Below are 70,755 nucleotides of genomic sequence, written 5' to 3'. Positions count from 1 at the left end.
CCGATTTTGCAGGTTTTCCTACTTACAAAGCATGTAGAGGTCTGTAATTTTTATCATAGGTACACTTCAGCTGTGAGAGACGGAATTTTAAAAAATCCAGAAAATCACATTGTATGATTTTTAAGTAATTCATTTGCATTTTATTGCTTGACATAAGTATTTGATCACCTACCAACCAGTAAGAATTCCGGCTCTCGCAGACCTGTTAGTTTTTCTTTAAGAAGCCCTCCTGTTCTCCACTCATTACCTGTATTGACTGCACCTGTTTGAACTTGTTACCTGTATAAAAGACACCTGTCCACACACTCAATCAAACAGACACCAACCTCTCCACAATGGCCAAGACCAGAGAGCTGTGTAAGGACATCAGGGATTAAATTGTAGACCTGCACAAGGCTGGGATGGGCTACAGGACAATAGGCAAGCAGCTTGGTGAGAAGGCAACAACTGTTGGCGCAATTATTAGAAAATGGAAGAAGTTCAAGATGACGGTCAATCACCCTCGGTCTGGGGCTCCATGCAAGATCTCACCTCGTGGTGCATCAATGATCATGAGGAAGGTGAGGGATCAGCCCAGAACTACACGGCAGGACCTGGTCAATGACCTGAAGAGAGCTGGGACCACAGTCTCAAAGAAAATCATTAGTAACACACTACGCCGTCATGGATTAAAATCCTGCAGCGCACGCAAGGTCCCCCTGCTCAAGCCAGCGCATGTCCAGGCCCGACTGAAGTTTGCCAATGACCATCTGGATGATCCAGAGGAGGAATGGGAGAAGGTCATGTGGTCTGATGAGACAAAAATAGAGCTTTTTGGTCTAAACTCCACTTGCCGTGTTTGGAGGAAGAAGAAGGATGAGTACAACCCCAAGAACACCATCCCAACCTTGAAGCATGGAGGTGGAAACATCATTCTATGGGGATGCTTTTCTGCAAAGGGGACAGGACGACTGCACCGTATTGAGGGGAGGATGGATGGGGCCATGTATCGCGAGATCTTGGCCAACAACCTCCTTCCCTCAGTAAGAGCATTGAAGATGGGTCGTGGCTGGGTCTTCCAGCATGACAATGACCCGAAACACACAGCCAGGGCAACTAAGGAGTGGCTCCTTAAGAAGCATCTCAAGGTCCTGGAGTGGCCTAGCCAGTCTCCAGACATGAACCCAATAGAACATTTTTGGAGGGAGCTGAAAGTCCGTATTGCCCAGTGACAGCCCCGAAACCTGAAGGATCTGGAGAAGGTCTGTATGGAGGAGTGGGCCAAAATCCCTGCTGCAGTGTGTGCAAACCTGGTCAAGAACTACAGGAAACGTATGATCTCTGTAATTGCCAACAAAGTTTTATTTACTTAAAAATCATACAATGTGATTTTCTGGATTTTTGTTTTAGATTCCGTCTCTCACAGTCGAAGTGTACCTATGATAAAAATGACAGACCTCTACATGCTTTGTAAGTAGGAAAACCTGCAAAATCGTCAGTGTATCAAATACTTGTTCTCCCCACTGTATGTTAGGTTATTTTCAGAGACTGCTGTTGACTCTCATCTCTCTACATTGTCAGGTGTGATCTCCACTATGGTGAGCTACGTGTGTAAGACGAGCACGGGACGTCTGCATCCCTCTCTTGGGGCGGTAAGAGTCCTCACATGTCCCCCATTTGTGGTACACTTTACTAATACAATACTGTCCACTTGTTCATTACTGTAGGACCAAAGAATATTGTACTATGATTTCTTTAAACCAGGAAACATACACACATTATTACATTGTTGTTATGATTATTGCATGACAAAATGGGAGTTGGTGGTATAGTGATAATCAAGATTACTCACGCCTCCTCTGTTTATTACTGTGGTCGGTCCTGGCTCTGATGTCACTTCCTGTTTCTGACGTCACTTCCTGTGATTTGACTTCCAGTCAGGTGCCATCATGACGGTCCTAGCCGCGGTCTGCACCAAGATGCCCGAGGCCAAACTGGGTATCATCCTCCTGCCCATGGTCAGCTTCACTGCAGGCAACGTGAGTGATGTGGCAGGGGTGCCTGTGTATGAACACGTCAAGCAAAGCAATGGTAACAACATCCCATTCATCTTCACTGAGGGAAACAGGAGACCAATAAAAAGTGTCTGTGAATGAAAGACTGGGTGTATGTGAAAGTAATGTATATAATAACATGGTTCATCTGCACTCAACACGTCTATTCATTGTAATTCAATGTGTGTATAAACATATGTGGTGTGTCATCTGTATGGCTGTGGGAGGCAGAGTCTTACCGCGCGCATTGCTCTTTTTTTAGGCCTTGAAAGCGATCGTTGCCATGGATGCAGCGGGGCTCATTATGGGATGGAGGCTGTTTGATCATGCGGCTCACCTTGGAGGAGCCCTCTTCGGAGTGTGAGTATTTGATCACTGCAGAAATGGGCGACTGGACTCACCAGAGCCCAAATGGCATATCTGTATCTGTAAAACATCTGATTTCACGTATCAAGCATAGCCGTATCCCCAAGCCAATATTAGTGAGGTGATTCATATCCACAAGTGAGACATGGGGAAAATGTGACTTCTGTTTGACTGTGAAATTACATACATTTTGTATCCTTTTTCAATTACAACAACAATTTCCACAAATAGTTGCACATTCAAAGACTGTTAAGACAGTGATTTCTGGACCTTTTAGGATGTATATCTGGTCAAATTAGATATAGCCTTATAATACCATAATACCCCTATGACACCAGACACCTTATAATTCCCCGGTGACACCGGACACCTTATAATACCATAATACCCCTATGACACCTTATAATACCATCATTCCCCGGTGACACTGGACACCTTATAATACCATCATTCCCCTATGACACCTTATAATACCATCATTCCCCTATGACACCTTATAATTCCCCTATGACACCAGACACCTTATAATACCATCATTCCCCTATGACACCTTATAATACCATCATTCCCCTATGACACCTTATAATACCATAATACCCCAATGACACCAGACACCTTATAATATCATAATACCCCTATGACACCTTATAATTCCCCGGTGACACTGGACACCTTATAATACCATCATTCCCCTATGACACCTTATAATACCATCATTCCCCTATGACACCTTATAATACCATAATTCCCCTATGACACCTTATAATACCATAATACCCCTATGACACCAGACACCTTATAATACCATAATTCCCCTATGACACCTTATAATACCATAATTCCCCTATGACACCTTATAATACCATAATTCCCCTATGACACCTTATAATACCATAATTCCCCTATGACACCAGACACCTTATAATACCATAATTCCCCTATGACACCTTATAATACCATAATTCCTCTGTGACACCTTATAATACCTTAATTCCCCTATGGCACCTTATAATACCTTAATTCCCCTATGACACCTTATAATACCTTAATTCCTCTGTGACACCGGACACCTCATGATATCTCCATATTATCATCCATGATTAGACTAGTTGTTTTATGTTAATTTAAAGCCATCTTTATTAGACTGAATTTCACTGAATATAATACATTTATAATAGTAATTAATACAAATAAAATAGTGGTCCTATTTTAGTTTAATAGTAAGTAATATTGTTGTCCTGTATGGCTCAGTTGGAACTTGCAAAGTCAAGATTGTGGGTTCGATTCCCAGGGCCACCCATACGTAAAACGCATGCACGCATGACTAAAAGCATCTGCTATTATTATATATTAAATAATATTGATAAATGAATATAATCCATACTGTCTTTCCTGCAGGTGGTATGTAGCATACGGCCACAAGCTCATGTGGAGGAAGAGGGAGCCACTGGTCAAGGCATGGCACAGCATGAGATCTCAGGTCCCTGGTGGACGGGGCAGGCCTGGGGGTTCGGGCAGCGACGGGGGCAGACCTGGTCCTGTGTAGGACCCCCAACATGGCACTCTGGGAAGTTGGCCCATAACCACTGATCAGGTGTCAGATATTCTTCACCCCCCGCTATAGGGGGTATCTGATCCTAAATCTGTGGTTAGGGGGAATCTTCTACCTCAAGAAGCCTTTTTTTGGTACTTATGCCTGGTGATATCCAGCTGACAGCTGTGGAGGGCGGGACCCAGCACCCTCTGTTCTTCTAATTGGCGCGTTCCTCTGCCCAGGCGTTGCTGACGCATGCCATATCTTACAACGTCTGGATAGGTATTTTAAGTATCAGCCAACCACATCATATGTTATAGCGATCTGGAGCCTGACGGCACAGTCAATGACGTGGCACGCAACCATTGGTTGATGCGTGCAACGTCTGAGCATGGTAACGCAACCAATCTAATCAGGGAGAACGGACATATTTGTGACTAAGATGGCAGTCTTGTTTTAGGAGGATTTCGGACAGTACTCTATTGTAACTAAGTCCTAAGGGATGATTAATTTGGTTTGATAACAGTGACTGTACTCTAGTACAGATGATGTTGGCTTTATCATTATGGGGTAGTTTCTATGAGAATGAAGATGTGAGATGTTACCATAGAGATATTGTATTACATAATGTATTCATATTCTATGTCTATGGTTGATACAGAGACTGCTTCTTGTTCTCTAAACCTGACTTCCGGTTTGTATGGAAGTGGTTAATGGAGAATGACCGTCCTGGACTAAAACCACAAACTTCCTCATTGACCATAAGAACTTCAACTTCCTTGTAGATTGTAGATGTGCCGGCGCTGCCAGAGGTTTCTGAAAGGTTGAGGTGCTTATCTTGGTAAAACATTTTGTAAATCCTGAGCCTAATAAAAAAAGGTACATAACAATATGCCAAAAATGTCCTCAACACTGCAGTACTCATTTCATGGTACTCTTTAATTAAAAGGTCACCTTCATCTTTACTGGGGTAGTACATTTGGGTTTAAAAGGATACTTCAGGATTTTGGCAATTAAGCCCTATATCTACTTCCCCAGAGTCAAGATGAACTCATGGATATCATGTTTATATCTCTGCATGCAGTAGAGGTAGTTTTGCTGCACGCAGCACTGGCGCAAGGCAGTTTCTCTGGACCCCTGTAAGGTCGGAGTTCGTCCCCCTCTCCTCCCTAAAATAAAAATCGAATGCGTCAGCCAGACATCCATTCACAAAGTATAGACTACAGATTACTGTCCGTGGTGCTGAAATTGCGACGTGTCTATGCAGCGGCCGATCGAATCAACCTGGTCTCGGAGCATTTCATATTGTTCTGTATGGAAATCCGAGACACTCCATTTAGTATGATATTTTACGAATTTGCAGAGCGTACAATGTTAAAAATTTGCTAAACGTGTTATGAATTTGAAAAACGTACAATATGTTAGAATTTTCTAAACGTATGATAAACCCAGGGTCGTTACAATATGTTATGAATTCTAGCAAAGTGCTTAACATTAGCTAGTCTGAGGGTTAAGGTTAGGAGTTAGTTTAAAGGGTTGGGGGAAGGGTTAGCTAACATGCTAAGTAGTTGCAAAGTAGCTGAAAAGTAGCTAAAATGCTAACGTTCTCCGTGATGAGATTTGAACTCGCAACCTTTGGGTTGGTAGACATTCGCGTTATATGCCCAACCAACCAACGTACTTTCTTTTTTGCCTCAAGTAACCATCTGTCTTATGTTACGTTTCGTATGTTTACATATCAGACTAAATGGATTGTCCTTAGATTTACGTACAGAATAATACGAAATTCTCTTGAGACCAGGCTGATCGAATTGATGATGGGCTTTCTGTGGTGCCCGAGCATGTAGCCTATAGCTTTGCTTCAGCTAACGGATATGTTTTTTAGGCCTATTTCGTTGTCATTTTCTCATGTTAAGCCTAACATTTCACTAAGCTATACACAGTGTCACAAGGCTGCCATTTAGACTGCTGGCTGGCAGCAATAATGTCATTATTTGTTCAGTAATTCAAGTTGGAAATTCAAACATTGCAGATTGGTCAAATACATGTTCGATACAACAGAATACTAATAAGAAACCAATTGATTAAAAAAATACAACTGTCCTGTATAGCCTACCTGAACCTGCATGACATGAGCCGTCCTCGCACCCTCCCAGCTTGGATAGAAAGTTGTGCGTAAAACCAGTCTATTAATGCCAAATAATAGTCAGCACACCCTCAAAACACCAGTTTACGTTGTTTCATTATGCAGTGTAGCCTACTATCTATAGCTATATACTGTATTTATACAAATTACACATCAAATAGCCTAACAATGAGGACAAATCCTTTGCTTGGGATACATTTTGCCACAATTTAGTGTCGAACTCAGCAGGTTTTGCCTGGCTAATAGTTGACAGAAATGGGCTGCAATCAAGGTAAATTAAGTCCAACTTGAGACTCCCGAGACATTGTACATTATATGTCCATTACGCTGCACACATTTGAAACTTCGTCTTGAATGATGTATGCCAAGATATACCAGAGATAAGACTGAGTTGTGTGGTAGCAATATCAACAAACACAGGATCACCAGTATGAATAAAATCGCAAACCTCTTTTTTGTTTGAGCCCCCCAAGAACTGTTGTCCAGCTTCCTATACAGTTAATCTCTTTCCGGAACGTGTTGAGGCCGTCAATTAAGGAGAATGAGAGGCTCAAGATATAGGTCTGTAACAGTTTGGGTCTAGAGTGTCACCCCCTTTGAAGAGGCCCAGCTGACCGCGGCAGCTTTCCAATCTTTAGGAATTTCGTGCGATACGAAAGAGAGGTTGAACAGACTAGTAATAGGGGTTGCAACAATGGCGGGGGATAATTTTAGAAAGAGAGGGTCCAGATTGTATAGCCCAGCTGATTTGTACGGGTCCAGGTTTTACAGCTCTTTCAGAACATCTGCTATCTGGATTTGGGTGAAGGAGAAGCTGGGGAGGCTTGGGCAAGTAGCTGCGGGGGGTGCGGAGCTGTTGGCCGGGGTAGGGGTAGCGAGGAGGAAGCATGGCCAGCCGTAGAAAAATGCTTATTGAAATTCTCGATTATCGTGGATTTATCGGTGGTGACAGTGTTTCCTAGCCTCAGTGCCTTGGGCAGCTGAGAGGATGTGCTCTTATTCTCCATGGACTTTACAGTGTCCCAGAACTTTTTGGAGATAGAGCTACAGGATGCAAATTTCTGTTTGAAAAAGCTAGCTTTTGCTTTCCTAACTAACTGTGTGTATTGGTTCCTGACTTCCCTGAAAAGTTGCATATCGAGGGGACTATTCGATGCTAATGCAGAATGCCACAAGATGTTTTTGTGCTGGTCGAGGGCAGTCAGGTCTGGTGTGAACCAAGGGCTATATCGGTTTATTTAAGATGGTGAGGAAATGACTTTTAAAGAACAACCAGACATCCTCTACTGATAGGATGAGGTCAATATCCTTCCAGGATACCCGGGCCAGGTTGATTAGAAAGGTCTGCTCGCAGAAGTGTTTCAGGGAGCGTTTGACCGCGGACCCATAACAGATGCAGGCAATGAGGCAGTGATCGTTGAGATCCTGATTGAAAACAGCAGAGGTGTATTTGGAGGGCAAGTTGGTCAGGATAATATCATGCTGATAAAAAAAAAATCCATAGGCCTAAACTCACACACTTTTGATAGATTTAAAGGGGCAGTCTGTAGTTGATACATCAATTTTTGGACTTATAAATTATATATATCCATTGATTCTTGAAGAATATAACTTATAAATGCCTCATGAGCTTAGTTCAACTGTCGTACTTCATCAGAACCCAAAATATAAGCTTGTTTTACTCCAATGTTTGTAAACATTGTAAATGTAAACAAACACTGTATAGCCTCATAACATGGTAAAACAATTTTGAAATCATGGATGGTCAGACATTTCTCCAGGCACATCCCTCAGATTTTACCAAAACAGAGGCCGGGCGACCGTTTTGTTATTGTTTCATCTGTGGATTTGCCTTTTAAACAGCTGCAATTTATCAAGGCAACATGTATCATATTGTCAAATAGAAAATACCAAAAAATACAAGGATCCCTGATGAATCAAGAACAAATTCACATCCATATTGGGGGGCACATGTTTCAAGAATTAGGCTAGCTTAAAATGTCTCTCTCACACACAATCAATGTTTCCTATGTGTATTCATCAACCATTCTCTCTTTTACACACAGCTAGCATGATGCTAGCTAAGATGGGGAGAAGTCTGTCCATAATAAAGCGCTGCTCTACCTTCTTAACAACACTATAAACAAGGCAGGTCCTACAGGCCCTAGTTGTGTCGCACCTGGACTAGTGTTCAGTCGTGTGGTCAGGTGCCACAAAGAGGGACTCAGGAAAATTGCAATTGGCTCAGAACAGGGCAGCATGACTGGTCCTTGGATGTACACAGAGAGCCAACATTAATAATATGCATGTCAATCTCTCCTGGCTCAAAGTGGAGGACAGATTGACTTCATAACTACTTGTATTTGTGAGAGGTATTGACATGTTGAAATCACAGAGCTGACTGTTTGAACAACTGTCACACAGCTCAGACACCCATGCATACCCCACAAGACATACCACCAGAGGTCGCTTCACAGTCCCCAAGTCCAGAACAGACTATGGGAGGTGCACAGTACTACATAGAGCCATGACTGCACAGAACTCTATTCCACATCAAGTAACTCATGCAAGTAGTAAAATTAGATCTAAAAAACAGATAAAACTACACCTTATTGAACAGCAGCGACTGTGAAGCAACACAAACATAGGCACAGACACATGCATACAAACACACAGATTTTGTGTTGTAGATATGTGGTAGTAGAGTAGGGGCCTGAGGGCACTCACTTAATATGTTGTGAATGTATTGTAATGTTAAAAAAAAATTATATCTACATTAATTTTGCTGGACTTTCTTCTCCCCAACAAACCGCCGCATTACTTACCAAAGTAAAACAAGAAGGAGAACTGGGTCTACCACTTAGCAGTCTAATCTTATAGAATTTTTGGTGTTCATTTAAAAAAACGGTTGTTTTCCAGCTGTGTTGTTGTGTAGCTTACTGTATGGAACGTTGACCGCTCTGTCCTAACTGCCATATGGAACGTTGACCGCTCTGTCCCAACTGCCATATGGAACGTTGACCGCTCTGTCCCAACTGCCATATGGAACGTTGACCGCTCTGTCCCAACTGCCATATGGAACGTTGACCGCTCTGTCCCAACCGCCGTATGGAACGTTGACCGCTCTGTCCCAACCGCCGTATGGAACGTTGACTGCTCTGTCCCAACCGCCGTATGGAACGTTGACCGCTCTGTCTCAACTGCCGTATGGAAGGTTGACCGCTCTGTCTCAACTGCCATATGGAACGTTGACCGCTCTGTCCCAACTGCCGTATGGAACGTTGACCGCTCTGTCTCAACCGCCGTATGGAACGTTGACCGCTCTGTCTCAACCGCCGTATGGAACGTTGACCGCTCTGTCTCAACCGCCGTATGGAACGTTGACCGCTCTGTCTCAACTGCCGTATGGAACGTTGACCGCTCTGTCTCAACCGCCGTATGGAACGTTGACCGCTCTGTCTCAACTGCCGTATGGAACGTTGACCGCTCTGTCTCAACTGCCGTATGGAACGTTGACCGCTCTGTCTCAACTGCCGTATGGAACGTTGACCGCTCTGTCCCAACTGCCGTATGGAATGTTGACCGCTCTGTCTCAACTGCCGTATGGAATGTTGACCGCTCTGTCTCAACTGCCGTATGGAACGTTGACCGCTCTGTCCCAACTGCCGTATGGAACGTTGACCGCTCTGTCCTAACCGCCGTATGGAATGTTGACTTCTCTGTCTCAACTGCCGTATGGAATGTTGACCGCTCTGTCTCAACTGCCGTATGGAATGTTGACCGCTCTGTCCTAACCGCCGTATGGAATGTTGACTTCTCTGTCTCAACTGCCGTATGGAATGTTGACCGCTCTGTCTCAACTGCCGTATGGAATGTTGACCGCTCTGTCTCAACTGCCGTATGGAATGTTGACCGCTCTGTCTCAACTGCCGTATGGAATGTTGACCGCTCTGTCTCAACTGCCATATGGAATGTTGACCGCTCTGTCCTAACCGCCGTATGGAATGTTGACTGCTCTGTCCCAACTGCCGTATGGAACGTTGACTGCTCTGTCCCAACTGCCGTATGGAACGTTGACTGCTCTGTCCCAACTGCTGTATGGAACGTTGACCGCTTTGTCCCAAATGCCATATAAAATGTTGACCTCTATCCCAACTGTGGTATAAAATGTTTACCGATGCTCACAGATTCCAAATCAAGTTTTAGCTTGAACTGATATACTTACCTCCTTTAGCTACTGACATTTCTAATAAAATTACTACATACATTATGTCAGTTGCTTTAAGCTTTAAGGGATAATATTATAGTAATATTTTCAGGGTCAATTTCAGGTGCAATAATATTTTGCTATAAATGGGATAAAAATGCGATTTGAAAATGGGATAAAAAAATGATTAGGGTTTTGTAAATCTTGGTGGATTGTAGTAGGATATTGAAATAAAAGACATAGGCTGTAATGATAGGGCGGTGAAGCAGGTGCAGGTGAAACGTTTTAATAAAACAACACAACCAAGAACACGACACTAACATACGGCAGTACGCCGATACACAAGAACAATACCAACTGGTGAGTGAACATGGGAGAGCGACATATAAAGAGGAGGAAATGATGAAGGTAATGGAGTCCAGGTGTGAATAGTAATGATTCACTGGTGCGTGTAATGATGAGTACCAGGTGTGCGTAATGATGAATCCCAGGACCGGTGGTTAGTACTCTAGCGACGTTGTACGCCGGAGGGGAGGAGCAGGAGCAGAGGAGACAGGCCTATCTGGTTATAAAACCTCCCAACCAGATTTCAACCAGTAAAAGACGTCTTTATCACATCGTATGCCCACTGGGTGGGTAAGCTCCACTCATTACACTGGCGCCGTCATATCCTTGACCACGGCATTTGTTCACCGATATCCCCTTGCTTTCAATCAGTACAATTATAATTTTTTTCAAAGGCCTGGGGCACTTTGATCAGTCACATTCTTTAAGCCCAAGAAACAAATACTTAGCTTCCTAGTATATGCGGAAATTAACAAGGTTTATGAATTACTTTTTGGAGACTTACTGTCGAAATGATTGACTAAATAAATAAAAAATAGACTTCCATGGGTGCAGTATCGGCAGCAAGATTAACTCGGCAAGGGGGCATCAGAAATGACTAAGGGGGCACAACTATTTTCACTTGCTGATAACACAGGATGGATAATAATCCATACTGCCCTACCAAGCAAAAAAGCAGTAACTGCTCATAACGTAGAACTGAGAAAAAAGGGCTTTTATTTACCTTGGTTTCACAGTAACTTTATGCAGTTACTGCTAACATGACCCCCATTTTCTCCAAAACACAATACAATAGAGGCAGGATACTTGTCCACATGATTAAGCATGTATTTAATGTTGTAAAAAGGACATTAACTAATTTTCGACCAAATTAGCAGTTACTGCCTTTTTGCTTGGTAGGGCAGCATAGTACAATTACACACAATGTATTTGCAGCCATGCACGGCTATCTTGCCGCAAGAATACAGACTACTACACCGCTTTACAAACATGGAGGTTCATAACTGGCTCGAGAAATTGCAAATTATGACAACACTACACAGCTACATACACAATACCCATCAATGCATTGCAAAACAGTTGCTAATTACCGTAATAACCCTTCTCCATGCCAATACAATGCATTTCCAATCGCGGAAAGCAAACAATAATATACAATGCACTACCATGACTTATTGGTACAATGCAGCTTGGACGCAGCTACCAAGCTGTCTTCCCACAAGAGTGCCGTACTACGCTGCGTATGATAAGAGAAATTAGTATTCAATAGCAACGAGTTGTTTATGGCAACACTGTAGCTACATCGCTACTCAACCATTGGTCAAGGTCTGCCCAACCTCATCAATGTAATGCAAAGCACCTCTTCTACCATATTAAACAACATTAAAAACAATACGATTATACTATAAACCAAACATTTCCAATCACAACACAGAAATCAAGCAGTAGACTTGGCAGCAACGCCAATAAAGAAAATCACATCTACGCCTATTGCTGACATTTGCCACGCATTTCCAAAAGCAAGTAAATAACAAAATACTACAAGCCCAGCCAGGCTGCCTGTTCTTACCCAGATTCAAAAGAGTTGCTGCCGCCTTGATGCTGTATTGAACCTCCTCAGAAGTCTCTCACTCTACCCACGGAATGTGCTTGTAAGATCCCTTTCAAATGCCAGTTGAATCATCTGCGCTTTCCTCCTGTGCAACATGCTCTGTCTGTGCTCACTGAATACGTTTTTCAATGTTGAAAAAGAGTTCTCGCAAGTTGCCGTGGATGCTCCAAATGTTAATCCCAGCTTCAATGCAAGTCATCACAGTAGGCGTTGCTGTAAGAGACCCGGAGTATGTATCCAAAATGCTCTGCATAGTCAATTTTTCTTCTCCAGATCGGGCGATTTCAGTCTGTAGAAACTGCCGTGTGAAGGTAAAATCAGCTTCCACAAAGACAAGCAGTGGTTTCACCTTTTCCCACATCCATAAAGGTTTCATTCTCTAGGTGCAAGGCACACAGGGCCTCAACAAGTTGGCTGTTTCGTTCGTTAAATCTTGCTGACATTTCTCCTAGTACAGCATCCAGAATGCTGAAAAACAGTCTTTTGCACTCCCTCTCATTATCCTCTTCTTGCTGGTCCATTGTTGTTTCGACCACATATTATTTCAGATTACTTCTCACTACTCTTTGCCATTTGCTTGGAGTGGGGGTGTCCGTGTGCTTGTATTTCTCCCATAACTCATCAAACTCATTGTTACGTCACAGTTTTTCCACACAATTGGCCTTGGCCTCTGGGGCAGATTTCTTGCCCTCCCCGCCGCTTTGATCCAATGCTGCAGTTGTGCCCTGGCGAAGCCACTTTCTAATATCCATCATGCTGTCAGCTACTTACCTAACTGTTATCCTTAGCTAAATTCTATCCAGCTGCACGTTGAAACCTTTTTTTTTTTACGTAGTACGTAACTTTGAAAGTAAACCTAAATGGTCAAATTGACCCCGCCCTTCTACTGTGAAGGCCAATCGTTTTTTTCAACTGGTAAAATGTGTATGACGTTCGTATGATGCGTGCAAGGCAGTTGCATGAATGAAGCATACACAACAAATCGGTTGGGCATGACGGAGGGGGCAGATTGTGGGACAGAATAGGGTTACAAAACTGAGGGGGCACAATATTCAACTAAGGGGCATTGCCCCCTTTTGCCGCTTCGTGGTGCCGGGCCTGGATGGGTGTCCTGTAAGCCAGTGCACATAAAAGTGATATCCACAAGTTCTTTAGGGAAGTAGCGAGTTCTTTAGTGCCAGTAACCAAAAGGACGCTGGTTCGAATACCCAAGCCGACAAGGCGAATAATCTGTCGATATGTCCTATTTTAAGCTATCTGGTATTAGTGCATAAACCTGAATGTAGGGTTTAACTGTACGTGTGCAAAATAGCCTACACATCCAAATAATGCTTTTGGGAACAGGCAGATAACGTTAACATCAATCCACGGAGGCAAAAAGGACATTGTTGAAGTTGAATTCAATAAGACAAAAGCTGCAAAAGGAGAGTTGAAAATAAAGAGGGGGGAGGGGGGCAGAAAAGTATTGTTTGGGAAAGATTTGGTGAAGTGGTAAAAGAGGATGATAGCAGTGTCATGTGACGATTGTGAGTCGCTACACAAATTCAACAGTCAAAAGATGGGACTTCAAATGGCATATCAAGGGAACTGTATGGAAACTGAAATGTGGACACTGTAGATCTATAACCTCTCACATAGCCTTAATAATAAGTCCTGCAGAATTAAGCATTTCTTGCAGTAAAATTATACACCCAATGTAGGGAAACAGGAGTGAAGAAATAGGATTTATTTCTGCATCTTGAGAGAACGCAATGCTCAGATACAATCTGTATAGGTGCTGTCTTCATCATAAAAGCTGATAGTATTTTAACCACATAAAATATTAATCAAAGCCAAACTGCAATCTTATCAGAAACACTTTCGGTCCTTTTCAGTTTTCTTTTTCCTTACAACCGGTCAAACTGATGTCATTTGGAAATTTTGCACAGAAAATCTTTCCCATTTTTTGTTGTTGCGTTATTGTATTTTCTCCCCAGACCCTAAATGGCTTTAGGGGACTGGGGAGAAAGATGACAGAAAAAAACTTTACCGATTAGATTGAAGCATTCATTCTATCAATCTATTACACTATTCTGTTAAGAATTTATTTAGTCGTCTAGGGCAACATATAATGATAGAAGAGAAGCTGCATGTATCTAATTATATTGACTAACAAATAGGCTACCAAAATGTCGGAAATTATAAGCAGAAACATATCTAAATCAGGCAAAAAAATGATCCTGTAGCCCCTGTCAAAAAAAATCGCTCTGCCATCTTTGACTGTAGCCAATAGCACATTTTCTATATTTGCGGGTTAGGGTTGGGTGCCTTAGATTTTCTTTTCACTTTATCACATATAGTCGGGCGGTTGCGGATGGGTTATAATCAATTGCATGCTGGTGAGGGTGAAGAAAGAGCTGACCCACGGACCACTAGTAGTGGACACCGGTACACAGTGTCTTCGCTCCCTGCCTGCCGAGCACTGCTTTCCCACAGTTCTGTTAACGTTACCACATAATGGAGTAACCTCAGCAGGTAGTAGTAACCTCAGCAGGCAGGTAGTAGTAACCTCAGCAGGCAGGTAGTAGTAACCTCAGCAGGTAGTAGTAACCTCAGCAGGTAGGTAGTAGTAACCTCAGCAGGTAGGTAGTAGTAACCTCAGCAGGCAGGTAGTAGTAGTAACCTCAGCAGGTAGGTAGTAGTAGTAACCTCAGCAGGTAGGTAGTAGTAGTAACCTCAGCAGGTAGGTAGTAGTAACCTCAGCAGGCAGGTAGTAGTAACCTCAGCAGGCAGGTAGTAGTAACCTCAGCAGGTAGGTAGTAGTAACCTCAGCAGGTAGGTAGTAGTAACCTCAGCAGGTAGTACCTCAGCAGGTAGTAGTAGTAACCTCACGCAGGTAGGTAGTAGTAACCTCAGCAGGTAGGTAGTAGTAACCTCAGCAGGTAGGTAGTAGTAACCTCAGCAGGTAGGTAGTAGTAACCTCAGCAGGTAGGTAGTAGTAACCTCAGCAGGTAGGTAGTAGTAACCTCAGCAGGTAGGTAGTAGTAACCTCAGCAGGTAGGGTAGTAGTAACCTCAGCAGGTAGGTAGGTAGTAACCTCAGCAGGTAGGTAGTAGTAACCTCAGCAGGTAGGTAGTAGTAACCTCAGCAGGTAGGTAGTAGTAACCTCAGCAGGTAGGTAGTAGTAACCTCAGCAGGTAGGTAGTAGTAACCTCAGCAGGTAGGTAGTAGTAACCTCAGCAGGTAAGGTAGGTAGTAACCTCAGCAGGTAGGTAGTAGTAACCTCAGCAGGTAGTAGTAACCTCAGCAGGTAGGTAGTAGTAACCTCAGCAGGTAGGTAGTAGTAACCTCAGCAGGTAGGTAGTAGTAACCTCAGCAGGTAGGTAGTAGTAACCTCAGCAGGTAGGTAGTAGTAACCTCAGCAGGTAGGTAGTAGTAACCTCAGCAGGTAGGTAGTAGTAACCTCAGCAGGTAGGTAGTAGTAACCTCAGCAGGTAGGTAGTAGTAACCCCAGCAGGTAGGTAGTAGTAACCTCAGCAGGTAGGTAGTAGTAACCCCAGCAGGTAGGTAGTAGTAACCCCAGCAGGCAGGTAGGAGTAACCTCAGCAGGTAGGAGTAACCTCAGCAGGTAGGTAGTAGTAACCTCAGCAGGTAGGTAGTAGTAACCTCAGCAGGTAGGTGGTAGTAACCTCAGCAGGTAGGTAGTAGTAACCTCAGCAGGTAGGTAGTAGTAACCTCAGCAGGTAGTAGTAGTAACCCCAGCAGGTAGGTAGTAGTAACCCCAGCAGGTAGGTAGTAGTAACCCCAGCAGGTAGGTAGTAGTAACCCCAGCAGGTAGGTAGTAGTAACCTCAGCAGGTAGGTAGTAGTAACCTCAGCAGGTAGGTAGTAGTAACCTCAGCAGGTAGGTAGTAGTAACCTCAGCAGGTAGCAGTAACCTCAGCAGGTAGGTAGTAGTAACCTCAGCAGGTAGGTAGTAGTAACCTCAGCAGGTAGGTAGTAGTAACCTCAGCAGGTAGGTAGTAGTAACCCAGCAGGTAGGTAGTAGTAACCTCAGCAGGTAGTAGTAACCTCAGCAGGCAGGTAGTAGTAACCTCAGCAGGTAGGTAGTAGTAACCTCAGCAGGTAGGTAGTAGTAACCTCAGCAGGTAGGTAGTAGTAACCTCAGCAGGTAGGTAGTAGTAACCTCAGCAGGTAGTAGTAACCTCAGCAGGTAGGTAGTAGTAACCTCAGCAGGTAGTAGTAACCTCAGCAGGTAGGTAGTAGTAACCTCAGCAGGTAGGTAGTAGTAACCTCAGCAGGTAGGTAGTAGTAACCTCAGCAGGTAGGTAGTAGTAACTTCAGCAGGTAGTAGTAACCTCAGCAGGTAGGTAGTAGTAACCTCAGCAGGTAGGTAGTAGTAACCTCAGCAGGTAGGTAGTAGTAACCTCAGCGGGTAGGTAGTAGTAACCTCAGCAGGTAGGTAGCAGTAACCTCAGCAGGTAGGTAGCAGTAACCTCAGCAGGTAGGTAGTAGTAACCTCAGCAGGTAGGTAGTAGTAACCTCAGCAGGTAGGTAGTAGTAACCTCAGCAGGTAGGTAGTAGTAACCTCAGCAGGTAGGTAGTAGTAACCTCAGCAGGTAGGTAGCAGTAACCTCAGCAGGTAGGTAGTAGTAACCTCAGCAGGCAGGTAGTAGTAACCTCAGCAGGCAGGTAGTAGTAACCTCAGCAGGTAGGTAGTAGTAACCTCAGCAGGTAGGTAGTAGTAACCTCAGCAGGTAGGTAGTAGTAACCTCAGCAGGTAGGTAGTAGTAACCTCAGCAGGTAGGTAGTAGTAACCTCAGCAGGTAGGAGTAACCTCAGCAGGTAGGTAGGAGTAACCTCAGCAGGTAGTTGGTAGTAACCTCAGCAGGTAGTAGTAACCTCGGCAGGTAGTAGTAACCTCGGCAGGTAGTAGTAACCGCATCATGTACAGTTGATGTCGGAAGTTTACATTCACTTAGGTTGGTCATTAAAACTCGTTTTTCAACCACTCCACAAATGTCTTGTTAACAAACTATAGTTTTGGCAAGTCAGTTAGGACATCTACTTTGTGCATGACACAATAATGTTTTCCAACAATTGTTTACAGACAGATTATTTCACTTATAATTCACTGTATCACAATTCCAGTGGGTCAGAAGTTTACATACACTAAGTTGACTGTGCCTTTAAACAGCTTGGAAAATTCCAGAAAATTATGTCATGGCTTTAGAAGCTTCTGATAGGCTAATTGACATCATTCGGATCATTGGAGGTGTACCTGTGGATGTATTTCAAGGCCTACCTTCAAACTCAGTGCCTCTTTGCTTGACATCATGGGAAAATCTAAAGAAATCAGCCAAGACCTCAGAAAAAAAATTGTAGACCTCCACAAGTCTGGTTCATCCTTAGGAGCAATTTCCAAACGCCTGAAGGTACCACGTTCATCAGTGGTGGAAGGAAGTGCAAAGTAGAAATAGAAATAATGGGGTGATGAGGTAATGAGATGTTCTATAACACACTGGAATTTATCCTGGCCTTAATGATTTCCTATGGCAGGGATCATTTATGTGAAATCTCTATCGGTATTTTCCTGCCCTATGTGGAAAATCCCACTCCCCAAACCAGACCTTTTGACTTTCTGCATGGAATTCATAGAGTTTACTTGAAGTTTACTTGAGCTTGGCTCCAAATTAGACAATGCAACGCATAAACATGGGGAAAACCCAAATGTTCCATGAAAGTGCCAGAACGAAAGTGAAAGCTGCAAATGTAGGGCAGAGGGTGGGGGAATATGGTACAAACACATGTTTTACTAGAAGCCTGCAACCTTAAAATCATAGCCTTTTACATTGAAATAATACTTCTCCCACACTCTCCCTCTGTATATGTGTTGCACATGGCTGCTACCAAGACATTAAAAATGAAAACCTTGGCATGTAGAAGAGCCTTCTATCTATACAGTAGCTAGCTGTACAGGATAATACATTTCAATGAAATGATAACCTTCCTGGGGCCAATAACACTGCTGTATAGTAGCAAGATAGGACTGGCATGTGGAGTGTAACCTGGCTGTCGTCGTCGTCGATGATGATGATAGATAGAGAGCTTATCCATAGGACCTCAAACGACCAGTCTTCCTGATAGGTGACTCTGTGACCCCCTGAGCTTATCCATAGGACCTCAAACGACCAGTCTTCCTGATAGGTGACTCTGTGACCCCCTGAGCTTATCTTCATCCCTGGATGATTTGACATCAGTTCATTAACTAATATAAAGATGATATGTGGTTCCAAAACTAAAGGACACGACCCCATACGAAAATGGGGTCGTGGGAGAATTTCCAAAATCCTGAACCAAAAAAAAATATTCAACAAAAAATATATTATAATATTGTCTTTGTATCTCAAAATCGTTGTAATATGGTTAACTTTAAAAATCAAAATAAATTATTCAAATTAAAACGATAAAATACAACCAGAGTGCCCTTACATCATGGGAAAAGGCCGCACTTGCTATGCTATGAAATCACACACTATTACAGAGACTTTGTTACCGGATGCAATTGATATGGTGAAAACAATGTGTGGGCAGAGGCACAGAAACTAACGTCATACCTTTGTCTGATAAGTTTGGGAACTCCTGTGTTAAAGGCTGCATCTACACAGATAGTCCAATTCAGATAATTTTTCACTATTTGGTCTTTTGACCAAAGAAAATGATCTGATGTGAAAAGATCTGATGTGATTGGTCACAAGACCAATTAGTGGAAAAGAGATCAGAATTGGGATCCCTGTGTAAACGAGAGCCAGAGTGGAGAACACAGAACCTAAACATAAAATTGTTAGAGGTATGCAAAACATACATGTAGGTCTATAGTAGGCTACAGTCAATACAAACATAACATATTGATACGATTTTCTTTGTATCTAATCTCACATTCTCTGAATGAGTTATCTCCTGTCACTGCAACCGGGTCTCAGAGTATTTCGTATTATTCTCGACGTAAATCCGGAACACTCCATTTTAGTGTTACGTTACGTATGGTATGTATTAATTTGTGGATTTTTCCATCACCCATTTTGTATGATATGTTACGAATTTGCCAAACATATGCTAGCTAGGCTAGGGGTTAGGGTTAAGGGGAAGGGTGAGCTAACATGCTAAGTAGTTACAAAGTAGATAAAAAATGTGTAAGTAGTTTAAAAGTTGCTAATTAGCTAAACTTGCCTCTGATGAGATTCGAACTCGCATCCTTTGGGTTGTTAGATGTATGCATTATACACCCATCCATGCAACCTGACCTAACCATACCAATTGTAAAATATTATACTAATTTGCATGTCCCTGATTTCCGTTTACTATGTTACTTCTAGGCTGCGTTTCAAACTCGAAGTAGAAGCTGAGGTTACTACCTACCTGCTGAGGTTACTACTACCTACCTTCGGCCCTACACCCTCAGCCCTCTTCACATCCAAGTGTACCTTAAATGTCCCTTGCCCAAGCAAGGGAGAGTGATGATCGGAGAGGCAACATCCTTGGTGGAAATCTTGAAATTGAGCTTAAAAACAACCAACCTAAAGTTATTAATGTAACGTTACCTAGTAAGCTAACGTATCTACAGTTGAAGTCGGAAGTTTACATTCACCTTAGCCAAATACATTTAAACTCAGTTTTTCACAATTCCTGACATTTTATCCAAGTAAGAATTCCCTGTCTTAGGTCAATTAGGATCACCACTTTATTTTAAGAATGTGAAATGTCAGAATAATATTAGAGTGATTTATTTTAGCTTTTATTTCTTTCATCACATTCCCAGTGGGTCATACGTTTACATACACTCAATTAGTATTTGGTAGCATTGCCTTTAAATTGTTTAACTTGGGTCAAATGTTTTGGGTAGCCTTACACAAGCTTCCCACAGTAAGTTGGGTGAATTTTGGCCCATTCCTCCTGACAGAGCTGGTGTAACTGAGTCAGGTTTGTAAGGCCTCCTTGCTCGCACACACTTTTTCAGTTCTGCCCACAGATTTTCTATGGGCTTGAGGTCAGGGCTTTGTGATGGCCACTCCAATACCTTGACTTTGTTGTCCTTTTTTTGTCACAACTTTGGAAGTATGCTTGAGGTTATTGTCCATTTGGAAGACCAATTTGCGACCAAGCTTTAACTTCCTGACTGATGTCTTGAGGTGTTGCTTCAATAGATCCACATAATTTTCCTACCTCGTGATGCCATCTATTTTGTGAAGTGCACCAGTCCCTCCCGCAGAAAAACACCCCCACAACATGATGCTGCCACCCCTATGCTTCACGGTAGGGATGGTGTTCTTCAGGTTGCAAGCCTCCCCCTTTTTCCTCCAAACATAACGAAGGTCATTATGGCCAAACAGTTCTTTTTTTGTTTCATCAGACCAGAGGACATTAGTCAAAAAAGTATGATTTTTGCCCCCATGTGCAGTTGCAAACCGTAGTCTGGCTTTTTTATGGAGGTTTTGGAGCAGTGGCTTCTTCCTTGCTGAGCGGCCTTTCAGGTTATGTCAATATAGGACTCGTTTTACTGTGGATATAGATACTTTTGTACCTGTTTCCTCCAGCATCTTCACAAGGTCCTTTGCTGTTGTTCTGGGATTGATTTGCACTTTTCGCACCAAAGTACATTCATCTCTAGGAGACAGAACGCGTCTCCTTCCTGAGCGGTATGACGGCTGCGTGGTCCCATGGTGTTTATACTTGCGTACTATTGTTTGTACAGATGAACGTGATACCTTCAGGCATTTGGAAATTGCTCCCAAGGATGAACCAGACTTGTGGAGGTCTACACTTTTTTTTCTGAGGTCTTGGCTGATTTCTTTAGATTTTCCCATGATGTCAAGCAAAGAGGCACTGAGTTTGAAGGTAGGCCTTAAAATACATCCACAGGTACACCTCCAATTGACTCAAATTATGTCAATTAGCCTATCAGAAGATTATAAAGCCATGACATAATTTTCTGGAATTTTCCAAGCTGTTTAAAGGCACAGTCAACTTAGTGTCTGTAAACTTCTGACCCACTGGAATTGTGTTACAGTGAATTATAAGTGAAATAATCTGTCTGTAAACAATTGTTGGAAAAATTACTTGTGTCATGCACAAAGTAGATGTCCTAACCGACTTGCCAAAACTATAGTTTGTTAACAAGACATTTGTGGAGTGGTTGAAACACTTACAGTGGGGGGGAAAGTATTTGATCCCCTGCTGATTTTGTACGTTTGCCCACTGACAGAGAAAGGATCAGTCTATAATTTTAATGGTAGGTTTATTTGAACAGTGAGAGACAGAATAACAACAAAAATATCCAGAAAAACGCATGTCAGAAATGTTATAAATTGATTTGCATTTTAATGAGGGAAATAAGTATTTGACCCCCTCTCAATCAGAAAGATTTCTGGCTCCCAGGTGTCTTTTATACAGGTAACGAGCTGAGATTAGGAGCACACTCTTAAAGGGAATGCTCCTAATCTCAGCTTGTTACCAGTAAAAAAGACACCTGTCCACAGAAGCAATCAATCAATCAGATTCCAAACTCTCCACCATGGCCAAGACCAAAGAGCTCTCCGAGGATGTCAGGGACTAGATTGTAGACCTACACAAGGCTGGAATGGGCTACAAGACCATCGCCAAGCAGCTTGGTGAGAAGGTGACAACATTTGGTGCGATTATTCGCAAATAGAAGAAACACAAAAGAACTGTCAATATCCCTCGGCCTGGGGCTCCATGCAAGATCTCACCTCGTGGAGTTGCAATGATCATGAGAACGGTGAGGAATCAGCCCAGAACTACACGGGAGGATCTTGTCAATGATCTCAAGGCAGCTGGGACCATAGTCACCAAGAAAACAATTGGTAACACACTACGCCGTGAAGGACTGAAATCCTGCAGTGCCCGCAGGGTCCCCCTGCTCAAGAATACATATACATGACCATCTGAAGTTTGCCAATGAACATCTGAATGACTCAGAGGACAACTGGTGAAAGTGTTGTGGTCAGATGAGACCAAAATGGAGCTCATTGACATCAACTCGCCGTGTTTGGAGGAGGAGGAATGCTGCCTATGACCCCAAGAACACCATCTCCACCGTCAAACATGGAGGCGGAAACATTATGCTTTGGGGGTGTTTTTCTGCTAAAGGGACAGGACAACTTCACCGCATCAAAGGGACGATGGACGGGGCCATGTACCGTCAAATCTTGGGTGAGAACCTCCTTCCCTCAGCCAGGGCATTGAAAATGGGTCGTGGATGGGTATTCCAGCATGACAATGACCCAAAACACACGGCCAAGGCAACAAAGGAGTGGCTCAAGAAGAAGCACATTAAGGTCCTGGAGTGGCCTAGCCAGTCTCCAGACCTTAATCCCATAGAAAATCTGTGGAGGGAGCTGAAGGTTCGAGTTGCCAAACGTCAGCCTCGAAACCTTAATGACTTGGAGAAGATCTGCAAAGAGGAGAGGGACAAAATCCCTCCTGAGATGTGTGCAAACCTGGTGGCCAACTACAAGAAACATCTGACCTCTGTGATTGCCAACAAGGGTTTTGCCACCAAGTACTAAGTCATGTTTTGCAGAGGGGTCAAATACTTATTTCCCTCATTAAAATGCAAATCAATTTATAACATTTTTGACATGCGGTTTTCTGGATTTCTGTCTCTCACTGTTCAAATAAACCTACCATTAAAATGATAGACTGATCATTTCTTTGTAAGTGGGCAAACCTACAAAATCAGCAGGGGATCAAATACTTTTTCCCCCCACTGTAGGTTGGAGTCATTAAAACTTGTTTATGTAAACTTCCGACTTCAACTGTAGCTAGCACTCCTGTCAGGTAGCTACCTACAGTTACCCATAGCTGGCTAGCTAGTTTTATAGTTTGGTAATTTATTCCAATAAATTTCAGAGTTGCAAAAAATATTTTAATGAATCTAGCAACGTTTTATAGGCTCCTCACTACAAGATTAAGCCAAATTGCCAACACAAAAATCAGTGTGTGTATATATATATATATATTTAAGCAAGCTAGCTTCATACTTTTTTCTGACATGCTGAAAATGCAGCCTTTTTTTTATTAAAATGTACACTTCGCAGCCACCAGAGTTTGACATATGACTACAGTTTGCATTGAATTGGAGGTCATATCACTCGCCGAGAGGACAGAGTTAGTAAATTTGACCACTTAAGATGCCAATCAAACTGCATCCGGTTTCGATGGGGATTTTCGGAGGGAAAGTGGCTAGGGCAGGGGTTGAGGGGGTAAAAATAACGTGTTTGGACTGCAGCCCTAGTCTGAGACCAAGGGGAGTCTGCAACGGGAACCCCCCCAATAAAATGACATGTATAAATATCAACATGGGCAAAGGACAGACGTCTATGTCTCAAGGTTTCTACAAGAGAAGAACTACCTGTAATTTCTCAAAACAGATAATGACTGCGTTCGCGCTTTGGATGGTATTGCTGCCTACTGCAGGTAAGAACTTAACATTTTTCCTAAAATGCTGCAGTTTTAAGTTTTATGAGGTTAAATATAATAATTTGTCCAAATTAAACATCTCTCTTTTAAAGCGTCGAAATTTGTCCTAAACCTCACACCGAAAGATCCCATGGCTCGAGTCGGAGACAGTCTGGTCCTGACGTGCAAAGCCAGTGGCTGCGCCGGAGACGTTATGTTCACCTGGGCTTCATTGACTGACCGGTCACTCTACGGTAAAACGGAGACCAACGGGACAGTGTCCCTACAAATATTTAACCCATTGGCAATTCAGCACATCAACAAGGTCCTCTGTAAGGCCACATGCACAAACAAAGGAGAAAAAGCGCAAACGTCTACAAAGGTGAACGTCTATGGTAAGTTTTATGCGTCTTTGTTTATTGTAGGCTTTTATAGTAGAACGTCTTCATTAACAGTAGCTTATAACTTCTTCAGATCATGCGCAATTGCTTTGAAGTTTATAATATTAAATGAATCCACTAATATACACACTCTCGGGTTCCTCCCAAATAAAATAACATTCCAATGAATCTAAAGTGTTTTAAGCAGGACTACTGTATGTCGATAGGCATCCATCCTACTGTATGTAGACTAGGGTGATGTCCGGGAAAAAGAGGACGTATGGTCACCCTAGTATCAGCTGTCTCATTTGGAGTGTTTTTAACTTGTTCCAATCAAAATACTGAATAAGCAGAGGGAATATTTTCACAGCACCGTGTTTGCTCCCATCAGTAGAAACACCACAGTAAGGTATATCTTCTAGTGCTTTCTGAGCTATGTCGACAGAATGTGGTGCTATCACAGCGTTAACAGTCGCTTCGGTCTTAGTACGAGCGCTTCAAAATGTCCGCGCAGTCTCGGAATCAGGGAAAGCCTTTTTTTTAACAAGGCAGACGTGCAGTCCATTGATCTGTAGCTAATGTGATGCTTCTTGTTGTGGAGACTACTGACCTGACCTCCGCAGCAGTAACAGCATCTTCTGTTTTACCTACTCTCACAAAATAGTCAGTTCATTTACCTGACGAACTCTCACCTTTAGCTGCAATTTTGTGTTTTGCGGAGCTTATGTGGGCTTCTAGGTCGCTAGCACCTTTATTTGACACTGACACGTACGTGCCAGCTTTGCAGGTCATGAATTCTGCTTCACACGGATCCCGACCAAGACGAAGACACGGGAATTTTCTCTGTAAATCGTCTGTGAATTTACATTTGCGTTTGGCCATTTTTACGCTGTTCTGGAGCCATGTGCCAATGTTGACTAGCAAGCTGCTGCTCTGTCTCTAGGCTGTTGCCATGGTGAGGGTAATGATTGAGATGCAGTTTGACCAATGTTTGCGTAGGCCCTACATGACCCACCAATGGTGGCGTGTGAGAAGGCGGGACCTAACGAGAAAGGTCAAAGCAATGCAAAACCCCCAAAAACCCACACAATGAATGGCGACTGTAGAAAGCAAAAGCCGAATCCCGGACATTTTGGGCTCCTTCGACCAAAAAAAAGTATAAAACATTTGCCAATAAGCGTTGAGCTAAACTGTGAATGGTCCTGGAGCCGAAAAAAAGTGTAAATGGAAGCCTGCTTGGATTTGGCTTCTCCTATCAAATCGCTTTGACAGCATATGTCATTAACAGAAACAACTTGAATTGTTGCATCTCGTTGTGTTGTTGTCCTCCTGTGGCTAGCTAGCTAGCTAGATAAAATTGTCCTATTTCTAAATTAGCCATGGATGGAGATAGGGATTTGGACTTGTGGTTTTACTTAATTCTATGTGCTGGCCAAGGATTATAAAGGCGATTCTGATGTTGAAATAGTGAAGTTGAAATGGTGCTGGAATAGGGAGGCAGCTCCTGCGGTAACTATGTGGTTCTAAATCAAGTTGTTTAGTGGTCCAAAAATGTCGGAAACATTGACTTGCTTAACAATGCTGTAGGTCATGTAACTGTCTGTTACATGCAATGCGGGTCGTGGACTTCACCAGACAGAGGTTGCTATTCGGTTTTGTGATGAAACAAAGATGTGGTTGAATATATTCTGCCACTGTCTTCTTATTGTCTCTTTACCCGTGCAACGCTACTGATACCTATATGAAATAGGCATGATGGACTTGATTAAAATATGTATGAATGAATTGATAAATAAATAGCTAAATGAATTGCTACAGTTAGTGGGTTAAAATGCAACTTGGACACAAGTTAGTTTGTCTGTAGCTGTATATATCTTTTCTTTGGCTACAATCTGTAGAGCTTATTTCAAATTACTGCTACAAAACGCATTGTCTTCTGGAATGCTACGACCCAATGTATCTTGATTAACCATTAATTGATTTGTCATTGACAGCCTTACCAAAGGATCCCACCATATCAAGAAGTGACCTTTTGACTGAGGGTCAGGAGAGTAACCTCACCTGCACAGTTCCAGATGTGTACCCAACTGAACGTCTAATCATTGAGTGGCTACTGGGAGATGAAGTTCTCCTCAAACAAGATGAACATCTGGAAGTCCCGACTGTCACCTCAGTGTTGAAATACAGACCGACAGCCCAGAACAATGGACAGAATGTTACCTGCAGAGCCACGCTGGACATTGGGATTGACAAGAGAACCAGAGAGACTGTCGCATCAATGACCGTTCAATGTAAATACATATCTGTCAAGAGTTGTTCAATCATTCTCATCAGACAATGTTTCAAAATACAATTTGGGGTACAAGTTAAAGGAGCTATGCAGAACGTTTGCCTCTGGGGTGCTCTTGAGACAAAAGGGGTCCCGTAAATTGTATTTTTATATAACCAGGCAAGACAATTAAGAACAAATTCTTATTTACAATGACAGCCTAGGAACAGTGGGTTAACTGTCTTGTTCAGGGGCAGAATGACAGATTTTTACCTTGTCAGCTCAGGAATTCGATCTAGCAACCTTTCGGTTACTGGCCTAACGCTCTAACCACGAGGCTACCTGCCGCCCCAGAACGAACAGAAATATTCTCCAGAAATTACCTCATTGGACAGAAAGGAGCATACCCATGAGCAAAATAATACATTGTTTGCATAAAACTAAGGGTTTGTTTAATATTATGTCATAGGTATATCAACCATACAGCCATCATTTAACGTGAACAATTAGCAACTTCTCTTCCATAATGTATGTCTAACAAACATTATTTTCCCCAATGTAGATTCCCCCAGAAATATCACTATCTCAGAGAACACTCAGGTGAATATCGGAGACAGTTTTACACTGACGTGTCGTGCTGAGGGGAACCCTGAACCTACAGTGTTGTGGAGAAAACTGGACCAAGATGGCCGCTCAGTCGTGGCAGGAGAGGGTGCGACCCTATTGGTGGAAGAAGCGTCATGGTCCCACGGTGGAGAGTATGAATGCGTGGCCCACAACATTGTAGGAAACCGTACAGCTCACATGACTGTTAATGTTCAAGGTGAGTCAAATAAAAGCGAACTATATCAGCTTGTATTGTAGTTATTAATGGTATATCCCATTGCGTAATCCCATTTCTAGTTGACAAATACTGACCGGAAGGCAAAGACTAAATAATAACCAAGTAAGATTATAATACATAAGGACAAAAAAGCATGCTTAATATTGTGTCAACGTTGGAACCATGAAGATGCCCTTGGAAATCAACTAGTTCATTTTACTTTGTGAAATAACTTATTAACATAGTTTACCATCATTATTATTCCCATTTTATGTTGACATTTTTGTATTTATATAACTTAATTGATCTATGATTGTTACTCATTGCCCCTGGCAGGTCCTCCAGAGAAGCCTGTTATTTATCGGAGCCCATCTGGTGAGCTGAAAGCGGGGGACAGTGTGACCATTACCTGCCAATCAGAGAGTGGGCCGCAGGGGCGTGTGGCGTTACGCCAGTTGACCGGCAGTCAGGGGGCGGAGCTACAGTCCAACCAGGGCCACACCTCCATCACTGTCCAATCGCTGACAGCTACAGACTCGGGACTGTACGAATGTCAGGCTACCAATCCCTATGGGAAACAGACATCTTTCTTAAACTTCACAGTCTTAGATGAGCTTTATACAGAGAACCAGAGAACCACAGAGACTATCACATCAATGACAGTTCAATGTAAGTACATTTCTGTCAAGAGTTGTTCATTCTCATTAGACAATGTTTCAATATACAATTTGGGTACAAGTTACATGAGGCTATACAAAACTTTTGCCTTTGGGGTGTTCGAGATAAAAGGGGTCCCATAAATGGACAGAAATACTCTCCAGAAATTACCTCATTGGTCAAAAAGGAGCACATAACTAAAGCTTTGTTTCATATTATGTCATAGGTATATGAACTATACAGCAAACAAGCCAATATTTCACGTAAACAATTAGCAACTTCTCTTCCATAATGTATGTCTAACAAACATTATTTTCCCCAATGTAGATTCCCCCAGAAATATCACTATCTCAGAGAACACTCAGGTGAATATCGGAGACAGTTTTACACTGACGTGTCGTGCTGAGGGGAACCCTGAACCTACAGTGTTGTGGAGAAAACTGGACCAAGATGGCCGCTCAGTCGTGGCAGGAGAGGGTGCGACCCTATTGGTGGAAGAAGCATCATGGTCCCACGGTGGAGAGTATGAATGCGTGGCCCACAACGTCGTAGGAAACCGTACAGCTCACATGACTGTTAATGTTCGAGGTGAGTCAAATAAAAGCGAACTATATCAGCTTGTATTGTAGTTATTAATGGTATATCCCATTGCGTAATCCCATTTCTAGTTGACAAATACTGACTGTAAGACACAGAATAACCAAGTAAGATTATAATTCATAAGGACAAAAAAGCGTGCTAAATATTGTGTCAACTTTGGCACTAGCAACAGTTGCTTCAATGAGTTTACCATGTAAGTACACAAGGCATTCCTAGTGGGAAAAACTGGTTGCAATGTCATTGGAACACATCAACTTTTATTTGTCACATACAACAGGTGTAGACCTTACCGTGAAATGCTTACTTACAAGCCCTTAAGCAACAATGCAGTTCAAGAACTAGAGTTAAAGTACTTACTAAATAAACTAAAGTAAAAAATATGTAAAAGGTTGTTTTCGTCTTTTTAGCTACAAAGTGAAAAACACTTTGTCTTAATCATTTCACATTTGAGGCATTTAGCAGACACACTTATCCAGAGCGACTTAGTTAGTGCATTCATCTGTCATAGCGAGGTGAGACAACCACATCTCAGTTATAGCGAGGTGGGACAACCACATTTACATTTTAGTCATTTAGCAGACGCCTTATCCAGAGCGACTTACAGTAGTGAATGCATACATTTCAATTCATTTCATACATTTAATTGCTTCCCCCCCTGTACTGGCCCCCCGTGGGAATCGAACCCACAACCCTGGCATTGCAAACACCATGCTCATTGCAAACACCAACTGAGCCACATCTCTCTGTCATAGTGAGGTGAGACAACCACATATTTCAGTCATAGCGAGGTGGGACAACCACATATTTCAGTCATAGTGAGGTGGAACAACCACATCTCTCAGTTATAGCGAGGTGAGACAACCACACCTCTCAGTCATAGCGAGGTGAGACAACCACACCTCTCAGTCATAGCGAGGTGAGACAACCACACCTCTCAGTCATAGCGAGGTGAGACAACCACACCTCTCAGTCATAGCGAGGTGAGACAACCACACATCTCAGTCATAGCGAGGTGAGACAACCACACATCTCAGTCATAGCGAGGTGAGACAACCACACATCTCAGTCATAGCGAGGTGAGACAACCACATCTCAGTCATAGCGAGGTGAGACAACCACATCTCAGTCATAGCGAGGTGAGACAACCACATCTCAGTCATAGCGAGGTGAGACAACCACACATCTCAGTCATAGCGAGGTGAGACAACCACACATCTCAGTCATAGCGAGGTGAGACAACCACCTCTCAGTCATAGCGAGGTGAGACAACCACACATCTCAGTCATAGCGAGGTGAGACAACCACACATCTCAGTCATAGCGAGGTGAGACAACCACACATCTCAGTCATAGTGAGGTGGGACAACCACATCTCAGTTATAGTGAGGTGAGACAACCACACCTCTCAGTCATAGCGAGGTGAGACGACCACATCTCAGTCATAGTGAGGTGAGACGACCACATATCTCAGTCATAGCGAGGTGAGACGACCACATATCTCAGTCATAGCGAGGTGAGACGACCACATATCTCAGTCATAGCGAGGTGAGACAACCACACATTTGCTACCTTTCTGTCCCCCTGAAGCGCCGCCCACAAACCTGTCCGTGGAGGTGTTCCCGTCTGCTGAGTTTGAGAAGGGGCAGAACGTGACCATCCGGAGCTGGGCTGTAGGCGTTCCCACCCCCTCGGCCACCCTGGTGAGGCTGCGGGACGGGGTGGAGCTGCACTCCTCTGACGGAACCTTCCACCTGGTCCACCTGGGCCCGGAGCACGCAGGGCTCTACCTGCTCAATGTCACCAATGTAGTGGGACACCAGAGCCTGGGTGAGACCACTGAGATATACTCACACAAAAACATGCGGGCACACACACACTCTCTCTGTGTCTCTCACACTAATGGTTTATATACATAATTGACGCACACAAAAAAATTATATGTTGTATTGACACATACACTGGATAGGTCCATTGAAATGTGTTGTTTTACAGGATCAGCCATAGTAGTATGATAGGTGTTGTTTTACAGGATCAGCCATAGTAGTATTATAGGTGTAGTGAAATGTGTTGTTTTACAGGATCAGCCATAGTGTAGTATGATAGGTGTAGTGAAATGTGTTGTTTTACAGGGTCAGCCGTAGTAGTATGATAGGTGTAGTGAAATGTGTTGTTTTACAGGATCAGCCATAGTAGTAAGATAGGTGCAGTGAAATGTTGTTTTACAGGGTCAGCCGTAGTAGTACAGCACCCCTGGAGCAAGTTAGGGTTAAGTGCCTTGCTCAAGGGACAAATTGATAGATTTTTCACATTATTGGCTTGGGTATTTAAACTAGCAACCTTTCGGTTACTGTCCTAACGCTTTAACCACTATCTCTAAAATGGCGTTGGAGGCTTATGGTAGAGAAATGAACATTCCATTCTCTGGCTAAAGCGCTGGTGGAAATTCCTACAGTCAGCTTGCCAATTGCACTCCCTTAACTTAAAGACATCTGTGGCATTGTGTTGTCTGACAAAATGCACAAGGTGCACCTGTGTAATGATCACGCTGTTTATCTGCTTCTTGATATGCCACACCTGTCAGGTGGATGGATTATCTTGGTAAAGGAGAAATGCTCACTAACAGGGAGGTAAACACATTTGTGCACAACATTTGAGAGAAATATACTTTGTGCATATAGAACATTTCTGGGATCTTTTATTTCAGTTCAGGAAACATGGGACCAACACTTTACATGTTGTGTTTATATTTTTGTTCAGTATGCATACAGACATACACCCCCAAAAAATGCACTTGTCTTTTTCTACTGACACTGACTTTGCTGATAACTACCTTTTGTTAAGGGACAATTGTGATGTGGTTGTCTCACCTAGCGATCTTAAGATGAATGCACTAATGTAAGTCACTCTGGATAAGATCGTCTGATAATTGAGTAAAATGTAAATATGACAGGCTTAGAGTGAACCGAGACATAGAATGTTTGAAAAAATGGATATGGAGTCTGCTAACTTTAAATCTCATCCCTCCAGATAAATCCGTCAATCCAAAGACTGTCATCATACCTGCCGTGTGCTTCGTTTCCATGACCGCTGCTGCAGCGACTCTGATGCGATTCCTGAGGAGAGCAAAAAATACAAGTTCATATGAACTTGCAATGACAGTTTAGACTCCCCCTGTGGAGGGAAGAGAGATGGTCTCAACATCAGTCTGCAATTGAGCACTGTACACTGGAACAGTCCACTTCTAGCATCGAGGGGGTGTTTTCCTCAGAGGTGGACAGAGCTGTGCTTTCGGCAGTGAGAGACTATTTCTCGTTACGCACTGAAATCATGGCCTCGATTCAATCCGTATCGTGGAAGTTCAGCTCAATAGCGCGATTGAAATGTAAATGTTTTCCTATTGAGCCGACATATGCAGCGGTTACCGTGAATGAAGTCTCCGCGAACACGGGAACATTGCCTTTTAAAATTCAATCGCGCTACAGGGATGAAACTTCCCCGATACAGATTGTATTGAGGCCTAATTGTCTGTTTATGCGTGTTCATAACTGGTGGATGTACAAAGCCGTGAATGTAACTGATGATTGCACAGATATGACTTATAGCATCTGATAATACCTTAGTCAACCACCAGCCCAGGGCATTGCATCACTGCAGCATCAGACCTTCTTTCACTGGAGTTTATATTATTGCTGTGTGTATGTATGTATATATATTTTAATGTTTTGTACAGACTTATTGTAATAAAGATGCCAATGAAAAGGTGTACTCTGCCTCCTGCTTGAACAGACACACGCACACACGGTGATACAAGGTTTAGAAAAGAGTTGGAGGGTGAGGAAGAAACAAGGAAACAGGCATACCTCCAAAGCACACAAATACAAAATAGACTTGACTGAGGATATGGCACTCCATATCAAGGAAACCATCTCAGAAACAAACAATCATGGTCCACAAACTCTTCTGGGAAGTGTGAGACTAATCTTACATTTGAGACTGTGTGTTTGTTGTACGTGTTTGTTGAAAAAAAGCGGAAAAGCGTTTTTGATCCCTATCATATACGTACAATGCTTTATTTGTCCCAAGGGCTCAGTCAATGGGAGGAGCAGTTTGGCGTTCATTGTGTTTACAGACACCAATCCCAAATTACCTCTGGTTAGCTTCCCCTTTAATAGCTTTCAGCCAAAACTGAGGAAATCTTCTGGGGACAAACGGTAAAATCGAAATTATTGCGTTTTCTTTTTGTTCAGTATACATATCATGAAATTAGATGCGTCTGTTATATTTTTGAGTAGGTCATTAAATTGACAAATTCGGCCCTCATCTATGGATTTCACAGGAATGGGCAGGACCACACTCATGGATGGGCCTGGTAGGACATAGGCCCACCCACTGAGGAGCCAGGCCCAGCCAGTCAGAATGAGTTTTTCTCCACAAAATGGCTTTAATTACAGACAGAAATACTCCTCAGTTTCATCAACTGTCCGGGTGGCTGGTCTCAGATGATCCCACAGGTGAAGAGGTCGGATAGGGAGGTCCTGGGCTGGTGTGGTTACATGTGGTCTGCGTTTTTGAGGCCGGTTGAACGTACTGACATATTCTCTAAAACGACATTGGAGGCGGCTTATGGTAGAGATTAACATTCAATTATCTGCCAACAGCTCTGGTGGACATCCCTGCAGTCAGCATGCCAATTGTTCACTCCCTCAAAACTATGGTAGAGATTAACATTCAATTATCTGCCAACAGCTCTGGTGGACATCCCTGCAGTCAGCATGCCAATTGTTCACTCCCTCAAAACTTGAGACATCTGTGGCATAGTGTTGTGTGACAAAACAGCACATTTTAGAGTGGCCTTTTATTGTCTCCAACACAAGGTGCACCTGTGTAATGATCATGCTGTTTAATCAGCTTCTTGATATGCCACACTTGTCAGGAGGATGGATTATCTTGGTAAAGGAAAAATGCTCACTAACAGGGAGGTAAACAAATTTGTGCACAAAATTTGAGAAGCTTTTTGTGTGTTCTGGGATCTTTTATTTCAGCTCATGAAACCAACACTATACATGTTGTGTTTATATTGTTGCTCAGTGTAGTAGGGAAAGTGTTGTGGGTATTCGGTAATGATGATGTAGCAGGGACAACATGCATCCCACTATCAGTAACACTTCTCTTCCGGGTCTAGAGATTAATAGTCAGGTTGACCTCATCGCCGTCCTCAGGTCATAGGTCACATATACGGATCAAAGTAGAGACATATTTCCACGACAGCCTTAGACCGTAATGCCCAAATACTTTTACACACGTTGAATCATGGGATGTTTTTACGCACATCTTCTCAGTGCACAAACAGGTTAAAGGTGACAATGACAGTGTTTTTTTAAAAGGATACAACTAAGTAATGCACTTTTTATTTGCTGAGCTCTCATCGAAGAAGCACTGTGCAGTCTGAAGGGGTTTGTTTGTTTACCGTCTCCAGTAATGAACAAGTGTTGGTTAGCCCATCTTCACAGTTAATAAGGTATGTCCTCCAGTCAGAAGTAATCAGATGTCTTTGCTGTGACCTGTAGATCTGTGTGTCAGGGTGATTGTGTATAATATATGTGTAGAGGCATCAGTCTAGATAAAATTACTACATATTTGCAAAACCTAACCCATGTCTTTTGTGAGAGGAACATTTATTTTGGAGTCAAAACGGCGATGTTCTGATCTTTCATCTTTCAATACATAATTAACTTCAGTGGTTTAGAACGTCCTTCCTCTACTGGATAGAATTCAGACTGGTCATAAACCAAGCGGATGGTGAGGTCTTCTAGTCTATTGCACAGGCACTCAACTGGCTAACTGTTCAAACAGAAACATTGTGTCTCTTCCTTTTTGTTCCCCCTGAAAATGGGAGACAACTTCCCTGCCAATACAAACACTATTTTGTAAACCATGCAATATGGTCGACAAAGATAACATAAAAAGCTGTTTTGCTAAACTGCCCCCTACTGTTAGCAACCAAATCAAATCAAATCAAAATCAAATTTATTTATATAGCCCTTCGTACATCAGCTGAAATCTCAAAGTGCTGTACAGAAACCCAGCCTAAAACCCCAAACAGCAAGCAATGCATGTGAAAGAAGCACGGTGGCTGGGAAAAACTCCATAGGAAAAACTCCTGAGAAAGGCAAGAAACCTAGAGAGGAACCAGGCTATGAGGGGTGGCCAGTCCTCTTCTGGCTGTGCCGGGTGGATATTATAACAGAACATGGTCAAGATGTTAAAATGTTCGTAAATGACCAGCATGGTCAAATAATAATAATCATAGTAATTGTCGAGGGTGCAACAAGCACGTCCGGTGAAACAGGTCAGGGTTCCGTAGCCGCAGGCAGAACAGTTGAAACTGGAGCAGCAGCATGGCCAGGTGGACTGGGGACAGCAAGGAGTCATTATGCCAGGTAGTCCTGAGGCATGGTCCTAGGGCTCAGGTCCTCCGAGAGAAAGAAAGAAAGAGAGAAGAGAGAATTAGAGAGAGCATATTTACATTCACACAGGACACCGGATAAGACAAGAGAAATACTCCAGATGTAACAGACTGACCCTAGCCCCCCGACACATAAACTACTGCAGCATAAATACTGGAGGCTGAGACAGGAGGGATCAGAAGACACTGTGGCCCCATCCGATGATACCCCTGGACAGGGCCAAACAGGCCCAAATGGTATATGTTCTCAAACCTAGGTAACATGAGTAAATAACAGGGACTATACGGGCTGCATTGTGGAACAGTAATGCAAAGATGGATTCTGAAGTTGGTTGGTTCGTATTCATTACGCACCAATCAATAAAAAACAGACTAGAACAGGAAGGGGCTAGTTGCTCATTTTATTTTTCCATTACAACATGTTTTTCCATGTGTGCCCCAATGACCCTGGTCTATTGGAAGTTCCAGGGAGTGGGTTTGTTACATGTTTCAGTTTCCTCAGATGTGCCTCAACCCAGAGATTAAATGATGATTACAATCTTAAAAGGTCTGAACTAAAATTATGAATTTAGGCCTGGGAATTTCCAGAATGTGTTTAAGTATGGGACAAAGAGAAAACAAAACAACCAGCATTTTGTTTGATTATTCAGTCTTGGGTCCATAAGACCCAGGGGCGGAAATCCCGGGGGGGACGGGGGATTTGCTAGCTACCTTTTAGATCGAAGCCCAAATAGAATAATAAAAGATAAGATGATAGAAGCCCATCTCCTACTGTAAATAACCTACACACTGTGTGTGTGTGTGTGTAGCCAGCCAGCCAGGTAGAAAAATGGCAGAAAAATAAAAGACGGACATCAGAGTATTTTTCAGTACACCAAAACGCATAGTAAGAACCCTAGTAGCCTAATATCTCAAAGACTAGTTGATAAAATGTTCATAAGAAAGAAATGAAATTCTAATGGAAATGTTTCACAATGATGTCTTTAGGCAGAGCAGGCAACAGATGGCACACAGACAGCAGAGTTGGGGACAGATATGCAGGGACAGACTGGCAGAGACAGGGAGTCTCAGGTAAGTTTGTTGAGTCTTTGTTTGGCAACATTATGAAAGGTTCTCCATTTTTTTGACTTGTAAAATAGGAACATAATTGGAAAATGCCATGGATACCCCCACTCTCAACTTAAACTGGTGACTAAACTAAGATTTGTTAAAGGCAATGGTATTGCTGTTGTGATTAGTTGTGTAGTTTTGGGTACCGGTAGTTAGGAGTACGGCAAACACCTTATTTCTTTGGTTCCTCAATATACATTTACCATATTACAATGTAGGCTGTGTTACAGCGCTACTTTATTTTCCACCATAATTTGCAAATAAATTCATTAAAAATCCTACAATGTGATTTTCTGGATTTTTTTTCTTCTCATTTTGTCTGTCATAGTTGACGTGTACCTATGATGAAAATTACAGGCCTCTCATCTTTTTAAGCGGGAGAACTTGCACAATTGGTGGCTGTCTAAATACTTTTTTTGCCCCACTGTATGTGGTGCCAAACTGGACCAGAACATCTACTGCTTCCTCAGTCAGGCAGGAGACAGCTTCCTGCTGCAGATGAACAATCCAGAACTATGCGAGTGTGTTTATCTCAAAAAGCACCTTGCTTCAATCAGTGTATTCCAGTTAAGAATAACAATTATTGTATTTTAACAGCAACAGTTCCAACCTAGACTAGTTTTCAACAATAATTTCTACAGTGAGATGTACAGTGGGCCTGATCATTTCTACAGTGAGATGTACAGTAGGCCTGATCATTTCTACAGTGAGATGTACAGTAGGCCTGATCATTTCTACAGTAAGATGTACAGTGGGCCTGATCATTTCTACAGTGAGATGTACAGTGGGCCTGATCATTTCTACAGTGAGATGTACAGTGGGCCTGATCATTTCTACAGTGAGATGTACAGTGGGCCTGATCATTTCTACAGTGAGATGTACAGTAGGCCTGATCATTTCTACAGTGAGATGTACAGTGGGCCTGATCATTTCTACAGTGAGATGTACAGTGGGCCTGATCATTTTTCATCTAGGGTTGCACTATCAGTAGCTTTGGTGAATGTTAGCTATTAGCTGTGTACAAAGCCAGGGGATTGTTTGAAAGAGAAACTCACATCTACTATGAGAGTTAGTAGTCCCTTATTTCTGCTGATCATCACCTGTTATAAAAAGACAACAATGCCTTGCTAGCTGACTTACTTTTCCACTGTCGAGGCACTGTTTCCTGAAACATTCTGCCCTGTCCTGTAAGGACTTCCTGGGTTTACCATCATGCTGTGGATGTTTGGTCAGGACGTGTCGTTTTATTACATTTGTTCGTTTTGCTAGACTCATTACTAAGCACTTCCACACACAAAACACATTGTGGGCGCTCCTCGTTATAAGAGTGTGTGAAAGAGAGAGAAACTCATCGCTGTATATGCGTTTCATGACAATTGAGCTCAGTCAGATCTTGTCGCTAGCATGAGTCCATTTGATGACAGCGGTGAGTGGTGGCGAGTGGGAATAACAAGTCAGTGGCTGACAGCACATCATCTGCTGCCTGAACCACAGCGATGTTTCTTCAAGAAAACTTCAGAAAAAAGATCCGGTAAACCGTGAAGCACACAGGCGTTTACCTCTCACACAGCTGCCAAACTGAGAAGCAGAGAGCGCAGATGCACTTGGCCAAATCAATTCCAGTAATTAATGAAACAATTACAAATTTACACTGACACGTCGCAACCAATACTATAAGGCAGTATTAAACCACTATCCAATCAGAATCAGAGCCTGTTCAATAGGAGTGCAATGTAACAGAATGTTCAGATAAACAACCAGCTGGATGTCTCACATAATAGTCCATATGTCTCACATAGTAGTCCATATGCTGACATAAACCTTTTTATAACAAAAAAAAGTATATTAAAACCTTTAATTATTGCACAGCACACTAAGCCCAAACAAATTATTTGCAACAAAGCTCTACCAACAGCATATGCAAACAAAGACAAAATCACAAAACAAAAACAAATCAATGAGAGAATAAATGTTACAGTGGTCTACACGTCATGTAGAAAAGAAACATCGTTTTTCGGTTTGAGATGCACAATAGTAGATTTTTGGCAGACAAACCATTTTAAAGGGAGATAATATGAAATCTGATCGAAGGACAAACAGTTTGGAGGGACAGCCTTTTTCAATGCATCACAATTTCAGGCTCTTAATGCAACAGAAACGGTAAAAGAGAGAGGATACTTGCTACAATTCCTGTAGATATTCACCCTGAAACAGTCATGTCAGGGAGGCAATCGCCAGAAACAGCACCAGTTTTCACCAGAACAAAGTCAACATTCACATAATTCCAGTAAGTACCGTTTAACACCACAAAGTTTGAGCCGAGCAAGAGCAGAAAGCATCCATTATTCAAGTCATGACGTCGTAATAATTTTTAAACCAGTAGATTTAAAAAGAATGTTCGCTTGACCTTCCAATGCTATGCATCTCAGAATCAAAGGAATAGTCTCAGTTGTCTTGTGATTGTATGAGCACCTGTGTATGTGTCTCTCATCCTATTTAATCATTTATCATATACACATCTGAATACCTGACAAGTTAAACCTGTCATGGGAGTGCAAGTACTGACAAAGGCAAAAGTAAAATTTGGCTTTTGAACAGTTACAGTACATACCCTGTCTGTGCAAATGTGCATATTGCAATGCTGACATCAGCTGGCAGTAAAAGCAATTGCACTAACTAAAGTTATTTACAGTGCCACGTAATATCCTATGATTTTGGCAACAGCAAAAGTCCTCTGGTTTAATACTGATATCTTGTCTGTCAGATTGTCAAGAACAGGTTAACATAAAGAGTCCATCTTTAGTAAGGCACCGCTTGTTGGACCATCTCCAGTGTTGTCAGTGTTTGGTCCTGGAGGTAACCGTCACAGAGATCTAGTCCCGATGAGATCATAATAAGGAATCCCTTCTCTCTCCTACAAAAAGACAACAGAATGAGAACCTTACTTTAGGGTATCCCAAAAACCCAACCGTTACCCAACCAAAATCCTCACATTTTACAGTAAGTGTTAATCCTCTTAACGCTTTGGTTCACAATCCTGCATACTTCAATTCAGCTTTACAATACTAACTTCAGTATTAACCCCGCCATTCTATTCCATTAACCTTGGCATGCAATCTACTGTTTCCTCACCCAAAACACTGATCAAATCCTCATCCCCTTGCCCTATCACATCCCAACACCTGTACATTGACCTACCTGAATGCCCGCTGTGTTCGACACCTGTCAATGCTAGTCCGTGCTTCCCTGTGCCAGTCAGCCCCTGCCCTTGTGGTTGGCATAGCTTGGGAAGCCAAACTGGCACAGCATCATGTTAGAGTATCTCAGGGGCATTGTGCCGTAGATCTGTGCCAGCCGGTTCAGGCAGTAGGAGCGCTGGAGCAGGTGTTCGGGACGGTGCCACATGCCTAGGTACCCGCTGCTGGCGTCCCTCTCCAGGTTGCGCATATCCACGGGCTTCACAAAGATGCCAGAGGGTCTACTTTTTATGGCCCCAGAAACTCGCTGTAGCTCCGCTGCCACGGCAAAGTTCACGGCAATGTCGTCGCAGTTCTGCGTGTCATCCACCAGGGCGTGCACCTCGGGCGGCTGCTCCTGGAAGAGCTGCAGGTAGCGGTGGTGGAAGAAGGCAGCGCCGATCAGCACCATGGAGTATCTGCAGCAGTGTGGAAAGCAGGGCCCACATTCAGATTGTTTTAAAAATGCATCAGGGTGCAAGACACAGATGAACATGGTTTAGAGCAACAACATCTACATCTAGGCCTTCAGTGTCAAACTTCTACAGTTATAGTTATGCAGTTATAGTGTCTTCAGAAAGTATTCACACCCCTTCACTTATTCCCAGATGTTGTGTGTTACAGCCTGAATTCAACATGGATTACATAGATTTTCTCTCACCCATCTACACCCAATACCCCATAATGACAAAGTGAAAATATGTTTAGACATTTTTGCTAATTTATTGGAAAAAAGTATTCACACCCCTGAATCACCTTTGACAGTGATAACTGTGCTTATTTCTGGATAAGTCTAAGAACTTTGCACACCTGGATTGTACAATATTTGCCCATTATTCTTTTCAAAATTCTTCAACCTCTTTCAAATTGATTGTTGATCATTGCTAGACAACCATTTTCAAGTCTTGCCACAGACTTTCAAGCAGATTTAAGTCAAAACTGTAACTACAGTAGGCCACTCAGGAACATTCAATGTAGTCTTGGTAAGCAACTCCAGTGTATATTTGGCCTTGTGTTTTAGGTTATTGTCCTTAGCAAAAGGTGAATTTGTCTCCCAGTGTCTGGTGGAAAGCAGACTGAACCAGGTTTCCTCTAGGATTTTACCTGTGCTTAGCTCTATTCTGTGTCTTTTTATCATAAAACAACTCCCTAGTCCTTGCCGATGACAAGCATACCCATAACATGATGCAGCCACCACCATGCTTGAAAATATGGAGTGGTACTCAGTGATGTGTTGTGCTGGATTTGCCCCAAACATGACACTGTGTATTCAGGACAGAAAGTTAATTTCTTTTCCACATTTTTTGCAGTTTTACTTTAGTGCCTTATTGCAAACAGGATGCATGTTTTGGAATATTTGTATTCTGTACAGGCTTCCTTCTTTTCACTCTGTCATTTAGGTTAGTATTGTGGAATAACTACAATGTTGTTGATCCATCCTCAGTTTTCCCCTATCACAGCCATTAAACTCTGTAACTGTTTTAAAAATCACCATTGATGTCATGGTGAAATCCCTGAGCGGTTTATTTCCTCTCTGGCAACTGAGTTAGGAAGGACACCTGTATATTTGTAGTGACTGGGTGTATTGGTACACCATCCAAAGCGTAATTAATAACTTCACCATACTCAAAAGGGATATTCAATGTCTGCTTTTTATATCAATAGATAGGTTTGCAAGGCAGGGTATTTGTGGTTGAATCTGTGTTTGAAATTCACTGCTCGACTGAGGAACCTTACAGATAATTGTATGTGTGGGGTACAGAGATGAGGTAGTCATTTAAAATTATGTTAAACACTATTATTGAACACAGAGAGTCACATTTTTACTCCTGAACTTATTTAGGCTTGCCATAACAAAGGGGTTGAATACTTATTGATGCAAAATATTTCATCTTTTCGTTAATTAATTTGTAAAAATGTCTAAAAACATAATTCCACTTTGACAATATGGGGTATTGTGTGTAAGCCAGTGACACAAAATCTCAATTTAATACATTTTAAATTCAGGCTGCAACACAACAAAATGTGGAAAAAGTCAAGGGGTGTGAATACCTTGACTACACTGTACCTGTCACCTCCTCCCATCTCTGGGTCCTGGAGTTCAAAGCTGCCGTAGCTGTAGACGCCCGTCACCGTGGTAACGTGTTTACGGGGGACAAATCCAACTATCTGATCTGGGAATTGCTGTTGGAGGATGAGAGTAGGGGACAACATTGAGGAACAATCCAATAGTAATACAGTATAAGCTATTATGTAGAAGAGGGCACGACAAAACCTATTCCCCTCAGGAGTCTGAAAAGATTTGGCATGGGTCCTCAGATCCTCAAAGGGTTCTACAGCTGCACCATCGAGAGCATCCTGACTGGTTGCATCACTGCCTGGTAGGGCAAGTGCTCGGTCTCCGACCGCAAGGCACTACAGAGGGTAGTGCATACAGCCCAGTACATCACAGGGGCCAAGCTTCCTGCCATCCAGGACCTATATACCAGGCGGTGTCAGAGGAAGGCCCTAAAAATTGTCAAAGACTCCAGCCACCCTAGTCATAGACTGTTCCCTCTGCTATCGCATGGCAAGCGGTACCGGAGTGCCACGTCTAGGTCCAAGAGGCTTCTAAAAAGCTTCTACCCCCAAGCCATAAGACTCCTGAACATTTAGTCAAATGGCTACCCAGACTATTTGCATTGCCCACCCCCACCCCCCTCTTTTACGCTGCTGCTGCTGCTCTGTTATTATCTATGCATAGTCACTTTAATAAATCCACCTAATTGTACATATTACCTCAATTACCTCGACTAACCGGGGCCCCCGCACATTGAATCTGCACCGGTACCCCCCTGTATATAGTTACGCTATTGTTTTTACTGCTCTTTAAATTACTTGTTACTTTTATTTCTATTCATATTTTTTTTAAACGCATTGTTGGTTAGGGGCTTGTAATTAAGCATTTCACTGTAAGGTCTACTACACCTGTTGTATTCGGCGCATGTGACTAATAACATTTGATTTGATTTCAATGTGTATTGTTGGAAGTACATACCTTCCACACAGAGAAGGCAAAACTGATATCTGGAACGCTGACCAACGTGTCATCATCCAGCATCAACACAGCTGAGGAGAGAAGTTAAACACAGAGTATTACCATTAAATGATTAAATACTTCCAATACACAGTGTTGTTGTGCCTGTATACTCGACTGGCCAATTTTGCGACGTAGCTGAGGAAAGGAGACGAGGAAAGTGTCTGTCAGTCTGTCTCAGTGGAGGCTGCTGAAGGAAAGGACGGCCATAATAATGGCTGGAATGGAGTCAATGGAATGGTATCAACCACATGGAAACCACATCCTCGATGTGTTTGATGCCATTATTATGAGCGGTCCTCCCCTCAGCAGCCTCCACTGGTCTGTCTATGTCTCTCTTTCACACCCCACACATCACAGTCAGTATCTATCTTCGGTTGAACGGCTAAGTGAGGTAGACACTTTGGAAAGACATGTCTGTCTGTCTGACCCTCTCACTCACTCACTCACACACCCCCCTCACCGTCGGTATCGATCTCAGCAAACGGCTGCAGGCGGTTGCGCATGCGGTTGACGCTCTGCTCTTTGAACACCACGGGGATGGGATGGGGCCCCAGGGCGTCCCAGAGCTCTTGGGGGGTCCGCTCCCCAATGTTGTTCCACACGATGATGACCCGCCGCAGGTGTGGCACCGCCTGGTAATGGTTGAGCAGTTTCAGCAGGACGTCGGTGCGGTTATACGTCTGTATGACTATGGTAAATGCGGTGGCGTCCTCCTCTTCCGTTTGGCGCCCGGGAATGGCGTTGGCATTGCTGCCGGCGGTGGCTCTATGGCGAAGGGCTCCCATGGCCCCGACATGGCCCCGGTCCTCGATGGAAGGGAGGAGGGCAGTCAAAGCAGCACCAACCAGGAGAAGGAGCAGTATGGGAGCAACGAGATGAGACCGCCGAAGACCTTTGCAGCCACGGATAAGAACTCTGCACTCAGGAGAAAGAAGACAACAATGGACATATATACTGATTCCCAAATCAACCCCTAGCCCATACTCCCTATGCACTTGTGGAGATCTGAGAGGATTAGATAGACAAACAATATGGAAATAGGTCAGGGGGAATTTTCGCCATATTGCTAATCCACACAGATCTTCAGTGTTTAGTGTGCAGGAGCTAGGGGTCGATTGGAGGAGCCATATTTTACAGACTAGGCTTGGGCACTAAGAAACTATTTCACAGAATAGGCTTTTTAAAAACATTGTAAACCAGGACATTCCCATCACAACACCCTCCATCATAATAATCGACGACAACATGTTGCGCGCGTGCATATGCAGAATTCATTTGATTGGGCCTATTAGGCTATGGCATCATCAAAAAGTTAACTTCATTACACTGTACTTTAACGGCGTTAGTGACTTTTAAAGTAGCCTAATGAAAATGGGTTACAAACCTCGGCCTACAATAGACTAGGCCACTTAACAATACAACAGTGGGGAAAACACTAAGCTACCTACCTCATTGTTGTATCGTTATAACGCACATTCCAAAACAATTAATTCATCTACTTTATTTTTCTCCCTCTTTTCCCATTCCACACAGACTTCTGTTGATTGACGCAACGTAGACTTGCAGGAAAGTATTTGTAGGCAAATTCGGGAAAGTCAGGAAAACTACAATGACGCACAACTGTACTGCTTTATGGCGATGGTTTTCGGCGCAAAGTGAGGGATTTTAAGTTTTACGACGTATTTGGAAAATGGCATACTAGCGGCACCCTGGAAACGTCCTAGTGAATATAATACAACGCATTAGTTGTTTTTAAAAGTCACAGTTGAACAAACATGAATTCTATTGTAACGACTTGTCCTAAAGTTTCTCTTTCCAATGGCCTGCAAATTCCAATTCTTGGACTGGGTAAGATAAAAAACAAAACAAATCTATGATAACAATGTTCAAAGCTTCCTTTATTTTACATCAAGTGCAACCTTTTAAAGAGAAATGTAATGTTATTTGCATAAGGTGACGATTTTGCAACAATGTTTACTACTGTGCTCAGGAGGAGTCCGTTAATCCATATATATATATATACACACACACCGTATGGAATTACTCTGATGAATTTCTGCTGAAACATCGCCACATTGTGTCAAACTAGCCTACATAGAGGACTGACTGTTCTAGCATGAATTCCATCAAGAACACAACCTCAAACTTTTGAACTGACCTGAATATGAAAACACCACAGACCAGTGTGAAAGTAGTGGGCTTCTCAATAGTGTCTAACCAAAAAGGTTCTGTAGATCAGTAATCAGTGTGAATGAACAGACAGTAGTCCAGAGGCATCCTCTCTGGTTCCCCTGTTCCTTTTCTGCTCTGTGAAAGAGCTGGACTGGTGAAAAGCAAACATGTGGTAGGTAGGCCTGTCCTCCAAATTGCTTTCATCTTATGTTGTTAAAGGAGTGCAGATGAAGGAGAAGATTCTAAGGAGAGTGAATCATCTCAGACTATTGAGATGGCCCCATTGAAAGGAAGAAGTTTGAAATTCATACCAGTAATTCTAAAATCAGGGAAAGTGATGTCTTTCTTTTCTTCCCAAGGAACATCGCATGACGGCGGGTATTCACATGACGCCGTGTTGTACGCACTCCGCGAGTGTGGCGTGCGGCACATCGACACAGCGAAGCGTTACGGCTGTGAGGAGCAGCTGAGTAAAGCAGTGCAGGAGAGCGGAGTACCGCGGCAAGACCTATGGCTTACAACCAAACTGTGGCCTGGAAAATATGGCTATACCTCTGCCAAAAAGGCCTGCCGCGACTCGTGTTCCAGCCTGGGGGTGGAATACCTTGGTAAGGCTCAAGACAATATGGTCTGAGTACTTTTTACTTATCTGATAGATAAAAAGTATTCGGTCCTTTTTGATCTAATAGATAAGGGAAACGTATACCAGGTCAATTGAAACCGGTTCTCATTTGCAAGAGACAACGTCCACAACAAGATTATCTCCCCCTACTCAAACCAAAAGCTTGTCCGCTATAGGTAAAAAAAAACAAATGCTTTCCTCTCTTTTCACTCTCACCCACCTTGGTGGAATGTCTACCGTCACCTTGGCGTGGTGGAATGTCTACCGTCACCTTGGCGTGGTGGAATGTCTACGTCACCTTGGCGTGGTGGAATGTCTACGTTACCTTGGTGTGGTGGAATGTCTACGTCTCCTTGGCGTGGTGGAATGTCTACGTCACCTTGGCGTGGTGGAATGTCTACGTCACCTTGGTGTGGTGGAATGTCTACGTTACCTTGGTGTGGTGGAATGTCTATGTCTCCTTGGCGTGGTGGAATGTCTACGTCACCTTGGTGTGGTGGATTGTCTACGTTACCTTGGTGTGGTGGAATGTCTACGTCTCCTTGGTGTGGTGGAATGTCTACCGTCACCTTGGCGTGGTGGAATGTCTACGTTACCTTGGCGTGGTGGAATGTCTATGTCTCCTTGGCGTGGTGGAATGTCTACGTCACCTTGGTGTGGTGGATTGTCTACGTTACCTTGGTGTGGTGGAATGTCTACGTCTCCTTGGTGTGGTGGAATGTCTACGTCTCCTTGGTGTGGTGGAATGTCTACGTCACCTTGGCGTGGTGGAATGTCTACGTTACCTTGGTGTGGTGGAATGTCTACGTCACCTTGGTGTGGTGATATGTCTACGTCACCTTGGTGTGGTGGAATGTCTACGTCACCTTGGTGTGGTGGAATGTCTACGTTACCTTGGCGTGGTGGAATGTCTACGTCACCTTGGTGTGGTGGAATGTCTACGTCACCTTGGCGTGGTGGAATGTCTACGTTACCTTGGTGTGGGGGAATGTCTACGTCTCCTTGGTGTGGTGGAATGTCTACGTCTCCTTGGCGTGGTGGAATGTCTATGTCTCCTTGCTCTCCCTCTAATTGTATCAATCCTCTTTTTTCCCTTATACCTCCCCCCTCACTCCCTCCTCTGTCTCTCAGATTTGTACCTGATGCACTGGCCAGACGCCATGGTCCCAGGAAGGTCCAATAGGGAGGTCAGGGTGGAGACCTGGAGGGCCTTGGAGGAGCTGTATAATGAAGGTGACACAGAAAATGATTTCTTATAGTCACACACCGTGTTATAAGCCTATAGGATGCTGCAAAGGTCTCTTATCTAGAGCCCTCTGTTTCTGTCTCGGTGAACGCGAGGCAGGGGTGTGTCGTGCAATCGGCGTGAGTAACTTCCTCGTCTCCCACCTGAAGGAGCTGAAGGAGGACTGTAGTGTGGTACCTCACGTCAACCAGGTGAGTGACGCATTGGGCTGCGTTTCATCCCACAGTATCTCCTGCCCTAGTTCACTCCCTGAAGGATCTGAAGGGACTGGATGGGTGATTGCAACATGGATAAAACGAGTTGTAGCTTCCTGTCCAGTGACCACCTAGTCATCTTAGATCTGTGACGGGGACTGAATGAGGGCAGAGAGGGTAGGCGATTGATATTTGGAATGGAATGCGGCCAGTGTGTCTGTGGGACATGATCTATTACCTACATTGGCTCTCCAGTTATAAGGGACAGGAAAGGACAGACCGAGTGATGTCACTTTCCCACCTCTCAGGTGGAGTACCACCCGTTCCAGCAGCCAGAGGAGCTGGTGGAGTACTGTCGCCAGGAGGGCATCGTGTTTGAGGGCTATTGCCCCCTGGCCAAGGGGCAAGCTCTCAGCCACCCCACCATCCTCCAGCTGGCACACAAGTACGCCCGCACGCCCTCTCAGATCTGCATCCGGTGGAGCGTACAGGTACCCCCAACTCTCCTGATGCCCACCTACAGTGCCTTCAGAAAGTATTCACACCCCTTGACCTTTTCCACATTTTGTTGTTAGCCTGAATTCAACATTTATTACATTTAGATTTTGTGTCACTGATCTACACACAATACCATATGATATCAGTGGAATTCAGTGTCAGTGCGTGGGTAAAATCACTGGGAAAGCCAAGCCATATAAAAAGCCATATTACAACATGTGTGTGGTGATAATTGCGTAATTTGCTCCATTACCTGTTAGTTCATATGCCTTGCGAACGTGATATATAGGCCTCAAGGCCGAGACAATAAGACAGTGGAATAAAATAAGACCACACCTTTTGTTTTATCGCAACCTCTGTCCGGTGAAGTCCACGACGCGCATTGCATGTAACAGACAGTTACATGACCTAGACACAGTGTTTTACAAACCCTGGTCCTCCAGTACCCCCCCCCCCCCCAACAGCCAAACCCTGGTCCTCCAGTACCCCCCCCCCCCCCAACAGCCCAACCCTGGTCCTCCAGTACCCCCCCCCCAACAGCCCAACCCTGGTCCTCCAGTACCCCCCCAACAGCCCAACCCTGGTCCTCCAGTACCCCCCCAACAGCCCAACCCTGGTCCTCCAGTACCCCCCCAACAGCCCAACCCTGGTCCTCCAGTCCCCCCCCAACAGCCCAACCCTGGTCCTCCAGTACCCCCCAACAGCCCAACCCTGGTCCTCCAGTACCCCCCCCAACAGCCCAACCCTGGTCCTCCAGTACCCCCCCCAACAGCCCAACCCTGGTCCTCCAGTACCCCCCCAACAGCCCAACCCTGGTCCTCCAGTACCCCCCCCAACAGCCCAACCCTGGTCCTCCAGTACCCCCCCAACAGCCCAACCCTGGTCCTCCAGTACCCCCCCAACAGCCCAACCCTGGTCCTCCAGTACCCCCCCAACAGCCCAACCCTGGTCCTCCAGTACCCCCCCAACAGCCCAACCCTGGTCCTCCAGTACCCCCCCAACAGCCCAACCCTGGTCCTCCAGTCCCCCCCCAACAGCCCAACCCTGGTCCTCCAGTACCCCCCCAACAGCCCAACCCTGGTCCTCCAGTACCCCCCAACAGCCCAACCCTGGTCCTCCAGTACCCCCCCCCCCCCAACAGCCCAACCCTGGTTCTCTGTACCCCCAACGGCCCAACCCTGATCCTCAGTACCCCCAACAGTAGACAGTTTTGTTGTAGCCCTTGACAAACATACCTGATTCAACTCATTGAGGGCTTGATGATTCGTTTACAAGTTGAATCAAGTGTGCTTGTCTTTGGCCAACACTGAGAATTAAGTAAAACCACAAGGCCAAATTCCGATCTCCATCAATGGCTAATTTAGGAAAGGGCCAATTTTAGCTAGCTAGACACAGGAGGACAACGAGCTATAACAAATCCTAATTGCTAAATTGTCCCATAAATATTGTCAATAAAAAAAAAAAGTAATTTAATATTGATTTATTGAAAGCGTAATATCAACTGGTTACATTATATCGCGGAACACAATCTTCATAAAGGCAGTATCCTCAGTGGTGGCGCATGTAGAAACCTATGGCTGTGTAATGGCATAGTGTTGTTTATTTAAGACAAGACGCTCTTATCCCTTATCACAATCAGGACATACCTATTTTATAGTAAAAATCATGATGTAATATAACAGAATAAAATGGAACGGGGGGGTTATAACACTAGCAGTTTGCAAAGTAGCCTAAGTGGAACATTTTTAAGCAATACAATTATTGCAAAACTGCAGCTTGTTGTTGGAACACATATTTCCCAACTTCAATCAACCAGTCCATTTTGAGTCCTCATTTGGCAAGGAATGTAGCTTGTGTATCCCATCAGTTACACTGAATAAAAATAAGCACAACATGTGAAGTGTTGGTCCCATGTTTCACAAGCTGAAATAAAAGATCCCAGAAATGTTCCATACGCACAAAAAGCTTATTTCTCTTTGCCAAGATAATCCATCCACCGGACAGGTGTGGCATATCAATATGCTGATAAAACAGTATTACAGGTACACCTTGTGCTGGGGACAATAAGGCCACTCTAAAATGTGCAGTTGTCACAATGCCACAGATGTCTCAAGTTTTGAGGGAGCGTGCAATTTGCATGCTGACTGCAGCAATGTCCACCAGAGCTGTTGCCAGAGAATGGAGTGTTAATTTATATACCATAAGCCGCCTCCGTTTAAAAAAAAATAGAATTTAGCAGTACATCCAACCAGCCTCACAACCGCAGACCACGTTTATAGCGTTGTGTGGGTGAGCGGTTTGCTGATGTCAATGTTGTGAACAGAGTGCCCCATGGTGGCGGTGGGGTTATGGTATGGGCAGGAATAAGCTACGGACATTGAACACAATTGCATTTTTTGCAATGGCAGTTTGAATGCACCGTGACGAGATCCTGAGGCCCGTTGTCGTGCTTTTCATCCGCCGCCATCACCTCATGTTTCAGCATGATAATGCACAGCCCCATGTCTCATGGTTCTGTATACAATTTCTGGAAGCTGCAAATGTCCCAGTTCTTCCAAGGCATACTCACCAAACAAGTCACCCATTGATCATGTTTGGAACGCTCTGGATCAACGTTTACGACAGCGTGTTCCAGTTCCCGACAATATCCAGCAACTTCACACAGCCATTGAAGAGGATTGGTCAACATTCCACAATCAACAGCTTGATCAACTCAATGGGAAGGAGATGTGTCATGCTGCATGAAGCAAATAGTGGTCACACCAGATAGCAGATGGTTTTCTGATCCACACCCTACTTTTTCTTTCAGGTATCTGTGACCAAAATATGCTTATTTGTATTCCCAGTCATGTGAAAGCCATAGATTGCTACATTGCTTGCTACATTGCTCAGGCGCCTATGCGACTGGATATGATTGGTAAGGGGATGTTTGAGAGTGTTGATTACTTTTCAAAGTTCCATACAGTTACTCATTCTTATGAAAAATTAATAATAATTATACACTTACATTAAGACACTGAAAATGCAAGTCTTTAATGGCGTGCTTTGTCTTCCTTCCCTCTCAGAATGGGGTTGTCACCATTCCCAAGTCCACCAAAAATGAGAGGATCCTGGAAAACTGTCAAGTGAGTTGGATTTATTTACAAGACAGAAGGGAATTGTGTGCATGTTTTAGTTGAGTTCTGTTTGAGCATGGTGTTGAAGTAGATCTAGATCAATCTAATATTAAAATGAAAGTTCACCCAAATCGTCTAACTTTGAGTTGAAATAGGCTCTAAGAGAACCCCATTGTTTTGGGGTAATCAATGCCAACGTGAGTCTGTGAAGGCTGAAAAGGGACATTTGGGTGTACTGTTACTTTAAGACTCAATAAATGTCAAATGATAATCACAAGCTCAAGAATGGATCCTGTCAGAGTCCTGCCCCAGCTGAAAGGACACGTATCATCTCTATCAAACCATGTTTGTCCACCCCTCCACCTTTCCCTCCCCCCTGCTGGCCCTGGCTCCTCCCACTCCTAGGTCTTTGGGTTCCAACTGGAGGGGAAAGACATGGCGGCACTGGGCAAGTTGCATGATGGGAGACACGTGAGCTGGGATCCCACATGTGTGGAGTGACAGGTGCAGCATGTGTTCACCATCACTGCTTCTCACAAGCATGCCTTGCCTCTATGGATAGAATAGTAAAGAGCTGAAGCTCAGCTAACTTTATTTACTAACTAAATCATTCTCAGCCACTCTTTCACATCCCCCCCACTCTTCCTTTCTGGTCTTCCACCCTACAAAATGTATCCCCGATCTTTGATTATCATTTCTCATATTTGCTTACAACGTATTCACTTTTCTCCTTTTGCTTCACAAACCCTTTCATCTGATTTCATGTGTATATTTGGCTGCCCTTATATCTGGGCTTGTTTTAGTTTGTGTATGTACTTTGTTCAGTATGTGAATGGCTGCTTAGTTAAGAGGTAACTAAGCAGAAAATGAATGGCCGTGCCTCAATTTAAAATACCATTGAAATCTCTTGAGAGGACTGTTCTCTGAGAGTGATGTCACTCATAAGTGTGTCTCCTCAGGTCTTTGGGTTCTCCCTCTCAGATGAGGATGTGGACCGCATCAGGAGACTCCACAGTGACATGAAGCTCATTCATCTCAGCTACCCACTCTGGAAAGGATTAACATCTTAAATACTAAACAAAACTTTTAGAAATTAGATCTGTGTGTGTTTATGGCTGTGAATAGAAATGGTGGGGGACTCTGGTGCTTTAACCAGAATTGTGAAACCATAGTTGCTGCTAGCCTCACCCAACTGCCTTACTTTGAGATATTAGTGCCTATCCTCCTAGTTGATGTGACTGGTGGGATACTTGTTAACGTCATTGATTTATATAAAATCAGCCATTACTGTATGCCTAGACACAACATTTCCTTAATCCACCCAAATGGTTGATGGGATTTTAGGGAGGCTATGCTGTTTAGATCAATGCCATTTTTGTACTCAACTATTGCTAATGCTAAACTGGAGCAAAGTAAACAAAATATTCCAGAACATCAAGGTTAACATTATTTTAATTGTAAAAAAGGATCCTTCCTCCAGGATATTAATTGTAATTAACCGATCATGTAAAATTAATTTAAAAAAAAGACAGGAACACTGAGTTCGGCTCAAATGCGGTTTTATTCATCTCATTTATTCACCTTCCCCGTAGCTCAGTTGGTAGAGCATGGTGTTTGCAACACCAGGGTTGTGGGTTCGATTCCCACGGGGGGCCAAGTACGAAGAAAAAAAAAATGTATGAAATGAAAATGAAATGTATGCATTCACTACTGTAAGTCGCTCTGGATAAGAGCGTCTGCTAAATGACTAAAATGTCATATTTATCAGTTGCTTTTATCATTTAATTCTCAAGGTACCGTAATATGTTCTGCAATGATTACATTTGCATTTTAATCTATACTCTGAGAAAGACACATTCAGAATTTGAAACAGAAGGGCATCATAAAATCATGAACACTGCATGGATTATTTTTCTTGGGGTGTAAGTGAACAAAAACATCCTGAATTTAAAGAAAACTATATATTGGGTGCTCACATGGGTAAAAACTTTCTAGCTAAACATAGCTGGGTAAGACATGGTGCTCTTTGAATAAGATCGGCTGAAACAACCACCATTCGTAATAATTGCACCGTTTATTTTTAAGATACATTTATAAAGGGTTTTCACAATGGGCTGCTTGGAAACTGTGGCTTTGTAATTTCAGCTGTTGTGTATGCAATGAAAATGGATGGTCAGTATCTATCTCTCTGGAATGTCAGTATTAGTATATTATAAATCAGACTGAATGGTGATTCAGTGTTGTACTGCGAGAAATTCTATTGCACTACCTAAAAAGGTTCTCCAGAAATGCACAGTTTGATGGGTAATTAGTAAGCTGACATGAATTTAAACAACTTTTTTTTAATATAAAAAAGTAGTGAAATAAAATCATCCTGCATATTTAACATTTTCTTTGACATACATTCAACAGAGAATAACGTGCTCAAAATGACCTTACTGTAGCAAAAGGTGAAGGCTATAGTCTGGATTAGAACCTATTCCCAGTTATGAGCCAGTAATGTGGCGAATCTCGACGAATGAAATCAAATACTTAAACGTCTACATCCTACAAATCAAAGACAACTAAGAACATGAAGCTAGCTGATGTTTTCTCAACAAAAGTTTCAGTTGAAAAGTCTTCCCACAAGCCAAACACTTATGAGGCCTCTCCCCTGTGTGAGTTAAAATGTGTACTTTTAGTTGCGACTTAATGCGACAGCGTACTTTACAGAGAGGGCACGCAAATGGACGTTCTCCTGTATGACTCTGTTGGTGGGCCTTCAGATTACCTTTCGAAGAACATCTTTTGCCACAATCTGGGCAAGAGAATGGTCGTTCTCCTGTGTGTACTCGTGTGTGTACTTTCAATGCATACTTAGTTCTGAAATCCTTACCACATGCATCACATAGATGAGGTCTGTCAATATGCGAACGAACATGGATGTATAATTTATATTGTTTAGCAAACATCTTGCCGCAAAAGCTACATGTGAACCCTTCCCCTGTGTGACATAGCATGTGTGTTTCCAGTTTATTTTCGCTCGTGAACCATTCCTGACAATGGGGGCAAGAGAAGACCGGTTTAACTTCTGTAGGAACATTCTCATGTACAACGAGATTACGGTGCATTGACCCACAACCTGTTTTCCTGGCCTGATGTCTTGTCAAATCGAAAGCTCGACCAAAGCTCCTTGAACATATGGAGCATGTGTGGGGTCCCTGACCCTGTGAGTGACGTCTCAGATGTTGAAGCAAGCTTGCTCTGTTAAAGAATGTCTTATAGCACACCAGACATGTTCTAGAATTTAAAATCACGCCAGTGGGAGGAGCTTTGGAAGTTGTTGGGTTCTTGGGTGACGTGCTATGGCTCTGGGGAATCTCTGTTCCATCCTCCCTTGGAACCAGACAACTGTTTCTATGTGCTGGATCAACCTCCTCTGGATGCTGGTTTGGCTCAACCTCCTCACTCCAGTCTTGCTGTCCTCTCTGAAAGTTAATCTCACACTCCTTTGGCTGGCATCGCTGCAAGTCATTTGAGTAGTCAACATCTGTGTTGCATGACTGTGGGATCGCCATCTCGTTTTCTGCTGCAACTAGTGGCCTATCTGTCTGGTGTCTAAGGTTCACTTCCTGACTTGTCTTTAACTGCTGCGGTGTGGATTGAGAGGTCCTATTCCTGCACCCCGGACACTTTCTGGAGTCTGGAATGTTTTGACCTGAACACTTGTGTATCCGCAGATCCGATATGCTTGGGAAACTTTCCCCACAATTGATGCATGGGTAAGGATGTACATCATGTTGACATTTTAGGTGTATTCTCAAGTTCGCTGCAGTATCGAAAGTTTCATTACACAGAAGGCATGTTCTGTAATTACTGGAGGACTGTATCAGAATGGGCAGAGCGCTGAAGGCTGTTGCATTCTGTGGTGTAGAACTGGAGGTCTGGGGTATCTCTGTACCATTTTCTACTGCAGCTATGAACTGCTGTTGGTTCCCCTCCGAACACTCATTTGGCTCAAAGGTCACACCGCACAGAGAGCAAGGGTGGCGTTTCTTCGTCTTCAAGCAATCTTTTACGTGTTTCTTCAAACTAGGATTATTCCCAAAACTTGCCTCACAGTTGTAGCACTTGTAGGGGAGCAGACCATGAACGGATTTCAGGTGCCTTCTCAGCATAAATACATTACAAAGAGTCTTGTGACACACATGGCATATTTGTCTGGCTTTGGAAGGCTGGAAGGCTTTTGGAGTGTGATGAACATAGGGACCTCTTTTGTTCTCAGGTAAAGTGTCATGGTGGTGGGATATCTCTGTCCCATCATCCTCCACAGATGTCATAGACATGTTATCCTCCTTAAAAGATGGCGTAGACATGTTGTCCTCTTCTGGTTGAGCTGCCTCCTCACACACATTCTGCTGATGTTTCTGTAAGTCCTCATGGTGTTCAAAGTCTTGTCCACACTGGGTGCACTTGGAAGGGCTCTGCTCATTGTGAGATCTCATGTGTGCCGTCAAATCCTTTGCTTCGCTGAAAGTCTTTCCACACAAGGAGCATATTTTGACACGCTTGCTTCTTTTAGGCTGCCCTGAGGTAGGGGATGGGTCAGGGTCCAGAGAATACTGAGGTTGACCATCAGAGGGCTCTTCATTGATATTACTCTCACTCTTTTGTGATATGACCTGTCCTCTTCTCTGTCCCACTTTGTCAATCTGAAGCCTCTCTCTCCGCGGTGTTGAAGAGACCTCGGACACAGGTAACAGCATATCAGTAATATCAAGTCTGTGTAGCAGCACTTTGGGCTGACGGAGCCGACAGGAAGTAGATAAACTAGAAATGTCCTGCACTTCCTGTTGGCTGCTGTGGGCTTTTCCTTGGATTTTCAGCCCACTGTCAGTGTGAAGGTGGTGAAAAGATTTATTATTTTTCATCTCTTTGTGTTCTATGTTTTTCGCTGTTGTTTTCTTATGTCTACACGCTACCTCCAAAAAAGCAGGCTTCACCTCTTTATTCAAAGGCAACAGTTCACTCTCCCTGTGTTCCAACAAAGAGGCCATCTTTGGCTCATTGTCAGATGAGACAGGGCTCATACATTCCTGCTCAGGTTCTGATTGGACCTCTGGGTCAGCTTGGTCAGTGAAGGCTTCATCTATCACTAAGGAAGAGAGAGACATTGAAGCGAGGATCTGACTGTCGCCGGAAGACAGAGCTAGGGACAGTTGAAGAAAGTCAATATTAAAACAAAGCCAAACATGGAAATGTTATTGGCTTTCTGATAACATTATTTACTGTCCAAAGCCTATTTCTCCTACCATTGGTGTCTACATGTCCACATGTGTTGTTGTGGTGCTGGAGAAGGGTCTTCAAAGGCTGAGGGTGGGATACACACTGCACACACTCCTCCAGGACAGAGGGGTCAGGTAGGAACCAAGATGCAGTCTAATGGGAAGAGAGAGAATGGCTTTTAAAAAGACCAATGTATCCCATTTTAGATTATAACATATGCAATTGTTAAACACCTTTTATTAACAGTATGCTGCTGAAGGTAATAAGATGTTAGCATGGTCCCTGATGAAGGTAATAAGATGTTAGCATGGTCCCTGATGAAGGGCATAAGATGTTAGCATGGTCCCTGATGAAGGGCATAAGATGTTAGCATGGTCCCTGATGAAGGTCATAAGATGTTAGCATGGTCCCTGATGAAGGTCATAAGATGTTAGCATGGTCCCTGATGAAGGTAATAAGATGTTAGCATGGTCCCTGATGAAGGCCATAAGATGTTAGCATGGTCCCTGATGAAGGCCATAAGATGTTAGCATGGTCCCTGTTGAAGGTAATAAGATGTTAGCATGGTCCCTGATGAAGGTCATAAGATGTTAGCATGGTCCCTGATGAAGGTCATAAGATGTTAGCATGGTCCCTGATGAAGGTCATAAGATGTTAGCATGGTCCCTGATGAAGGTCATAAGATGTTAGCATGGTCCCTGATGAAGTTCATAAGATGTTAGCATGGTCCCTGATGAAGGTCATAAGATGTTAGCATGGTCCCTGATGAAGTTCATAAGATGTTAGCATGGTCCCTGATGAAGGTCATAAGATGTTAGCATGGTACCTGTTGAAGGGTTGGTGCTGGAAGCAGCTTCTCCAGCCTGGAGAGGAACTCCCACACCAGAGTCTGCAGTGCCGAGTCATACTTTGGGCCAAATTCCTCTGGAAAAATATTCTAAGAAACAAGTAGAGGATATTCAGTACTTTTTGATTTAGACAATTATTTACACCTGCCTTGTAAAATAAATCACCCCTTAGTTATCAGCAGCTCCTAAGTTACAACACTGACCTGAAAGAAGTGTTCTTTCTCAACTGGGTCTTCCAGCAGAGTTTGAATCAGCTTCCGGAAAGTTAATTCTGATACCTCCATCTCAGGATCAGAAATCTACAGCAAGTATGGATAGCTCAGTCAATAAATTCAACTAAGTAGCAGCGTTACAAGTCTTGATCTGTTACTGGGTAGTACTAACCTCCTTGTCCCTATGAGTGATGATACAGGTCTTCATCCTGTTCAGGTGTGGCTGGATGGTCTCAGGGTTGGCTAGGTGATCAGAGCGACACAACTCCAGTACCAGCTGATGAAGTAAAAGTTCAATTTGTTATGAATGCAATTAAAATTGGACTGGTGGGTGGGCCAACAAAAATAGAAACATTATATTGACATTGGGAGTGTATTCACTAGGAAGCAAATGGTCTGAAACAGGGAGGGACCCATATGAATGTGTCCAATAAGAAAGTAGTTTGTGTTGCAAAAACGTTTTGCTAAAATAAGATAGTACTTTATTAATCCCACAGAGGGGAAATTTGATTGCACAATACATCACCAATAAATACACCAGAAAAACACACTAAAAGCAGCACATCAATGATTATTAGGGTGTGTGTATATAGTCCTGTTCCACTGTATGTACAAGAGGGTAACCTGTACAAGTGTGAGGTGTGAAATGGAAATGTGTTTTTTGCATATCCCACTCTCCCTGAGATGCACCTTAGGGTTCCTTGCTCATAACTAGTGGGCCTGGTGATTCGGTTACTGGCCCAAAGCCCCTAACCCACCAGGCTACCTGTTGCCCGTAAGGGTTTGTGTTTAAAAAGCCTCATAGAATATGGTACGGTACTATGGTGTACACACTAATGAATACATGTCAGGAGATGCGTTGAGGAATTCTGGCCACTCCCTCTCCAGCACCATCTCTCACCTGTGCTCGCAGCCCCATGATGAGTTGGACTCTCTCCCTGTAACTCATCATATCAGGAACTATCTCCAACACAGTGGTGACAAACTCCTCAACCAACCCATAGTCCATTACGTCTCTCTGCTGAACAACTTGCCATAGAGCTGCAGACACCAGCCGCAGTGGAGGAACTAACAGACGCAGAGATGATAGGGGGAGAGGGAGACCTACAGCAGACACATTCAGTTAGCTGGATAACAGAGATGATAGGGGAAGAGGGAGACCTACAGCAGACACATTCAGTTAGCTGGATAACAGAGATGATAGGGGGAGAGGGAGACCTACAGCAGACACATTCAGTTAGCTGGATAACAGAGATGATAGGGGGAGAGGGAGACCTACAGCAGACACATTCAGTTAGCTGGATAACAGAGATGATAGGGGCACCTACAGCAGACACATTCAGTTAGCTGGATAACAGAGATGATAGGGGCACCTACAGCAGACACATTCAGTTAGCTGGATAACAGAGATGATAGGGGGAGAGGGAGACCTACAGCAGACACATTCAGTTAGCTGGATAACAGAGATGATAGGGGCGCCTACAGCAGACACATTCAGTTAGCTGGATAACAGAGATGATAGGGGGAGAGGGAGACCTACAGCAGACACATTCAGTTAGCTGGATAACAGAGATGATAGGGGCACCTACAGCAGACACATTCAGTTAGCTGGATAACAGAGATGATAGGGGCACCTACAGCAGACACATTCAGTTAGCTGGATAACAGAGATGATAGGGGCACCTACAGCAGACACATTCAGTTAGCTGGATAACAGAGATGATAGGGGGAGAGGGAGACCTACAGCAGACACATTCAGTTAGCTGGATAACAGAGATGATAGGGGCGCCTACAGCAGACACATTCAGTTAGCTGGATAACAGAGATGATAGGGGGAGAGGGAGACCTACAGCAGACACATTCAGTTAGCTGGATAACAGAGATGATAGGGGCACCTACAGCAGACACATTCAGTTAGCTGGATAACAGAGATGATAGGGGCACCTACAGCAGACACATTCAGTTAGCTGGATAACAGAGATGATAGGGGCACCTACAGCAGACACATTCAGTTAGCTGGATAACAGAGATGATAGGGGGAGAGGGAGACCTACAGCAGACACATTCAGTTAGCTGGATAACAGAGATGATAGGGAGACCTACAGCAGACACATTCAGTTAGCTGGATAACAGAGATGATAGGGAGAGAGGGAGACCTACAGCAGACACATTCAGTTAGCTGGATAACAGAGATGATAGGGGGAGAGGGAGACCTACAGCAGACACATTCAGTTAGCTGGATAACAGAGATGATAGGGGCACCTACAGCAGACACATTCAGTTAGCTGGATAACAGAGATGATAGGGGGAGAGGGAGACCTACAGCAGACACATTCAGTTAGCTGGATAACAGAGATGATAGGGAGACCTACAGCAGACACATTCAGTTAGCTGGATAACAGAGATGATAGGGGGAGAGGGAGACCTACAGCAGACACATTCAGTTAGCTGGATAACAGAGATGATAGGGGGAGAGGGAGACCTACAGCAGACACATTCAGTTAGCTGGATAATAGAGATGATAGGGGCACCTACAGCAGACACATTCAGTTAGCTGGATAACAGATGATAGGGGGAGAGGGAGACCTACAGCAGACACATTCAGTTAGCTGGATAACAGAGATGATAGGGGCACCTACAGCAGACACATTCAGTTAGCTGGATAACAGAGATGATAGGGAGACCTACAGCAGACACATTCAGTTAGCTGGATAACAGAGATGATAGGGGTAGAGGGAGACCTACAGCAGACACATTCAGTTAGCTGGATAACAGAGATGATAGGGGGAGAGGGAGACCTACAGCAGACACATTCAGTTAGCTGGATAACAGAGATGATAGGGGGAGAGGGAGACCTACAGCAGACACATTCAGTTAGCTGGATAACAGAGATGATAGGGGGAGAGGGAGACCTACAGCAGACACATTCAGTTAGCTGGATAACAGAGATGATAGGGGCACCTACAGCAGACACATTCAGTTAGCTGGATAACAGAGATGATAGGGGCACCTACAGCAGACGCATTCAGTTAGCTGGATAACAGAGATGATAGGGGCACCTACAGCAGACACATTCAGTTAGCTGGATAACAGAGATGATAGGGGGAGAGGGAGACCTACAGCAGACACATTCAGTTAGCTGGATAACAGAGATGATAGGGAGACCTACAGCAGACACATTCAGTTAGCTGGATAACAGAGATGATAGGGGTAGAGGGAGACCTACAGCAGACACATTCAGTTAGCTGGATAACAGAGATGATAGGGAGACCTACAGCAGACACATTCAGTTAGCTGGATAACAGAGATGATAGGGAGACCTACAGCAGACACATTCAGTTAGCTGGATAACAGAGATGATAGGGGTAGAGGGAGACCTACAGCAGACACATTCAGTTAGCTGGATAATAGAGATGATAGGGAGACCTACAGCAGACACATTCAGTTAGCTGGATAACAGAGATGATAGGGGGAGAGGGAGACCTACAGCAGACACATTCAGTTAGCTGGATAACAGAGATGATAGGGAGACCTACAGCAGACACATTCAGTTAGCTGGATAACAGAGATGATAGGGAGACCTACAGCAGACACATTCAGTTAGCTGGATAACAGAGATGATAGGGGAGAGGGAGACCTACAGCAGACACATTCAGTTAGCTGGATAACAGAGATGATAGGGAGACCTACAGCAGACACATTCAGTTAGCTGGATAACAAAAACCCTGTCCTATTTGATAACACTGACAAGTATCCTTGTTATTCTATAGCTTCCAATGTTTTAGCAAAGTATTTTTATTTATTTCATATGTCATTCCTTGAAAACGAGCTACTATATTACATAGAAAATCAAGTGTTATTTCCATGTGAAAATGCAATTACTTTGTTCAGCTAACTAGCTACGTTTTTGTTTGTGGCACATCTTTTACAACGTGTGGCTAAACTGTCTAATAGTTTACCTAGCTAGCTACAGTCCCTCACGTTTTTAATTCAATACAATAGCTAACTAGCCGAGAAATGTTGACAACAGCAAAGAGAAGGCCACAGCAACCATACCTTCTTCAATCTGGATATGGTGTTTTGGCATTTCGAGCTTTCAGTGCCAGTATACTTGGATTCAAAATAAAATGTGATCTTTGTTCGTGGATGCGTTTACTTCTTTCTTCCGTCCTTTTTAAACGTCACTTCCGGTATACAAATAAGAAATCCTTCAAAATAAAAGCGTACATTTGAATAAGCTTTCTAAACCGTCTCTGGTTTGGTTCGCACACAGTCATAAAACCCCAAAGAAGAGCAACAAGACAAAAAACTGAAATTTCTAGTCACTTGTTGTTATAATAAATGTAGTTAATAATTAATTAATGCGGGAAAAAGTATAATAAAGACCTTTTCAGACCAATAACCACAAAACTGCAACGATTCTGCAGAGAAGTTACCTATCCCAGCCACACACAGACATTCACACATTATCGTGTCTTTCGTAATTCACGTGTACAAGTGTCAGCCATAGAAGACAAAAGAACAGTGTAAACAAGGTAACTAAAGAAATGTTGTATTTCAGTAGCCTCAGGCCTGTAGTGTGATTTAAAATGTACATTTTAGTCATTTACAGGATAAATTAGGGTTAAGTGCCTTGCTCAAGGGCACATCGACAGATTTTTCACCCAGTCGGCTCAGGGACTCAAACTAGCAACCGTTCAATTACAGGCTCAACGCTGTTAACAGCTAGGCTACCTGCCTGAGAAAGTACCTTGACACCACAATGACATTGACGTTTGATTATGATACTGTATGTTCATTCATACTCTGGGGCGCGTTCAGCAGGACACGTTTTGGACAGTTCAGATACAAATATGTTATATAGAACAAACATGCCTCTCCGACATGGAACAAGAAATCATGTAGGCTCTATTCATGACATTTCTATCTGCAACGTTAGAGAACCTTTGGCAATTGAACGTGGCCCTGATCTGTCTACTGCAGTTTCTTGATCCTGGTCTTGGGGACACAAAGGGGTGCACATTTTAGTTTTTTGCCCTAGCAAAATATGCACCCCTTTGGGGTCCCAAGGACCAGGATTAAGAAACACTGCTCTCATGTTGCCTAACAACTAAAGCTTTACTGTCACCTAATTGCTGTTTTAACACACACCGGTACACCCAAATCAAAGAACAATGAATAGGCCATATTCTCTTCACTGTTCTTTGATTTGAGTCAAAGGGGAAGTAAGATGTTCAACTCCATGCCAAAAAAGCTGTGCGCGCGACAATACCGCGTTAAGCAGACCAAATGGGGATTTCTTTTTTGTATGGGAATCTATGAGTGTCGAATTTGGTCTACAACAATAAATGTAATTGCTAATTTGCTATGTGAGGCTTATTTGATTGAACAGAAGTTTCGTAATGATTAGGCTGTGTGAAATGTAATGATATAAGTGGACACACGTGGCATTTCCCGGCAACTTTGAGAAAAACTATTTTATATCAGAGTTGTGTCAGTTGTTCACACACTTATCTGCTCTCTCTCTCTCTCATTGGCTAGAATGTTCCCACCTGATTTTGCCTTGTATTTCCATTTTTAGAACCCACTGGGCACACATCTGGTTGAATCAACGTTGTCTCCGTGTAATTTTAATGAAATTATGTTGAACCCACGTGGAATAGATGTTGAATTGACGTCTGTGCACAGTGGCAACGGTCAGTCAACTATCTTGTCAATATAATAAATAATCTTTGTTTGCGTACCCTGTCCCTTAGACACTGTCACCAGTGGGCTACCATCCGGTACTCTACCTGCCCTTCACCATAGAGACTCCTGCCCTATGTACATAGTCATTGAACACTGGTCACATTCTGTTTTACCCACTGTAGGTTTTCACTCCAACTCCAGTTTTAACTAACCTGATTCTTATCATCAACTAGGTAATTATTAGAATCAGGTGCGCTACATTAGGATTGGAGCAAAAACCTACAAGAACGGTAGCTCTCCAGGAACAGGGTCGGAGAGCCCTGGTCTATACACACACACCTCTATATTCATATACTGTCTGTACACACCTTTTCTATTCATGTACTGTCTATACACACCTTTCACATACTGTACATATTTATAATCCGGTCTCAGATATGTTTACATTTCTGGTTCTTTCTTTTTGGATTATGTGTGTATTGTTATTGTATTGCTAGATATTTCTGCATTGTTGGAGCTAGAAACATAAGCATTTCACTGAACCTGCGATTACAGATGTTAACATCTTTGTTGTTTTTACACTGCTGCTACTCCCTGTAGCTCAGTTGGTAGAGCATGGTGTGTGCAACGCCAGGGTTGTGGGTTTGATTCCCACGGGGGGCCAGTACAAAAACAATAAAAAAATGCATGAAATGAAATGTATGAAATGTATGCATTCACTATTGTAAGTCGCTCTGGATAAGAGCGTCTGCTAAATGACTAAAATGTAAATGTAAACACACTACCTGACACTACAAGACACACTAATCAAATGACATTTATTTATATAGCCCTTCTAACATCAGCTGATATCTCAAAGTGCTGTACACTACACTACTACATGAAATCAAATGTATGCATTCACTACTGTAAGTTGCTCTGGATATGAGCGTCTGCTAAATTACTAAAATGTAAATATTATCTATGCATAGTCTGACTCAGTACTGATATCCCCATACAGTATATAGCCTCGTTATTCTTATGTAATTTTCTTGTTACCTTTTTATATATATATATATATATATGTTTTACTTTCGTTTATTTAGGGCTCTTAAATAAGCATTTCACGGTAAGGTATTTTCCGGTTGTGTACGGGTATGTGTTAACACAGCCACTAGGTGGCAGTAGAGCTTTACTTGTTAATTCATACTCCAACTTGTGTCCTAACATGTTTTTGCAGAACTATCATGCCAACTATCAAACTGTCAGGTACATTCAAATCACACTTACCACACTACATAGACTGAACTTCTTGTCTTCCTAAAAGGAAAAGAGGATAGCAACCTTAAGAACTCACAAGGATCCACAACCAGGGTCTTTTTTTAGAGGGGGTGAGGGGGGTTAATGAGAAAGAGGGAGGATAAAGTTAGAGAGAGAGAGAGAGCCACACATCTTGCAATTCACACTTATGAGTAATTTCTTACAATATATGCTAACTAATAAAATAATCTCTAATTAATAAAATATCTCTAACTAATACAAGGTTAAACAGCCAGTCTCAGCTCTTGTATAGCAGGGAGACATAACTGCAGAACCCTGCAGTCTAGGAGGGTTCCAGTCATTAGAGTTCCAGAAATAATAATTAGTGCAACAGCAGCGGTGGCCATTAAGATTGATTAATGCGTCACTGCTGACATATGCTTGTCACCGACACTTTAATGTCGTCCATAATGGACGATTTATTTCTCTCTAGGCAGGGCAGCAGAGCGGACAAAGACAGGACGCCACAAACAAATAGACACGGCTATCTGTTCGCTTGCTGTAGAAGTCAGGATGCACTCGACTAAGAGTCAAATTTCGGGAGTGAGGTGAGAGCCTTCTCTTGGTTATGGGTAATTGTCACTAATTGTTCTACCCTTTTAGTGTGTGTGTGTGTGTGTGTCTCATGCATGTAGGCCTGTGTGTCTGTATTATGACATAACTAACTAATGAATCAATCAATGACGTTATATACAGTACATGAACATATATAAACATTTACACTATCATGTCTCTTTTAAAAGAGCCTTATTAATCCTAATGGCACAAATACATGTTGTGTGTGTATAACTTTCATCAAGAAGAAAAGCATTTCATATTATACAAATTCAATACATTTACTAATGATCCATTCCTTCTCTGGTTCATGTGTACTGGATCATGGTCTGTGTGTGCAAAGAGGTGTGACTGAATTTCAAGTCCAAAAGGTGCCATGGCACTGTCTGTTTCTGTTTACTGTCAAGCATTGTAATCACCCCATGGTAAAAGGATGTGCATAAACTCAGCAAAAAAAAGAAACGTCCTCTCACTGTCAACTGCGTTTATTTTCAGCAAACTTAACATGTGTAAATATTTGTATGAACATAAGATTCAACAGACATAAACTGAACAAGTTCCACAGACATGTGACTAACAGAAATTGAATAATGTATCCCTGAACAAGGGGGGGGGGGTCAAAATCAAAAGTAACAGTCAGTACCTGGTGTGACCACCAGCTGCATTAAGTACTGCAGTGCATCTCCTCCTCATGGACTGCACCAGATTTGCCAGTTCTTGCTGTGAAATGCTACCCCACTCTTCCACCAAGGCATCTGCAAGTTCCCGGACATTTCTGCGGGGAATGGCCCTTGCCCTAGCCCTCACCCTCCGATCCAACAGGTCCCAGACGTGCTCAATGGGATTGAGATCCGGGCTCTTCGCTGGCCATGGCAGAACACTGACATTCCGGTCTTGCAGGAAATCACGTACAGAATGAGCAGTATGGCTGGTGGCATTGTCATGCTGGATGGTCATGTCAGGAGGAGCCTGCAGGAAGGGTACCACATGAAGGAGGAGGATGTCATCCCTGTAATGTACAGCTTTGATATTGCCTGCAATGACAACAAGCTCAGTCCGATGATGCTGTGACACACTGCACCAGACCATGACAGACCCTCCACCTCCAAATAGATCCCGCTCTAGAGTACAGGCCTCGGTGTAACGCTCATTCCTTCAACGATAAATGCGAATCCGACATTCACCCCTGGTGAGACAAAACCGCGACTCGTCAGTGAAGATAACTTTTTGCCAGCCCTTTCTGGTCCAGCGACGGTGGGTTTGTGCCCATCGGCAAAGTTTTTTTCTGGTGATATCTGGTGAGAACCTGCCTTACAACAGGCCTACAAGCCCTCAGTCCAGCCTCGCTCAGCCTATTGCGGACAGTCTGAGCACTGATGAGGGATTATGCGTTCCTGGTGTAACTCGAGCATTTGTTGTTGCCATCCTGTATCTATCCCGCAGGTGTGATGTTTGGATGTACCGATCCTGTGCAGGTGTTGTTACACGTGGTCTGCCACTGCGAGGATGATCAGCTGTCCGTCCTGTCTCCCTGTAGCGCTGTCTTAGGTGTCTCACAGTACGGACATTGCAATTTATTGCCCTGGCCACATCTGCAGTCCTCATGCCTCCTTGCAGCATGCCTAATACGGAACCCAAACCGGCTGCGCACGTGCGTCATCGTGCATAAATTTATTTTTTCACCAAACGCGATCACTACACGCAGGTTAAAATATCAAAACAAACACTGAACCAATTACAATAATTTGGGGACAGGTCGAAATGCATTAAACATTTATGGCAATTTAGCTAGCTAGCTTGCACTTGCTAGCTAATTTGTCCTATTTAGCTCGCTTGCTGTTGCTAGCTAATTTGTCCTGGGATATAAACATTGAGTTGTTATTTTACCTGAAATGCACAAGGTCCTCTACTCCGACAAATAATCCACACATATGACTAGAAACGATTCGGTTTACCGTTTTCTCTCCTCCTGCCATGCTTTTTCTTCCTCTTGACTTTATATTGCAATTGGCAACTTTCATAAATTAGGTGCATTACCGCCACCGACCTAGTTCGTCTTTCAGTCACCCACGTGGGTATACCCAATGAGGAGATGGCACGTGGGTACCTGCTTCTATAAACCAATGAGGAGATGGGAGAGGCAGGACTTGCAGCGCAATCTGCGTCACAAATAGAACTGACTTCTATTTTAGCCCATGGCAACGCAGACGCTCGTTGACGCGTGCAAGCAGTGTGGGTGCAATAATTGAACAATATAGATTTCAAAATGTATTTTGCAACGCTCGTGGTGTAGTCAACCTGTTAGGCACATTCACGCAGATGAGCAGGGACCCTGGGCATCTTTCTTTTGGTGTTTTTCCAGAGTCAGTAGAAAGGCCTCTTTAGTGTCCTAAGTTTTCATAACTGTGACCTTAATTGCCTACCGTCTGTAAGCTGTTAGTGTCTTAACGACCGTTCCACAGGTGCATGTTCATTAATTGTTTATGGTTCATTGAACAAGCATGGGAAACAGTGTTTAAACCCTTTACAATGAAGATCTGTGAAGTTATTTGGATTTTTACGAATTATCTTTGAAAGACAGGGTCCTGAAAATTGCTTTTAATTAAGGTGTAAAACAAGGCAGAGGTAAGTCAATGACATCATTGGGGCGGCAGGTAACCTAGTGGTTAGAGCGTTGGACTTGTAACCGAAAGGTTGCAAGATCGAATCCCTGAGTTGACGAGGTAAAAATCTGTTTTTCTGCCCCTGACCAAGGCATTGAACCCACTGTTCCTAGGCTGTCATTGAAAATAAGAATTTGTTCTTAACTGACTTACCTTGTAAAATAAAGAATTGATAAATAACATACAGGTAGATCGCTAACAGCTTTTAGGAATTCATACATTTCATTAGACAATTGTCTTATACGTTTGTTTCTTACAGCTTTTCCTTTCCTATTCTCATCAGTAACAGTTTCTCCATTCACATTTCTTATGTCCGTTCTATTTTCTTTTTACACATTGATATGGCATTCAGGAGACATGTATAATGGCAATTGGATTTGTTCCAAAACCTGCTTAAATTTGAATGTTTAAATGAGATTCCACATTAAAAGCAACTATTTAATTTTTCAATTCATATAATTAATCTTCTTCAAAATGTAGTTGCACCTCTTAAATTTCAGATCAAGATATCATTTACTTATCTCCATATATATTATTTGGTGCTTTATTTAACTCTTTGCACTTGAATTTAAATAATTATGTTATTCTGGGCTTACAATTTCCCACACCTCGACATCAGATTTCCTTAATCTTCAGTTGACATACTTCCTATTATGTCTCCACCTCTGCAGCCTGTTTCTTCTCTTCAGGCCCTTCTTGGCTGGCCCCACTAAGTCTGAGCACACTTGATGGGCGCAGTGCTGCTGGGTGTCCTCAGGCCCTTCCTGGCTGGCCCCACTGTGTCTTGAGTACACCTCCCAGGGACGGCGGCACACATTGAACTGTCTTTCCTGATCGCTGCGCTTAAAGTAAAGTGAGTTACAGCTCTTGGAACCGCTGGGAAATCACTCGTAAAAAGAATGTCTGTCACTTTCTCTCAGTAAGGCTTGTGGACAACAAGTTAATCAAACTCTATAGGTTTCTGGATATGTCTGAAAGAATGTCAGTGTTCTTTCTGTAAATTGACTTTAGGTAAAAGTATCAGTTTGGCTTTCATGATTAACTCTGCTACAGTGGTTAACTCATTAAAACAAATGGACTTGGAAACGGAGCAGGTCTCAGACCAGTTTTAAGTGTCAGTGCCTGTCTGATGAAGTAAGATGAGGGGGTAAAACCATAGCTCTAGTGACATTAATCACACGTGGGGATGATGATGACAAGTGTAATTTCAGACAAAAGGGAGGCCCGTTAATAACTGGAGTCAGTGGAAGAGATAAATCACTTAGTTCCTACTGAAAGGCAGGCAGAATCATTAGCCTGTATATCATACGTTATTTAACTCATTAAGTTCATGAATAATAAACAAGGCAAAATGCAGGGACAATCTCTTAAACTTCTCATCAAAGGTATGATGCTGTGTATGTTCAAGTCATGTGTGTATAGTGTATTTATTGGTGAATGTCTATATTATAAAACCGTAAGCCACAGCCTGGAGGTGTATTTGCATCCGACATTTTTGGGCAGATTTAAAAAAATTCAATTTGCCCCCAAAAAAGTGAGCGCCTGTGAGAGGCCATAGATTCACCTGTGTTTTGTATCTTTGTTTATTTTCCTGATTTTGTTTTTGAGTGGCCGGTAACTTTGGGCTCTCTAAAGCTTGGGGTGGACGGTAACCTTGGGGTGGACGGTAACCTTGGGGTGGACGGTAACCTTGGGGTGGACGGTACCCTTGGGGTGGACGGTACCCTTGGGGTGGACGGTACCCTTGGGGTGGACGGTAACCTTGGGGTGGACGGTAACCTTGGGGTGGACGGTAACCTTGGGGTGGACGGTAACCTTGGGGTGGACGGTAACCTTGGGGTAGACGGTAACCTTGGGGTAGACGGTAACCTTGGGGTAGACGGTAACCTTGGGGTAGACGGTAACCTTGGGGTAGACGGTAACCTTGGGCTCTCTAAAGCTTGGAGTGGATGGTAACCTTGGGCTCTCCAAAGCATGAAGAGGAAACGGTAACCTTGGGGTGGACGGTAACCTTGGGCTCTCCAAAGCTTGGAGTGGCCGGCAGTAGCGGACTGGCCACCGGCTAGTCAACCTCTGGGCCGGTGGGCCACCTGCCTTCTAAAATGTTTTACCACTAATAAAAAAGTTAACAGAAGGTTGAGCGACACGGGCCAACCCCCCCCTTTCCCTCAGGCCCGTTGGTCTATTCCAAAGGAACGTCTATGCAACCCTTAGTCCCGCCCCCTTTGTCTCACTCACACACAGTCAAAAGTCTTCACTCAAATGCAAGTAAATGTAAAAAAAACTGACTTCTTCGGTAGTAGTGGTACTAGTACCAGTGCCACCGACGCTGACATCGAAGTGCTAGACCAGCAAGAGGAAGATAACACAACCTGGTTTTCGGGTAAAAGAGTAGACGGAGAGGTCAGCGAAGCCAAAGACAGTGCAGCCGAAGCAGTAGATATGTGCCTAAATGTGTTAAATACAACATGTTATATCAGAATTTATGAGTGAAATGCAAATACTATTGGTCAGCTACTGTTGTGTAAATGTACCAGAAAGAAAGAATTGAGGTAAAGACATCCAGTAATTGCGTTTTCAAACCAGCTAGTGGAAAAACTCAAATTTGACGCCTAGCAAAGCTCTGAATGCCTAGATTTCGCCGTCCTGTGGGGATTTTGTGGGAAATGGTAATCACTTGAATATCAGTGATTTACTGTCATATAATTTGACTTAGCTAAAATAAGCATTTATTTGATAAACGCTAAATTGCATTAGATATATCCAAACGTTAATTAGCTAATTTTATTTGATGTCTATACAGCCATTGGTTGCAAATAATATACATATTGTAAAACCAAATCAAGTCGTTTCCCTCTCAAATTTATATTTTGTCCGGGAGAATATGGCTACAGTGATTTGCTAGCTATGATCCTCATCGCCATGGTTCCTACCACTTCTCCTCTTACTAGACAACACATTGAAACTCATCATCATGCCAACAGTCCGGTGTGAACGGTGAATAAAGCCACACAAAAAAATGTGTTGTTGTCACGCCCTGACCTTAGAGACGTTTTATTTCCTCTAGTTTGGTTAGGTCAGGGTGTGATATGGGGTGGGCAATCTAGGTTGTTGGAATTTCTATTCCATTCTATGTTTTCTATTTCTTTGTGTTTAGCCGAGCGTGGTTCCTAATCAGAGGCAGCTGTCTATCGTCTCTGATTGGGAATCATACTTAGGCAGCCCTTCCCCCCCCCCACCTTCAGTTGTGGGATCTTGTTTTTGTACTGCTCAGTAAAGCCTGCAGAACGTGACGTTCATTTTCCGTTGTTTTGTTATTTTGATTTAGTGTTCTGAGTTACTATAAATATGAGCACTTTCCACGCTGCACCTTGGTCTACTCCTTTTGACAATCGTCACAGTTGTCATTCATTCACTTGATATGAAATTGTCATTTTTCAGAATTGGGCCTTTATTAGTTAATTTATATTTTATTAATATCCTGGTTGATGATAGGCCCAGTCCAGTTTCAGTGGAAGAGAGTCAGGGAAGGCCAGGATGCCACACCAACTTTTGATTATTTCAAGAGACTCAAGTCAATTTGTATGGCATTTGTGAAGCCTACTGACAGCAGTATTTTTATGAGTGGAATGACGGATTGGAAACATGTTCACCAAGGGGTAGAAGAGCATGAGAAGAGCAACATGCACAGAAGTAGTGCTGAGGCATACCCTTTAAGGTCCTCCCAAGCAGACATTCAAAGTCTTCTCAGTGGCAGTCAGGTGTCTGCCCACAGAGAGCAGGTACGCAGGAGAAGGCAGGTGCTGGAACGTGTCGTAGACATAGTGAAAGTCATTGGCAAGATGAGGCTCAGTTACAGGGGGATGCAGTCTGAGGCTGCATATACATTAGAGGACACCAGTATCGATCACAGTAATTTCTTGGAGATAATACTGCTGGGAAAGTATGACGTCTGTTAGAAAGAACATCTCATCAAATGTATGTAGAAACGCAAGAACCCACAATCAGTCTGGGGCAAGATGCAGAGGTTCTCTAATCACACACACCTCAAAAAATACT

At 43.3% G+C, this 70,755-nt stretch overlaps 6 protein-coding genes across 12 annotated transcripts in view; 3 read left to right on the top strand and 3 right to left on the bottom strand.

The window, feature by feature from the left end:
• Positions 1 to 1,959, bottom strand: part of LOC115170123 (fibroblast growth factor 12) — a 96,340-nt gene extending 94,381 nt beyond the window's left edge. The window contains exon 1 of the mRNA XM_029726437.1: positions 1,832 to 1,959. The gene's annotated coding sequence lies outside the window, so the exon portion shown is untranslated. The remainder of the gene's footprint in view (positions 1 to 1,831) is intronic.
• Positions 1 to 4,842, top strand: part of LOC115170122 (presenilins-associated rhomboid-like protein, mitochondrial) — a 14,757-nt gene extending 9,915 nt beyond the window's left edge. For both annotated transcript variants that reach the window (XM_029726432.1, XM_029726433.1), the window contains 4 exons: positions 1,561 to 1,631; positions 1,917 to 2,018; positions 2,296 to 2,393; positions 3,798 to 4,842. In XM_029726432.1, coding sequence (XP_029582292.1) covers positions 1,561 to 1,631; positions 1,917 to 2,018; positions 2,296 to 2,393; positions 3,798 to 3,945 — 419 coding nt within the window. In that variant the 3' untranslated portion in view covers positions 3,946 to 4,842. The remainder of the gene's footprint in view (positions 1 to 1,560; positions 1,632 to 1,916; positions 2,019 to 2,295; positions 2,394 to 3,797) is intronic.
• An 18,650-nt stretch (positions 4,843 to 23,492) lies between these two features.
• vcam1a (vascular cell adhesion molecule 1a) lies at positions 23,493 to 32,190 on the top strand. Of its 3 annotated transcripts, XM_029726429.1 has the most exons (8): positions 23,493 to 23,717; positions 23,813 to 24,094; positions 26,074 to 26,370; positions 26,911 to 27,171; positions 27,508 to 27,840; positions 28,156 to 28,416; positions 30,015 to 30,254; positions 31,455 to 32,190. In XM_029726429.1, the coding sequence occupies exons 1-8, from the start codon at positions 23,579 to 23,581 to the stop codon at positions 31,589 to 31,591; spliced, it is 1,950 nt and encodes a 649-aa protein (XP_029582289.1). In that variant the 5' UTR covers positions 23,493 to 23,578; the 3' UTR covers positions 31,592 to 32,190. The 3 variants fall into 3 exon arrangements, with proteins under 3 accessions (XP_029582289.1, XP_029582290.1, XP_029582291.1); XM_029726430.1 differs by lacking the exon at positions 30,015 to 30,254; XM_029726431.1 differs by lacking the exons at positions 23,493 to 23,717; positions 23,813 to 24,094 and adding an exon at positions 24,115 to 25,235.
• Positions 32,191 to 37,811: 5,621 nt separating this feature from the next.
• Positions 37,812 to 43,929, bottom strand: extl2 (exostosin-like glycosyltransferase 2). Its single transcript, XM_029726427.1, has 6 exons — positions 43,767 to 43,929; positions 42,779 to 43,233; positions 42,277 to 42,347; positions 41,308 to 41,423; positions 39,202 to 39,658; positions 37,812 to 38,917 (listed from the first exon to the last, which is right to left on the bottom strand). The coding sequence occupies exons 1-5, from the start codon at positions 43,769 to 43,771 to the stop codon at positions 39,259 to 39,261; spliced, it is 1,047 nt and encodes a 348-aa protein (XP_029582287.1). The 5' UTR covers positions 43,772 to 43,929; the 3' UTR covers positions 37,812 to 38,917; positions 39,202 to 39,258.
• Positions 43,930 to 52,397, top strand: zgc:110366 (aldo/keto reductase). The gene is made up of 8 exons (XM_029726428.1): positions 43,930 to 44,166; positions 44,850 to 45,098; positions 46,244 to 46,345; positions 46,458 to 46,549; positions 46,861 to 47,043; positions 50,116 to 50,175; positions 50,572 to 50,670; positions 51,126 to 52,397. Exons 1-7 carry the CDS (start codon positions 44,094 to 44,096, stop codon positions 50,665 to 50,667), a joined length of 855 nt encoding a protein of 284 aa, XP_029582288.1. The 5' UTR covers positions 43,930 to 44,093; the 3' UTR covers positions 50,668 to 50,670; positions 51,126 to 52,397.
• On the bottom strand, positions 52,222 to 60,686 carry LOC115170118 (zinc finger protein 160). 4 transcript variants are annotated; one of them, XM_029726423.1, is made up of 7 exons: positions 60,548 to 60,682; positions 57,393 to 57,595; positions 56,664 to 56,768; positions 56,483 to 56,578; positions 56,258 to 56,368; positions 55,458 to 55,584; positions 52,222 to 55,300 (listed from the first exon to the last, which is right to left on the bottom strand). In XM_029726423.1, exons 1-7 carry the CDS (start codon positions 60,576 to 60,578, stop codon positions 52,731 to 52,733), a joined length of 3,243 nt encoding a protein of 1,080 aa, XP_029582283.1. In that variant the 5' UTR covers positions 60,579 to 60,682; the 3' UTR covers positions 52,222 to 52,730. The 4 variants fall into 4 exon arrangements, with proteins under 4 accessions (XP_029582283.1, XP_029582282.1, XP_029582284.1 ...); XM_029726422.1 differs by having other exon boundaries at positions 52,222 to 55,354; positions 60,548 to 60,681; XM_029726424.1 differs by lacking the exon at positions 57,393 to 57,595 and having other exon boundaries at positions 52,222 to 55,354; positions 60,548 to 60,670.
• Between the last annotated feature and the right edge of the window lie 10,069 nt (positions 60,687 to 70,755).

Source organism: Salmo trutta, chromosome 31 (genome assembly GCF_901001165.1).
Source record: "Salmo trutta chromosome 31, fSalTru1.1, whole genome shotgun sequence".
NCBI lineage: Eukaryota > Metazoa > Chordata > Actinopteri > Salmoniformes > Salmonidae > Salmo > Salmo trutta.
Note: the sequence above shows the minus strand (reverse complement) of the source record. Positions and strands in the feature narration are given on the sequence as shown.

Coding starts and splice junctions, on each gene's coding strand:
- zgc:110366 (XM_029726428.1), top strand. CDS start 44,094: ATGAATTCTATTGTAACGACTTGTCCTAAAGTTTCTCTTTCCAATGGC. Junction 46,346..46,457: donor GGAGGAGCTGTATAATGAAG/GTGACACAGAAA, acceptor AACGCGAGGCAG/GGGTGTGTCGTGCAATCGGC. Junction 50,176..50,571: donor GGATCCTGGAAAACTGTCAA/GTGAGTTGGATT, acceptor TCCCACTCCTAG/GTCTTTGGGTTCCAACTGGA.
- LOC115170118 (XM_029726422.1), bottom strand. CDS start 60,578: ATGCCAAAACACCATATCCAGATTGAAGAAG. Junction 56,769..57,392: donor TCATGGGGCTGCGAGCACAG/GTGAGAGATGGT, acceptor TTACTTCATCAG/CTGGTACTGGAGTTGTGTCG. Junction 56,369..56,482: donor AGAAAGAACACTTCTTTCAG/GTCAGTGTTGTA, acceptor CTTGTTTCTTAG/AATATTTTTCCAGAGGAATT.
- vcam1a (XM_029726429.1), top strand. CDS start 23,579: ATGACATGTATAAATATCAACATGGGCAAAGGACAGACGTCTATGTCT. Junction 24,095..26,073: donor TACAAAGGTGAACGTCTATG/GTAAGTTTTATG, acceptor TGTCATTGACAG/CCTTACCAAAGGATCCCACC. Junction 27,172..27,507: donor CATGACTGTTAATGTTCAAG/GTGAGTCAAATA, acceptor TGCCCCTGGCAG/GTCCTCCAGAGAAGCCTGTT.
- extl2 (XM_029726427.1), bottom strand. Junction 42,348..42,778: donor TGCTGAGATCGATACCGACG/GTGAGGGGGGTG, acceptor TTCTCTCCTCAG/CTGTGTTGATGCTGGATGAT. Junction 41,424..42,276: donor TTGCCTTCTCTGTGTGGAAG/GTATGTACTTCC, acceptor ATCCTCCAACAG/CAATTCCCAGATCAGATAGT.